Source organism: Spinacia oleracea, chromosome 4, assembly GCF_020520425.1.
Source record: "Spinacia oleracea cultivar Varoflay chromosome 4, BTI_SOV_V1, whole genome shotgun sequence".
Lineage (NCBI taxonomy): Eukaryota > Viridiplantae > Streptophyta > Magnoliopsida > Caryophyllales > Amaranthaceae > Spinacia > Spinacia oleracea.
The window spans coordinates 149954466-150026554 of NC_079490.1; the positions used below are offsets into that span (position 1 = coordinate 149954466).

A 72089-nucleotide genomic window follows, 5' to 3' on the forward strand; every position below is an offset into this window, starting at 1 on the left:
GCTTCAAGCAATCTCTCTTCCAATGCCCCTTCTTCTTGCAGTAGAAGCATTCGGATTCAGAAGTGGGTTGACTGACCTTCCTCTTTACAGATTTGGCGCCAGTTTGCTTAGTTGGGCTGGCCTTGTTGCCACCTTTCTTAGCATTCCTCTTCTTTCCAGATTTCTTGAACTTGCCCCCACGCACCATAAGCACATCCTGCTTATCACTTTTGAGCGTCTTTTCAGCGGTCTTCAGCATACCGTGAAGCTCAGTGAGCGTTTTGTCCAGACTATTCATACTGTAGTTCAGTTTGAACTGATCATACCCGCTATGAAGAGAATGGAGGATGGTGTCTATAGCCATTTCCTGAGAAAATTGCTGATCCAGCCGACTCATATTCTCAATGAGTCCAATCATTTGAACATGTGGACTTACGGGCTCGCCTTTCTTAAGCTTGGTCTCAAGAATTTGCCTATGAGTCTCGAATCTTTCGACTCGAGCCAGATCTTGGAACATGTTCTTCAACTCACTGATGATTGTGAAAGCATCTGAGTTGATGAACGTTTTCTGCAGATCTGCACTCATGGTGGCGAGCATTAGACATTTCACATCCTTGTTGGCATCAATCCAACGATTGAGGGCTGCCTGAGTGACCCCGTCGCCTGCGGCTTCGGGCATCGCCTCTTCTAGGACATACTCCTTTTCTTCCTGCATAAGAACTATTTGCAAGTTCCTTTGCCAGTCAAGGAAGTTTTTCCCGTTCAGCTTCTCCTTTTCGAGAATTGATCGAATGTTGAATGAATTGTTGTTTGCCATATTTAAAACTACAATTGAAAACAATAAACAAATAAAAAACCATTCACAGTTTCTCTTAATAAACTTAAATTCTAGCATACATGCATAATTCAATGTTCATTAAGCATTTTATTCAAGTTATGTGTTCCGGCAGGTGTGAATAAAATGATTCCAAGATCCTAAAATCATTGAAGAACTAAGCACAGTTTGTCGACTTAATCCTAAAACATCTTAGGTAAGCAAAAGCCTTTTGCTAATAGTCTAGAAACTATTCTTGGTTGATAGGTACGTCTAAGAACTTATTAGGTAAACCTATCGATTTTGCCACGACATAAAAGGACTCCTTACTTATATCGTTGAGTTTCACCAAAACTAACATGTACTCACAATTATTTGTGTACCTTGCCCCTTTAGGACCAATAAGTAACACCTCGCTGAGCGAAAAATATTACTAGATTGATGTAAAGGATATCCAAGCAAGTGTATATTTTGGCATGGCACCTTTTAACTCAATTTTTAAGTTTGGAACTTAAGGCTCTTACTATGTTGGTTAGATTTTAAGTGAACTAAAATCCTTAATCATGCAACATAATCAAGCTTTTGATCTCATGCATTTTAAGACATATTTAAAAGCAATAAATAACTTAAAACATGCATAAGATAAATGTGATCTAGTATGGCCCGACTTCATCTTGAAGCTTTAACTTCAAAGTCCGTCTTGAAAATCATCTTTGTCGGTTTGGAAACTTGCGTCCGTATAGCCTTTAACAATTAATTCATCATCTCCACCATAGACCAGGAAGTCATCTTTGTGCCTTTTCAGGTACTTCAGAATATTCTTGGCAGCAGTCCAATGCACCTCTCCTGGGTCTGACTAGTATCTGCTCGTAGCACTGAGTGCGTACGCAACATCCGGGCGTGTACATATCATAGCATACATTATTGAACCAATCAATGATGCATATGGAATCCCATTCATTCGTCTACGCTCATCAAGTGTTTTTGGGCACTGAGTCTTGCTTAGAGTTATTCCATGAGACATGGGTAGGTAGCCTCGTTTGGAGTCCGCCATCTTGAACCTATCAAGCACCTTATTGATATAAGTGCTTTGACTAAGTCCAATCATCTTTTTAGATCTATCTCTGTAAATCTTGATGCCCAATATGTACTGTGCTTCTCCTAGATCTTTCATCGAAAAACATTTCCCAAGCCAAATCTTGGCAGAGTTCAACATAGGAATGTCATTTCCGATAAGTAATATGTCGTAGACATATAATACTAGGAAAGCAATTTTTCTCCCACTGACCTTCTTGTATACACAAGATTCGTCTGCGTTCTTGATGAAACCAAAGTCACTGACTACTTCATCAAAACGTATATTCCAGCTCCTGGATGCCTGCTTCAATCCGTAGATTGACTTCTTTAGCTTGCATACCTTTTTAGCATTCTTTGGATCCTCAAAACCTTCAGGCTATGTCATAAACACAGTTTCTGTTAAAACGCCGTTTAAGAAAGCAGTTTTGACATCCATCTGCCATATTTCGTAATCGTAATATGCAGCGATTGCTAACATTATCCGAATAGACTTTAGCATTGCAACTGGTGAAAAGGTTTCATCGTAATCCACACCGTGGACTTGCCTGTAACCTTTTGCAACCAATCTAGCTTTGAAAACTTCAAGTTTCCCATCCTTGTCCTTTTTCAGTTTGAAAACCCATTTGCTTCCAATGGCTTGGTAGCCATCTGGCAAATCGACCAAATCCCATACTTGGTTTTCAGACATGGAGTCTAATTCAGATTGCATGGCTTCTTTCCATTGCTTGGAGCTAGGGCTCGTCATAGCTTGTTTGTAAGTCGCAGGTTCATCACTTTCAAGTAATAGAACGTCATAGTTCTCGTTCGTCAAAATACCTAAGTACCTTTCCGGTTGAGATCTATATCTTTGCGATCTACGCGGGGTAACATTTCTAGATTGACCATGATTCTCACCAGATTCTTCTAAAGATCTCTGAGTTTCATCCTGAATGTCATTTTGAGCATTCTCTAGAGTTTGTTGTTCGACTCGAATTTCTTCGAGGTCTACTTTTCTCCCACTTGTCATTTTGGAAATGTGATCTTTCTCCAAAAAGACACCATCTCGAGCAACAAACACCTTGTTCTCAGATGTATTGTAGAAGTAATACCCCTTTGTTTCCTTTGGATAGCCCACAAGGATACATTTGTCAGATTTTGGATGAAGTTTGTCTGAAATTAATCGTTTGACGTATACTTCACAGCCCCAAATTAATCGTTTGACGTATACTTCACAGTAGGTCAATCAAAAATTCAACATTTATCAACAAGAATCGCAAATATTTAATTTAACATCTTAAAATTTTAGAATGCCTTTTACATGCGGAATTGACACAAAAATCACTCGATTTGGATGAGTAACGAAGAAACTGCCGAAAAACTGCGTACGTATAATTAAATAAACGCAATTTGCAATTAATTAACAATTACGAAAATTAATCACCCCTTTTAATTCTTGCAAATTTGTAATATTTAACCATGTTCATGCGATTTAGATTATGAAAATAATAAGAGGCTCGTGATACCACTGTTAGGTTATGATACATATGACAATTCATAAATCATGCGGAAAAACCATAAAGCCAGGAAAGCATATTATTTACACATAATCATTTAGCATAGTTTAGATGCATACTCTTTGTTGCGTGCCTTCCCTAGCTGCGCCCGAACCGAACAAGAACAAGTCTTTAGGACTCCAAGTGTCGTCCTTCCGTAGATAGTCCACAGCACGTCCGGATCCGCCTTAAGCTTGACCAACCAGGATCGCCCTTAAGGTACTTAGAATTTTCGGCACATATAGGCAATTGTATGACTTTTTCTCTCAAAAATCACTTTGAATACTTGAATACTCGATATAAATTGTGAGAATTGATCACCTATTTATAGGGCATGGGTATCGGATATTAGAATCCTACTAGGAAACGATTTAGTGAATCTGAATTAATCTAAAATTCAATCACTTAATTTATCTAGTAGACTTAGGAAATCAATCTTATACGAATCCTAACCGATCAAGGTTTCGTACGCAAGCACAAACACACAAGCAGGCGCGGCAGCCCACGAGGGGCGCCATGCGCGCGCGCGCGCTGAGCCCAGGCCCAGCAAGTGCTCGCAGCCCACGAGGGGCGCGCGCCTGCTGGCCTTGCTCTCGCGTTTGGGCTTTGCTTGCTTTGGTCGCGCGAGGGCTTTGCTAGGCGTTGGGCCTAGCTTCGTGCTAGGCTTTGCGTCTAGCAAGCTCGTCCGATGTTTATTCGTACGATACGCTTCCGATTAAATTCCCGGTTCCGGAATTCATTTCCGATACGAACAATATTTAATATTTCCGATTCCGGAATCAATTTCCGTTTCGAACAAATATTTAATATTTCCGTTTCCGGAATTATTTTCCGATTCCGATAATATTTCCGATTCTGACAATATTTCCGTTTCCGGCAATATTTCCGATTCCGGCAATATTTCCATTTCCGATAATATTTTCCGATACGTACCATGTTTCCGTTTTCGGCAACATCTACGACTTGGATAATATTACAATATTGCGGCGTATATGTTGAGAATTAAAGTGTATATTAAATTTTTACCTATTCCACTTTTAATAAGTTGGAATATGGTAAGTACGTACAAATCTCTATTATATAAGCCAACTCCTGAGGGCTTTTTAGTAACTTAACTTTTCGTGTCCCCTAATAAATTTACAATAACACCCCTCATTGTTTAACAGTGTATGCCAGACCCATCCAATTTCTAACGCCCAAAACGAAATTAATTAAAAAAAAAAACCGCTCTCCTAATTTAATTAGTAGCCGAAACTTGCGAATTCCAAAAATAATAAACACTGGAAAACCAATCAGTGAGAAAATCTCATAAAACCTTTGAATCTCTCTCTCCAAAAATTCAAAAACCCTCATTCAATCACCCCTAAATCGCAGGATTTGGTAAACCCTCATTCAATCACCCCTAAATCGCTCATTCAATCACCCCTCATTCAATCGTTATTGAAAACCCTCATTCAATCACCCCTAAATCGCAGGATTTGGTAAACCCTCATTCAATCACCCCTAAATCGCTCATTCAATCACCCCTCATTCAATCGTTATTGAAATCCCTCATTCAATCACCCCTAAATCGCAGGATTTCGTAAACCCTAACCGAAAGTTTCTGCTACTTCAATTGTATTGCAATTTTTAAATTCCAACTTCAAGCTGGCATATCGATTTCAAGCATATTCAACAAATTGCGGACAAAGATAATTTTCGTATTCGACGGAGAAATTGGAGATGCGCAGCTGTTTCTTCACCAACGGGGTCCGCCGGAGACTCTGATTTTCCGACGACGAGGAAGCAGTGGCGAAATCAGTTAATATTGTAAGCTTTATTTTCTGTAATTTGAATGAAACTTTCGAATCTCTCTCCAAAGTCACCTGATTTGTTTTTCCCAAATTTGAAATCTAAATTTCAATTTGTTTAATATTAACCTATTTGTTTAATTACGAAATTGTGCACAAAATTTGACGAAAATAAAAGAGAAAACGGTTATTGCATTACCTACGCCTTGCAATCTTGCGCAGAATTATCAATCTCTGTTTCTTTAAAAAAATGGGTGTTGGATTAAATTTGCAGAATAACAAGCAGTTGGTATTTGGGGATGTTTATGGAGCTGGTTTGCTTCCTAAACAGGTGGAGCTTGAAAAAGCCCAGAATGTGGACCTTAAATTCCAAGTTCCGATGTTGGCAAAGCGTTTCAGGTATAATTCGTAAGTTCAAGTGGTTTGGTTTGGTTAGCTTTCAAATGTGTGTGATATATAAATATATTATATTGGACTTTCAGACTAAGATTTTAGCTTCTATGTGGTTTTCGATTAATTTGTGTGAATTTATTGTTTCTTTTGCGGTGAAATTGATGGCGGTTTTGTTTCGATTGATTAGCATTAGATAGCGAGTTCGTTTTCTAATTGGTTGAATTGATGTGTGTACTTGACTGAAAAGCTGAGTTTTTGAATCCAAAAGGAAGTGTCAAGGACAGAATTGCTATTAAAATCATTGAAGGGGTATTCTAATTAGCTGAATTTTCATGTTGTTATGCAGCTTATGTTTAATTGATTATGATTTACATTAGTTAGGGTCCTGCATTTAGGTAATTGAAGAACAATCGTGTTTTTCTTGCTTTATTCAATTGTATTGATTACAATTTATTTGATAATTTGTTGCAGAATTTTATTCATGATGAAGATATACGGCTTGATACGATCAAAGCTAGATGTAATTTCCTGTAATTTGAGCTCAATTTCGTTTGATTTTGCTTATAATTGATGAAATCATGAAATGTATGTATTTTGAAAGGGTTTTTGCATTGTTACAGTTAGAAATGTCATCAAACGACATGCTGAATGGACGGAGCGACTTTCAAGGTATGAATTATTCGAAATTGCTAATGTAATGTGGATAGACCGTCAAGAACTTAATTAGAGAGTTTGGTGCCCAGATGTAAGAGACTTTAATGTGCTTCTTGATCATATATGATGGTCTTTAATCTTTAACCAAACGATTCGCACCGTTGACTTTTTCTTTCGTTGCATCGTTTACATTACGTCTATTTGAATGTTTTCTGCGTCATCTATCCAGAATGGTTCCCGTAAATTTACACCATATCCATAGAAATTATAGAAATTTTCCTAATTTTTTTTTTCTGCAACAAATTGTTAACCAAAGAATGATTTATCTGAACAGGCATTCAAAGAAGCCGATGTAGATTTAGACGGAAAGATTTGTAGATCTGAATGGCATCAATTTGTATCCAAAAATCCCCAATTGTTGAAAATAATGACTCTCCAATATCTCAGGTATGTGTGATCTACTCTCAAACTCAAAAATGTATAGTATTAAAAAAAAATTGCAATCAGTATAGCTTGCCAAATATGAAATGCATAGCAGGCAAACAAAATTGAACTAGGTGGTTTGACTGCTGCTACGAGTTATACTTTTGATTTTGAGATTATGTTTAATTATAGCTGTAATCTTTCATCCATATTCTATAGTCTTTCATTTGCATTTGAGATTTCATTTTCTGAACTACATACTATATTCCTGTGGCTGCCAAAGTTGATGCCAGATTTTTCACATTTAGTTGCATTAGACCATACATGTTAGCCGCACTCTAATTCTTTCCATCTCTCTGTTTTTTTGATTAACTTTTCAAATGCTTTGAAATTTCGCCTGTCAATTGTTGTTATGGATCTGGATTTATCTTATTTTCATAGTAAATTTTAAAAAAATGTGTGCAAGTTTCGTGATTCTAGCTATTCAACTTGCTCATTTGAGGGTTTTTAATTTTGTTGTTGATCTAATTTTCAGTAATTTACATTGAACAATGCTGATGTGTTAATTGGTTGTTAATTGATGTAATTAGTTTGCATCCTTCTTTGTGGATCTGACATTGTCTCTGTTGTGAAGAGGACTAAAGCTATCAAGGCCCGACTTGAGCAAATGGACCGCGTTACTGCTGAAAATTGTTGCCTTTCTTCTGAATTGGGTACCCCAATTGATCGGTAAGGAACACTAATCTCGAAACCAATTGGGGTTTTAATTGTTTGTAATGTTTGTTCTGCAAAATAAATGTTGTGCTTGGTTGGTAATTGAGATGGAAGTTGATATATTTTGGCTGAAATTGGAAGTTTTGTAGGATTTAATGTTCTGGTCAGATAAAACCATGATCCAAATGTAGAAATTAATTGGCTTTTTCTGTATGTGTATTGGTGTATGTGAAAATTGGATTTAATGTTCTGATCTGCTATATGTTGAATCATGATCCTGGGTAATTCAATTTTGTTTTTGCTGTATTTATTGTTTGATTGTTTTATGTTGGTAATTAGATTATTTTGAATGTTTAGAGTTAGGTTGATTGATTTAGCAGCCTTCTGATAACTTCTCAACTCACACTGGGTTAATAATTCAAGAGAGCACTGGAAAAGAGCTGCACATTCAGTGAAAAAAACTGAATGATCTCTATGATTTTATTACTCAACCCACCAAATTATCACAACATGAAGAACAGCTAGTTGTTGAACACTGCAAACACAACAACCTGACTGGCTGCACTGACTGACTGGAAAAGCACAGCTGCTGCCTGCTGCCAACTGAAACCCACCAGAACTGCAAAGACCCTGCAGAACCTGCTCAGAAGCAAAAGCCACTAGACCAAGTTGTTGCCACCTGACTACATTATTTCGCGCGTGCATAAATCAGGAAATTATAATCTAACTTATATATTTAGAGATTATACTTAGAATTCAGGTATATATAATGTGTTCTCTAATCTAGGAAATGCGCTCCTCAAGTTTGTACTTGAGTTTTGATTTCCTCCATTGCACCTGAGTTTTGAATTCCTCCATTGTTTCATCTTCCTTTTGTAAGGTGAGGAACCATGCATTTTCCTGAGGTTCATTTAGTTGATTTAATTTTTCTGAATTTTTGGGGATTATAACACTCAATTTACGAGTTCATTGATTAATTCATAATTTAGGAATTTTTCTGATTTTTTCGAGTTTGATCAAAATTGGAGACGCATCAAGGAGAAGGATTAACAATCCGGGAAAAAAAATCTACGAGAGAAAGAAATTAAGTAATATGATGTAAATTTTGAATTGTTTTAGTTGTTTTTACTTTTTAGTACTGAATTTGAGTAAATTGTGTTTATTTCTTATTTTAAGGAAAATCCCCACGAATTATGTAATTTGGTTTGGTTTGTGACAATATATCCATCTATCATTTTAGTTTGTGTATAATCTCGCACGCATCGCGTGCATATAAGACTAGTATATCGTAGTGGTCAATATTCTAGGTGAATATTTCATTCCTTTTTTGGATGATATGAAATTAGTCGCTATTTTTTCAATGTTCAGGAGTATGTGCTGTAATTTAATTTTTCTAATTAAAATAAAATAAAAAGGGTGCAATAATTTAGGTAGCGACATGTGGACATAGGAGGAGAGGGGAACTTCTGTTTTAGTATAGAGATAGATTTCCTCCATTGCACCTGAGTTTTGAATTCCTCCATTGTTTCATCTTCCTTTTCTAAGGTGAGGAACCATGCATTTTCCTGAGGTTCATTTAGTTGATTTAATTTTTCTGAATTTTTGGGGATTATAACACTCAATTTACGAGTTCATTGATTAATTCATAATTTAGGAATTTTTCTGATTTTTTCGAGTTTGATCAAAATTGGAGACGCATCAAGGAGAAGGATTAACAATCCGGGAAAAAAAATCTACGAGAGAAAGAAATTAAGTAATATGATGTAAATTTTGAATTGTTTTAGTTGTTTTTACTTTTTAGTACTGAATTTGAGTAAATTGTGTTTATTTCTTATTGTAAGGAAAATCCCCACGAATTATGTAATTTGGTTTGGTTTGTGACAATATATCCATCTATCATTTTAGTTTGTGTATAATCTCGTGCGTATAAGACTAGTATATCGTAGTGGTCAATATTCTAGGTGAATATTTCATTCCTTTTTTGGATGATATGAAATTAGTCGCTATTTTTTCAATGTTCAGGAGTATGTGCTGTAATTTATTTTTTCTAATTAAAATAAAATAAAAAGGGTGCAATAATTTAGGTAGCGACATGTGGACATAGGAGGAGAGAGGAACTTCTGTTTTAGTATAGAGATAGATTTGAAATGAGTAAAGATAATTAACTAAACAAAAAAATGTCTTGATTCTACTAAGCTCAAAATGTTTATAGGCGCGTATAAGAATTTTCAAGCGGCTCACTTCTACTACTACAATAACTGAATAAAGTCAAATAATATACTTCCTCCATTCTTTTTAAAATGACACGATTGTACTTTTGACACTATTCATATAATATACTTTGAATATCAATTGTGATTTATTGTTAACATAAAATATAGTTATGTGGGGTCTTGTTATAATCGTCTCATCCTATATTTTTGTAATATCAAACTTTTATAATTTTAACCATTGATAATTAAAGGTATTAATGGTTAAAATATTGCATTGACAAACGTGACAAAAAAATTGTGTCATTTAATAAAGAAGGGAGGAAGTATAAGTAATTAACAGTGTCTTAAACTTTGATGTACCAACAAAAGGTGCGATCTTTAGTACATTGAACTTTCCCGTAATATTTTTTTGTTTTTGTTATACACAAATTCTTATTTTTAATTAAGTGGTGTATAATAAATATTATATATCGTATTAAAAGTAGACTCAAAATGCTTAAAAGTTACTCTCTCCGTCTCTTTTTGTTCTTTACGTTTAGTATTTTTCACGCGTTTTAACGATTAATTAATTTGCATAGAGATTCCTCAATTTTTTTATTTAAACAAGATAAATTACGTTTATTTATAATGTTTTAACTTTTATCAAAATTCTGATACTGGGAAATGAGAAAATTTTAATGTCCCAATGAAAAAGTGTGAGACATTAATTGACCCAATAAATTTAATTGGTTAAAATAATAATTGGACACAAATTTTGATAGAATATTAAGTCATTTATGTGATAATATAAAAAGGAAATGCAAAGAACATTTTGAAATACCAAAAATGAAAACGTAAAGAACAAAAAGAGACGGATGGAGTACATTTTTTTTATATATAGAAGTTATCTATCAACTTTTTATTTTTATAATATAAAAGTTATAAAAAAGTAGATTAAAGTTACAAAAAATCGCATAAAAATTATCTTGGTGTACAATAAATTTATTGTACACCTTGTGCGCACAAGACCTCTTTCTTGTTCTATGTTTCCTCAACTTTTTATTTGGTAAGATGTTACGGATCGAGTATAAGATTTGATTAATAAAAACCTTTGGCTTTTATCTCTTTCCAGATAAGAACAGTATGAAGCAAGTATTTAAATATTTAATTGTAACTAATAATGAGACGTGATTCATGACATTGGAATGACGCAAACTAATGAAGTAACTCCGCAAGAAAGAAATACACCTTCGTCGATTCAATATTCGCGAGTCGCGACATAGATGACCGGGTTTGGCTATAGCATTACCATTTACCAGCAAGCGTCCATTTGGCAATTGGGACACAAGCTGAATACCGAGATACCGACTATGATATGATTCTAGACTTCCTTAGAGATGATCACTAACACACGGCCCATCCTGGCCCACAAAGTTAATTGGATGATTAAACAGGTCATGCCCAAATCCGACCTGGCACGACCTAGGGGTTTGGGTCATGCATGGAATATGGTGGGTTAAAGTTTTTCAACACAACCCATATTGACCCGTACAACAAACGGTCAAACACGATATAGGTCTACAGTCTATTGCGTCCCACCCAACATACTAACCCACCCATCTTGGCCCACTTAATTTTCCGAGATTGATCCACATAGCACAAACACCTATCATTTCGCCATCGCCACAACCACCAATCTTCAGGGCCGGTCCTGACATTTCGGGAGCCCTAGGCAAAAAAAGAGATATGGGACCCAATGTATAATAAGCATTTTAATTTTCAAAATCTACTTTAAATAATATGCTTGTTTATATTTTTACGGTATATTTCTTTTACAAAGTATCCGTATATATAAATCATATGTAATAATATTTTATCTCATCTTGTTAATTTATATGATGTCGTTATAAGAAAGACGAGGAGTATTTACCCCAAAAAATTTACATAATATAAAACTAGGAAGGAAAAATTAAATAAATTTATCAAACATAAATTGAAAAAAAGAAAATAAAACAAAAAGAAGTACAATAGGGAATGGATATTTTTTAAAAAATACTCCCATAGACCATAGTTAAAAAGCAAGAAGAGAAGAAAAAGAATAAGAAAAAGGGAGGAGAACATCAGTAAATAAGGAATACAAATCTGGCACACGGAGGGAGGAAGAGGGAGTATCCCTGGTTAAGGGAATTTATCAACACGTCAGCTACTATTAAGCCACAAAATCATTTATGTTAGATTCATTGCGTTTATAATACATTTTCTATTTTAGTAGAAAGTTAGTTCTTTCATCTTGCTTCTCCGCAACGAATTTCATCTGCCGAAAGATGTGGGGGTTTCATAGTTTACCTATCTTAATAAAGTCAATGATTGGTTCGAAGAACATCTTGAGCTTCAGGCAATTATGGATGAGCAGACTTTAATGTACACCTTTTCGGTTGTTCTACGCCATACTTTATTCCCGTAAGATGATACTCACTAGCTAACCGCCCGCATGGTGCTACATCATAAGCACTCCGAGCAACCTTTTCGGTTTATGAGTTGAATTTGATTAAGTCGCCCGAATGAAGCTAATACGGACATAGTGTTATAAAATCACCTTACCCGACTCGCCTACAATTTTTCCAATTCGTTACATGCTAACACTTCTAATTAAAATAATTAATTAGGGGTACGTTCGGTGTCCTTTTTTATTCATTTTTTGCTTTCTTACACAACTAAAAACCAAATTGTCGTTTTTTTGCCATAAACCAACATGATTACTATAAAAGTATAAAAATAACTGTTTTTTAGTTTATAATTCAATTTAAATCATATGACTTTTAAAACAAAACAACCAAAAACTGAAATTTTGCACTTATACCATACGACCCCTAAACTATTATTCATGTTGAGTTACCAAATATAGAAAACTCAATTCACCCCAACAAACCCGATCACCTAACCCACCCAACTCATTTGAATACAAGTGAATTAAAAATTATCTAGACGAGCCAACACAATACACCTGATCCACCCAACCCATTTGAATATAATAATATTTTTTTTAAATCTGAACGTTATCAAAGCAGGTTGGTTGAAGTGGAAAGGTGGGGTTCCTATGTGATCCGGGCATGCCCCAAAGATTGAAGGGATAATTTTACCGCACGTCAATTCGACCGACTTTGTTATACGGCACGGAATGCTGGGCAGTGAAACATTGTCACGTGCACAAGATGAATGTGGCGGAGATGCGCATGTTACGTTGGATGTGGGAGCATAAAAGAAATGATCGTTTGAGGAATGAGATTATTAGGAAGAAAGTATGGGTTGCACCGATTGAGTTTAAGATGATGGGAAATTGTTTAAGATGTTTTGGACATGAAAGCAGAAGATCAAGTGATGCCCCGGTTAGGAGGATAGAAGGGTGACAAAGTGATAGAATTGCAAGGGGTAGGGGAAGACCTAAGAAAACTTGGAGGAAGGTGATTGAACACGATATAAGGTTTCTTGGGATTGAGGAAAATATGGCGTTGGATAGGACAGAGTGGAGAGAGTTCATTTGACTTATACAGCTTTCATGTTTCTGTTTCTTTCTATTTTTTATTTTATTTTTTATTCTTTTTTTTATTTTTTACTTTTTTTAAAAAAAATTCCTTTTATTTTTTATTTTTTTTCTTACATGCTATTTTGAAATGTACTTATTTTACTTATTCGTTTATTTTAAACTTTACTTATTTTTTGTTATCCCTTACAATATTTCTTCTATAATATATATACATTTTTCTCTTATCTTACTTTCATTAATTCCATTTTTTCTTCCTTGTTTTTTATCTTTTTAACTTCCTGCTCATTTCTGGTTTGATTGGTGACAATGACGATCTCCTACGACAATTCATGTTAGCCGACCCCAAATCATTACTAAGGCTTTGTTGTTGTTGTTGTTGTTGTTGTTGTATCTGAACGGGCAAACCCAACCTATCATAACACACCCGACCTAGCTAAGCTCGCGACCTACTTAATGTACGTAGACATCCTAACATAGTTGACCTTTCCCGAACCACCCTAATCCTTAGTTGTATTGGTTGAGGTCACCCAACTCTTGCGACCTACCTAACTTGGCACAGATACACCCGCCACAATGATTATCTCCAGTTTAAGAATCCTGGACAATCTATCACTAAAATACACATATCAATTAGAGTTATATTTCACAGAAAAGGATATCGGATCCGAGATTTGAAATGAATGCCATTGATTTCAATTTATCAGTCCTTTAACATTAAATCAAAACCTAGTTAGTTTTTCATACATACATTGATCAATTTTATGCAAAGCGACAAAAATAGATATTAGTAACACAACATTACATATTATATCTAGCACCATACTATAATGGTTGGCGGCTAGAGGCAGTCTGCCCCTTTTAGCCGCTAGTTTTGGGTGTGAATGGCCATCCAACGTAACCAAACATACAAAATGACCCTTAACCATGTCCAAGAGTCCCCTCTTAACTCTTCCCACCTTGTGCTTATTACTAGTTTCCACACTCCCTCACCGTTTGTCCTTCTCCTCTTTCTCTCTCCTCAATCACCCTACATAAAAATACAATTTCAATTCCACCACTAACTCATCATCATCATCATCATCATCATCTTCATCTTCATCTTCATCATACAATTTCAATTCCACCACTAACTCATCATCATCATCATCATCATCATCTTCATCTTCATCTTCATCATTCATAGTTGCAAGAAACAGAGCAACCAAAAAAAATGGCATCACTTCCAGTCAACAAGATCATACCATCATCAACGACATTACTGTCATCGTCGAACAACAACAGAAGAAGAAATAACTCATCAATTCGATGCCAGAAGGCGGTTTCACCCGCGGCAGAAACGGCTGCAGTGTCGCCGTCTGTGGACGCGGCGAGGCTGGAGCCGAGAGTGGAGGAGAGAGATGGGTTTTGGGTATTGAAGGAGGAATTTAGGAGTGGGATTAACCCAGCTGAGAAAGTTAAGATTGAGAAAGACCCAATGAAGTTGTTTATTGAGGATGGGATTAGTGATCTTGCTACTTTGTCAATGGAGGAAGTTGATAAATCTAAGCATAATAAGGATGATATTGATGTTAGACTCAAGTGGCTTGGACTTTTCCATCGCCGTAAACATCACTGTAAGCTTAACTAACTTCCTAATTGTTGTTGTATAATTCGATTTTTTTTTAAAAGATTAGATGATTAATTAGATCCATTTTTATGATTGGTTTTGATTCAATTTAAGAGGTTAATTGCTTGATTAGGAGATATTTTCTGTTGGTTAGTCAACGAATTTCATGTCGCAATCGCTTAAAAGGGATGTTGTTAGTATAATCGTACGTAATTAGCTTGTTAATTTAATCATTGAATATGGTTTTTATATCGTTTTGCTGAAAATTCGAAACCCAGAAATCGGATTGAATATTGATGATTGAGGAATATGGTTAGAAGAAGTTATAGATGAATTTGTAATTAGCTTAGTAATTGGATCATTTCATTAAATTTGAAATCCCGGAATCGGACTGAATATGGAGGAATTCCGTAGTAAAACTGTAGCTACTGGACTCAGTAGAAATGAATTGTCAGTATGATTGATGGATAATGTTAAATGTTTATGTAATGGAGTGAGTCTGATGGATGACTGTAAAAAATGGTGGATGTTATTAGATGGGAGATTCATGATGAGGTTGAAGCTGCCGAATGGGGTAACAACGAGTGAGCAGACACGGTACCTAGCAAGCGTGATCAAGAAGTACGGAAAAGATGGATGTGCGGATGTAACAACAAGGCAAAACTGGCAAATTAGAGGAGTTGTTCTGCCTGATGTGCCAGAGATCATCAAAGGGCTGGAATCCGTTGGTCTTACCAGCTTACAGAGTGGGATGGACAATGTAAGGAACCCTGTAGGTAACCCTCTTGCAGGGATTGACCCTCATGAAATTGTTGACACCCGACCTTTTACCAACCTAATTTCCCAATTTGTCACTGCCAATTCGCGTGGAAACCTTTCTATTACCAATCTGTAAGTCCCTTTCGGTATCTCTTTCAAGCATGTTATGGTAAAGCTGTATTAGTAACTTGTTAGGCGCTGTTGTTTGTTTTGAACATTGGTTCAGGCCAAGGAAGTGGAATCCATGTGTTATTGGGTCCCATGATCTTTATGAGCATCCACACATCAATGACCTTGCTTACATGCCTGCTACAAAGAATGGGAAATTCGGGTTTAATTTGTTGGTTGGAGGATTCTTTAGCATCAAAAGATGTGAAGAGGCAATCCCACTAGACGCTTGGGTCTCAGCAGAAGATGTGGTTCCTGTATGCAAAGCTATGCTTGAAGCTTTCAGGGACCTTGGCTTTAGAGGAAACAGGCAGAAGTGCAGAATGATGTGGCTTATTGATGAGCTTGTGAGTACTACTAACAAACAACTCTCCTCTTACTAGTTAATCTATTCTAAGTAATTATTCTAACTGTATTGCTCATTCTCCAAACAATGGCAGGGTATGGAAGCATTCAGGGGAGAGGTTGAGAAGAGAATGCCTGAGCAAGTTCTAGAAAGAGCATCCTCAGAAGAGCTGGTTCAGAAGGACTGGGAGAGAAGAGAATACTTAGGAGTTCACCCTCAGAAACAACAAGGACTTAGCTTTGTGGGTCTCCACATTCCTGTGGGCCGTCTGCAAGCTGATGAGATGGAAGAGTTAGCCCGTATAGCTGATGTGTATGGATCAGGGGAGCTCCGTCTGACAGTAGAGCAGAACATAATCATCCCAAATGTTGAAAACTCAAAGATAGATTCACTACTAAACGAGCCTCTGTTAAAAGAGCGTTACTCCCCTGAACCACCCATCTTGATGAAGGGGCTTGTGGCCTGTACGGGGAGCCAATTTTGTGGACAAGCCATTATCGAGACCAAGGCTAGGGCACTCAAGGTGACAGAAGAGGTACAACGACTAGTGTCTGTAACACGGCCTGTTAGGATGCATTGGACCGGGTGTCCTAATAGTTGTGGTCAAGTACAAGTGGCTGATATTGGGTTCATGGGTTGCATGACTAGGGATGAGAACGGTAAGCCTTGTGAAGGAGCTGATGTGTTTGTAGGAGGACGTATAGGAAGTGACTCGCATCTAGGAGACATTTACAAGAAGGCAGTCCCATGTAAAGATTTGGTGCCTGTTGTTGCTGAGATATTGATCAACCAATTCGGTGCTGTTCCTAGGGAGAGGGAAGAGGCAGAGTAGTAGCTAGACTGTTTTGGGTGCCTGTTCTTGTTAACTGTTATCGGTATTCGGTAATTACTTGTAATATTTGCATTTTTTTTCAAGCATATAATTAAATTGCATAAAGATCCCTTGTATGTCTGCATAACAAGATACTCAGTTATGTAATGTCAATAGCAGGTTTACTTTGTTTATTCAATAGGCACTGTGAAAGGGAAAGTTCATTATTCATTTCTCACAATGTTTCCAATTTGTGATCGAAAAAATATATATAATATTGTCTACATCATTTACGGTATGAGGCTTTCGCTACAGAAAAAAAGAAAGTTGACTTGATCATTTGTTATCATATCTAAATTTCAACATATCGCTATCTGTCTTCGAAAGTAAAGATGCGAAACCATCAGCAGAGAGGCAATTCAGGCAAACCAGCATTCAAGAAGCTTAAAGTCACACATAAAGGTTTTCTTTAGCAGTTAGAATAAACAATTAGCAATTGGCCACAGCCCACAGCCCACAGCCCACAGGAGGACAGGGACTATATGAGCAAATCAAAGCCCAACCTCAACTTTAACCACTATCATTTGGTACTTGGTAAGATTTAAGTGCATTGTTAAATATCTCCATAAAATACTCAAAACAGTAATATTGTTTTACTGGAGTATAATCATTAAGAAAGACCCAAAAAAGTGTAAATTCTAAAACTATACCAAGATTTTATATAGAATAGAAAATGTTCTATCTTCAAACTGAACTCAAAATTTCAATCACAGAAAAACTCAACTCCTTTTTTCAATTGGAGTTTTGGTTTTGAAAGTATCATCTATACATGACATTACATCTCTTTAAATCTTTACTATAACAAGGTCCAAAAACAGGCTTCTTATTGCCTTGAAAACACCTCAGTCTTCCGACAAACATGTACATAAGAATAAAAGTAAAGCTCAAGCAAAAAAGAGTAAGTATAAAGGTAAATACAGATCGAATGGATAACCAACCATGTACAACATAGAGACTGTTGATGCTGCTTCAGAAGAGGACTAGCAGCTGATGATGACAATGACAATGACAATGCCAATGACAAAGACAAACACAAATCACTAATCCATCCATCCAAGAGCGAGCTTATGATGATGCCTTTGGAGATGATTTTTTCTTGGAAAAGAACATAAATAACCTTGGAAACAAAAATCTCCGCTTTTTCTTCAATGTGTTACTCTGCCCAAATACTCCCTTTGGACTTTTAGTGTTATCCATGGGACTTCCTGAGTTCTGGGAAGTGCTACTATCAGTCTTAGAACTAGCTATCTGCTCCACATTCTTCAGACCAAGTCCTTGTCCATAATGGAAAGGAGGGGAAGAAGAATCAACTACCTTCTCTATTTTAATTCCCTTCAATTCTTGTCCTTCCTCAATACTCTTCCTAGGGCTATTATTTTGGGCTAATTCACCAGCTTTACGCCTTTGTTCATTCTCAGCTCTCCAGTTTCTCAACTCCTGTTCTACACCCAATTTCCCTTCCTTAGCCTTTTCAGCTCTCTCCAAAGCGATTCTCAGAGCTTCCTTTCTTTCTTCCACCTCTTTGTTTGCCTCTTCCAATTGGGACAAAGATTTCAACTCAGATTCTTTGGCTACCTCAATTTGAGACATTGCAGCAGTTACCTTCAAGTTGGCTTGTTCCTCTGCTTCATGAGCCCTTTTGCTCAATTCGTAGTACTCTTCTACAGAAAGTGTTACCCCATTAGGTGAGTCTTCCTCATTGCCATTAGTTTTGGTTGATTCACTCTCTTGGAGAGCCTTGATTGCTGCAAGGGCTAGCTCCTCTGAAGCTTTGGAAGCCTCCATCTCCTTTTGAGCAGCAAGCAATCTGCTCTCTATTGTATTAGCTCCAGCTTTAGCTTGCTCTGCATTCTCTGTTGCCTTCTTCAACTCTTCACGAGCTGAACTAACAGCTGATTTTGCCACATCTGCCTCTTCAGAGGCATGCTGCAATTGCTTAGGCAACTCTGCCATTTTCTCTCTAGCTTCTTTCTCCTTTATCTGAACCAAAGCTATTTCTGACTTGATTTTCTCCAACTCAGCCTCAAGAGATGAAACTGCAATCGAAGCCATACCTTCTCTCTGCTTTAGGTTGGCCAGTTCCAACTTTTCCTTCTCAAGCTCTGTCTTTAATGATGTGGCTGCCACCTTTAAGCAGTTTACTTCATCAGTTGCTTTTTCAATGTTGAGCTTTACATCCTGAAGTTCCTTAGCTGCTGCAGCAACTGCCACTTGCATATCTGCATGAGATTTGTTCACTTGAGCTGGTGTATTATCACCATTGCTAATTTCTTGACTTACTTTTGACTCCATGTATGCTGCTAATTCAGCTTTCAAATCAGAAAGTAGCTTGGATGCTGAGTTCAAATTTGATTTTAGCTCTTTGGCTGACTCAATTTGCTGGTTTAGTTTCTCCAGATCCTCTTCTGCCTGTTTCAATTCCTTATCCCAAGTGAGACTATCTTGGTCTTTGGCCATAGCTGCTCCAATTCTTTGTTCCTCTGCCTCCAGATGAGCAGCATGTGCAGACTCTAGAGTTTCTTTGGTAGTAATGAGTTCAATGGTAAATTCCTCCACTGTCTTCTCAATCTCCTTAGATGCAGCGACAGCTTCTTCAGCTTTCTTCACAGCATCTTCTTTCTCAGTCAATAAAAAAGCATGTTCCTTTTGCAACAGTTGCAGTTCTTCCTTGACAGATTTTAGGTCAAGAATTGCAGCATCGTGTCGGGCTTTAGCTACCTCAAGCTGTTGCTTGGCCGCCACACTGGCTTCATGGGCAATCCCTTGTTCCATCTCTTCAACTCTAAGTTGGGCAAGTTCAGAATCCTGTTTTGCCTGACGTTCCTCTGTCTGTGCTCTTTCCAGGTTCAGCTTTAGTTCTTCAATAAGTCTTTTAATGTTTTCCAAGTCCTTAAGTATCTGGATCTTTGATTTTTCAGCCATCTCAGTCTGTTCCTTGTACAGGGGAATCTCCTGCTGCACCTTTGTAAGTTCTTGTTCAATTATTTTGCGCCTCTGCACAACCATATACAGAACTAATCAGCTTGGAATTTACTATGTTAAAACCAAAGCTCATATGTCTACTTTCAGGACTTTACAGGCAAAACAAAGTCTTAAAAGAAGAAAATTCAGCTATATCAACCTCCACAGTCTGAACTTTATGAGCTTTCCAGTCAACGATGCCTCCAAACTTGGAAACTGCTTCTTTCACAGATTCAAATGGTGCTGCTGTATCTATAAGATTTTTGTTCAAATCGTACTCAGAAGTAAGGGCAGAGGGACTAACAGGAGTCCCATTTCCAACTGCAGCCCCAGCAGTCTTGACATTGGTGACAACATCTCCATCAGAGGAAGCGTGATTGTCTTTAGCAGGATCGCCCACAGAATCTGAAGTGACATAACCTGGATAAGTAAGAGTGAATCTAAAAAGAGAGGGGAAAACGAACCAGATAAGACCACACAGCAATCAGTTCTGAAATGTGGTTTCCATAAACAAAAAAAATGACATCATAATATTTATAAGATCGGAATTATACGATATTCACATCCTTGGCATTAAGAAATATCAGCTCAAATTAACCTCAACAGTTCCTTGTTTAATTTAATATATAGTCGAATTGAACCCACTGTTTCTATCGGAAAATACTCCGTATTAGGTATTTTTCATCAGCTTTCTTAATGCTTCTTTGTTCCCTTTTCTAAGTAATTATTTTGTAAATGTAAAATTTACAGGAAGACAGCAACACCTAGCTCAATTAAGTTCACTACTTGCAATACATAGTAAACCATTATGCATCGTGAAGCTTATGCAATATGGAAACAGTGATACAGAAAATCAGGAAAGATTATCAGTGAACTGATGCCGATGCCCTCCCTACTTTAACCCCCTTCTGATGTGTAGAAGATACTCTCCTTCTATAGAGAGAGAGAGACAGACATAAAACTAAAAGAAAAACAAATAAAGCAAGAAAAAGAAGAAACGTTCTAGTATCCGGGCATATTTTTTCTCTAGAGCCCTTAATTTAACTTTGGTCTCTTAGAATGCACAGATTGGGGAAAGCTGAAATCTGCCTTCCAACTACTAACGGTGAAAACATTCGACATACTTGAAAATTATATTGTGTTTTGTCAACATGTAAGTATTCTTAGATTACTTGACCAACATGTCATTCCTTAAAAATGAACAGAGTTGAAGTGATATGAATGACATTAATTCAAAATTTCTCACAAATATTGAAATATATATTCTAGAATCTAGAGAATAAGTTATGCAGTTTGGTCCAAATTTGTGCTGCAGACCGATCATGTAGAGACACAAGTAATTCTATGCTCTTGGTCAGGCACTAACAATCGCTAACACTTTCACTTTGGTTCAGTGCAAAAGATCCCTGTCAAAGAAGTATTTCGCAACAGGAATATATTAATCAAGTTCAAAGTATTAATAGAAAATCTGAACCGCGAGTATCTATTTGTCTATTCAACTGACCCCTCAAACAATTAATACCACATGAGGATTATACATGTCCCCAGTGACGGGTACAAATGAGCCGCTTAGCTTAAGGCGTAAGAATGCAAATACAATCATGTAGAAACATGAGTAGTCCTCTATTCTTGATGATAACAATCATTCACAACATCCTAATCTCATCAGTTTTACGCGTCATCCACGAAATAGATCATCATAGCCTCCCACATTACACTCACCACTATGCCTTTCCTCAAATTACTATAGTATTGGACCATCAATTTCTAGTTCATTCTAAAAACCCATGCCTTGTTACCTACAATCCCACAAAAAGGAACCACTTATATCCCCATCTCCCCTAACTAGTACTAGTACAACAATTAGTGCAACAGACAAATTAAATAACCAAATTCAAATTGCAGATTGTAATACCTGAAATCAAGTGATTATCTAGTTCTCCATTCAATGGACCCTCCGAAAAATTGCCCGAATCCCCTGCAACCGGTACCGAGGACCCGGTACCCACAACATCCAAATCTAGCAGAAATTGATCTTCCACAGATTTTGCGTTGTCTTGTATGCCATTAGACAATTCAATATTTTCACTGATTCATTAATTATCACCAAATTATCAAGCATATACTATATGAAACCCAAAATTAAAAAAAGGAAAGAAATACATAAAACGGGAGTTTAATTAATACAAGTTGGATCATATATTACCTTGAAGATTCTGTGTTCAGCTGTTCGTCCTGAGCCATTAAAACCTGTTGATTTTCTTCAATTTTCGTACCCATTTCCCTGTTAAAAACAAAAAACCTTTTTCACATAAAATTCCAATCAATCAAACTTCAATCAATCTAAACTCGCAATTGAACTGGGTACTCAAAAAACTTGTTAAAAGTATTAAAAAAAAGCTTCCGAGAAATTACCCAGATAAATTCCTACCCAAATTCGAGAATATTGATTGAACAAAGGCTAAAGCAGCCAATAAACTTCAATATTTGCAACACCCACAAAAAATTATTGGCAATTTGCAACTTTTGGGGATTATTTAGGAATCCAATGAACTGGGTTTTGATTAATCAATCAAATTAAGGATAAAGTTGATGATTAAAGGAGGAAATTTAGCAAAAAAAAGAGAAGAGAAAGTTTGAAAGGATATGGTAAAATAATGGTGTAAACTTTTCCTTCTGCTTTACCTACTTATTTTCTTTCGGATTTTATTATCATAAATTTGATGTTGATTGGAGCGAGAAATTTCTGGGGACGGCCATAAATTTTTTTCAAAAAAACCAGAGATTTTGATGGGAAATTTTTAGTTCTAACCAAATCTGCAAAAAAGGTCAACCTCTCTTTTTTTTTTTTTTTTTTTTCTTTTAATTCATTTTACTGCAATAAATTAGAGTAGGATGTAATAAAAATAAGTAAGAGAAACCTCAAAAAGCGATAACATTTTCTCTCTCCTCCATTGTCTTTGGTAGGCCCGCTTGCATGCACAAGGGAATTTCTGATTGGTCTTTGTGTTTATATTTCATGCTATTATTAGTTGGACAATTTGAACCTCACTCTAATGTTTTCGGTGGATTATGACATGTTAAATCAAAATGTGTGTTATTGAACCTATAATTATGATGAAGTATGCTAGATTTACTTTTTGAAATGGTTAATAATGTTTATTTCCTCCGGATTTTCTAGGAGTAATATATTTCATTTTCGACAGTATTTTGTTTAGGAGTTATATTTTTTTATATACTTCGTATTTAAATTTTACATTAAAATATCTATATTATTAAAGCAGAGTGGTGAGGAATGTGAGAGCTTCAAAACCCCAATTCTCACCTCTCATGCTTTGTTATTTATGGAAACTTAATGAATAAAATAAATTAATAAATCAGCAAAATTTCCCTCATATAATTAATGGGGAGGCTAAATTGGAAATAACCATAATAAAGGGTAACTAATGGACATGAAAGAACACGGAAATAATTTAGAACAATTATTCACTTTCAAATTTCATGACAAATTTATGGTACGAAATGAAAACGTTACATATTTTTGCTTCTATAAAAAAAAGAAAAAAAAACATATTTTATCCATGAAAGACCGAATTCCACATAATTACACAATACGGAAATAAAAATCACATGATCATAACTTTGGTAGAATTATACATTGAAAATCAAATTAAACAAAATTGCTTCTAAGCCTACATGCACAATTGTACATATTATCAATAGCTCTGCATTTCCCACTTGCCATTACATTTTATTTTTTCTATTATTGTAATATGCATGTCTATATTCTACCAAATCTCATCATTCTAATCAAATTAAATCGGTAAACTCCAATAAAAAGGGGGAAAAATAACACATAAGAATATGAAGAAAAAATATATCAACCGAGGATAAGATCAATTAAAAATAAATTTACAATTAAAGAAAAACAGAATAAGAGGAACTAGATCTAAGAAGTTATTAAATCTAGAGAAAGGAAGTTTTTTCGAGAGCAAATCGCATTTTCAACCATCTAACCAGAATTGAAACATACTCGTAGAGTTTTTTTTTAGGGGAATACTCTTAGTTTACCAAGTATAAAAATATATGCAATTACACAAGTCACCGAACCTATTAGTTTAGTTGGCGTAAGGACGATTAATTGTGTAAAGATTGTTGAAGATTGAAAGATAAATCTTAGAAAGAAGAGAAATAATGAAGCTTATGCTTAATAATTTGAGTTAGATGTCCTTTGACTAAGCTGGGTATACCACTATACCACATAGATTTTTTAACACATGAAAAGACGATTATATTAACAAAACATTAATGTAGGTTCGGTACAAAACCTGCTTCCCTTCTGGTGAAGTAAATAACGATAAGATCATACCTCCCTTCTACAAAATATCCCATAAACCTTGAGGCCACAAAGAATCATGGTTATCTATACAAGCCAAAAGATAAAACACTACTAAGACACTTGGGAGATTAATTGTTGGTGATTTCTCCACCTTCCATTTCAACAATGGTAATCGGACTATCCACTGTTGAACCGCTAACAACAAAAGGAGTAAAGTCCTTTGCCTTCGAAGAAGAGCCTTCTGCCACATTCGAGTCCTTTGAAACCTGGATGGCCTCCTAACTATCATACCAAAAAACTATCTGAGATGTGTTTGAAGTAGTTGCCACTTTGTTGATCACTGCAGCTCTTGCCTCTGCTTTCTTTTCAATTTTTAATTTTGTTAAATTGCTACATTATTCTCGAAGAAACATTTAAGCCTAACTAAAGCATGATCGTTAATATCATAGCCAACGACTCTGCCTTAGTTTTGGATGAAGGGATTATTGTAACGTGTGGTTGATATGATTAGAAAAAATAACATACTCCATCCATATATAATAAATGGTGCACTTGACCGGCACCAAGTTTAAAGAGGGTGAGTTAATGTTATTAAAATAAAAATACAAGTGGGTAAGTGAGGGTATTAAGGTATTCAAATAATATAAAAGGTAATGAGAAATAAAATGAAGGTATTCAAGTCGCTTTTGTCGAATATCCATTTTAGAGATAAATCTCGAACATTCAATTCTTTGTTGGCATTCACGTCTATGGCAGTAGAAATAATTGACAACACTGTTAATGACAGTAGAGGTCCCTATGTGTTCCACATAAGTGGTAGTAATCATCATAAATAGGGTCTTTGATCCCCGAGTCAAGGAATTTCCTAAAGTTTGCGTAATTATACATTTATGACATTGATAATGAAGTACAAAATCGCATGCATGTGATAGATGGTTCCGAATCTTCTATGATAAGCCCCATAATCCTACATAGAAGGACTACAAAAATGCTTGACAGTGTGGCCCTGTTCTTTTGGACTTTTTTGTAGTTCCATTAAGTTCAGTTCAGTTCAGTTCAGCTCCATTAAGTTTAGTTCAGTTCAGTTCAGTTCAGTTCAGTTCAGCTCCATTAAGTTCAGTTCAGTTCAGTTCAGCTCCATTAAGTTCAGTTCAGTTCAGTTCAGCTTCATTCAGTTCAATTCAAAAGAACTTTTTTGCAGTTCCATTAAATCCATATGATGCGATTAGAACTTTTGGACTTTTTTGCAGTTCCATTAAGTTCAGGTCAGTTCAGTTCAGTTCAGTTCAGCTCAGTTCAGTTTAGCTCCATTAAGTTCAGTTCATTTCAGTTCAGCTCCATTAAGTTCAGTTCAGTTCAGTTCAGTTCAGTTCAACTTCATTCAGTTCAATTCAGTTCAGCCTAAATCCATATGATGCGATGTTTCAGAATGCTCGAACCATGTTGCGTGACCAATGTGAATATCGAGATTTGCGGATTACGATTATTCGAGCTAGAGAAGGTAGACAATATGTTCACACTTTCTTAGACTCTCATGAATCTATAACTTAATTTTGGAACTTTTTTAGTTTCTTACTTCTGGTTTTATGTTTTGCACAAGGGACATACAATATTTAGAAACGTTTTGATACTGCCAAATAATAAACATTGTAATTAACATAGTCATTTAAAAGTTTTTTATACTCCGTACTTTTATAGGTACCCGTGCCATAGCACAGGTACATACTAGTTCTACATTAAAATATTATGCTCCCCTACTAGTTATTATTTCTCTCCCGTATTCTCACACATATTCACATCATCCTTTCTACCAATAAACTATTCACAATGATAAATTAACACATCCACCACTTACATTATTATTATAAGAAAATCAACTCACCTTCTTAATCTTTGTGTCGAGGGGTTTATAATTTTATTTACTTTTATGTGTGAAAATAAATCAATGTTAAGCCCTTGCGCGTTCGATAGTAAATAAGTTCACATGTAAACGATGCGTCGATGAATGTAGAAATCAAGCCCGGCCATGAGCCTAGGCGAAATGTGCAGCGACCTAGAGCCCAGAGTCTAAAAGGGGCCTAAATATTATTTGTCGGGTATTTTAGCAGTATTATATTTTGACGCGCTACTACACATATACTCATGGATAAGTGGTAAAGTAAAGTTCATGGAAGGTTTTCTCCACTACGTGGTCTGGTGTTTGATTCGTGTAAAACACATGCTTAGAACATATTCCCCCGTCCCATAATATAGTGTCTGTTTGACATTTTTCACAGGTCTTAAGAAATTTGAAAAATGATACTTCCTATGTTCTTTTTTAAATGACACAATTATTTATGCACGTTTGCCAATGCACAGTTTCAAACATTAATATCTTCAATTATGGATAAGAAGATATTATAAAAAGTTGATATTAAAAAGTATGTATTGAGACGGATCTAATAAGACCCCACACAACTATTTTTTTTTTAAAGTATAAATCACAAAAAGAAGTTAAAGGAGTTTGTATGAACAGAGTCAAAAACCCAGTTGTGTCATGTAAATAAGAATGGATGAAGTATATGATTAACAATTAATGTTGTACTTTACCAGAAAAATGCACAATGTATTTTACGTTTTAAACAAAAAGACAAAAAACAATAAATGTATGGAGCAGAGGGGGAGGATTGTTGAATTAAAAAATTAACAACACTATTTCTTATGGTACAAACATTAATAATGGACCCACATTTGTAGGCAAAATATGGGGGTATTTAAGTTGTTTGACAAGGGTATGTTAGGAAAATATCAATTGATTAAATACTTCCTCCGTTCCACAATAGATGCATTGTTTCTCTTTTGGACATTATTCATTAACTAACTTTGACAATTATTCTTTCACATTAGGTAAAAACAAACATAATCAAGTGAGATCTTGTTAAATTCGTATCAATGTAAATATTCCAAATATTAATTTTTTATAATTTTTACTTACACACAACTAGAGATGTTAATGTTCAAAGAAGCATATTGGGATACGTGAAAAAAGAAATGATGCATCTATTGCGAAACGGAGTTAGTAAGAAATTGTCAAAATAGATACAATATTTTAGAACACCCCAAAATGAAAAGCATAATTATACTCCCTCCGTCCCATAATTATAGTTTCGTTTGACTAAAAACACGGGTTTTAAGAAAAATGGAACATAGTACATGAAAAAATAGAATGAAGTACAAATGATGATTGAGTTGTATGGAAAAGTGGAATAAAGTACATGTGAAAGAAAATATATTACATAGGAAAATAGAATATAGTACATGGGTGGAGTTTTCAATACATTTTTAATTAATATAGTACATAAGAAAGTGAAGACCTTAGTAGCCAAAATTAGAAACATGACTATAATTTTGGAACAACCAATTTAGAAAACAGGACTATAATTTTAGGACGGAGGGAGTAGGATGGAGAGAGTATAAATAGTTTTTTGTTTTGTTTCTAAAATTGATTTCCTTTTCGCTTTTTCATAAACATCTTTCTATAAGGGTCCTGCTGAATCATAAAACTGTAAATAAATTAGAGTAGAGTTTTCATATGTAAGATCAGTAAGATATCGTGCGCTCCTTTAGGGAATACTTACTCAGGATTTATCACTACTCACTCCCCCCTTTTTACTTGACCGATTTGACCATTTTTTGTGAGAGTTTTATGGGTCACAAGAACAACTTCGAAAACAAAATCTTTTGTGTAACACCGTTTAACAGTTAGACTAGTAAAATTTATGAGTCGAATAGTTATTATTTTTTAACAAAGTTATTATTAACTAAAACTCATAAATCTTAACTAATTGATCTCATTGCTTAACTAATCAATTTCATTGTTTAACTAATTGGTTCATATCAGCGATCTACGTGGCACATTAGGTGACAACAAGGCGGTCTTTCTTTTAGACCGTCATTCCTAAAAGTTTGTACTTTGCAAAATATGAATAAAATTATGAGAAAGAATATTGAATAAAAAGATCGGCCACCATTGAAATGAAGATATCCATTTACATTTCATTGTGTTACTCCCTTCCTATCAGGAAAAAAAAAATATGCCTACCTCTACCAATCCCATGTAGTATATAAATTTAACCTAGAAATTACAACAAACATCGACCCATGGCATATACATAGTACACTTCCATTTTCCTGCCTGGATGATTTCTGCCCAAATTATACTAGGAACCACAATAGCTCAAAAATCTGTTACAGAATCGGCTGCAGCAGCCATCCAGAGAACAGCTGAGGAAGATCACCCCGTGATATCTCACTGCATCATCAACCACAATGTAACATAAAAGTATATCCGGCCAATCTCCAAAGATTGCTTAAGATGGAAAAAGACGGTGTTTTCCATGGAAATTAAATAGGCTTCTCAACGTTATCCAGAGGATTTGGATCGCTTCTTATCTCTCTTCCTCTCTTTCCTGGACCCATTTTCTTCGTAATTGTTCTTTCCAAAGCTTCCATTCTCTTTTACCTTTCCATACGATTTTGATTTAGAAGCCTTCCTCTTCTTACCCGAGGAAGAGGCACCGCTACTCTCGGCATTACCACCACGAGGCAGTGGTTCTTCCTCTTCCTCGTAATCATTATCAACTCGCCAATTACACAAAATATCCTGCTTCTCATCATAGAGTGAATCCAATGCTTCCCCAGCTCCTGGAAGCAAACTGTTGAATGTCAACTCACCTTTAGACCCTCCTTTCCGTTCCAACAAAACTGGGTCTGGTCTTATGATGGTTCCAAGAATACTCCGGTTAGGACCCAAATTCATGATGGTCTTGGTATTTGTAAGTGTTGCATAAGCCATCATGAAAGCTGATCGTATCTGAAGTGGGAAACACATCAGCTATAAAATTAGCAAGAGTAGCAAAGTTTAAGCAATCAGAGAATAAGAGGAGCAATCTATGAAGTAAATTAAGAAAATACAACAGAACTACCCCTGCTCTTATTCTCCTGCATTAATCATGAAGAGTGCAATGCCAGAGGAACCATATGATCATCAAAATTTATATTGTCGACTACAAGTACTAGCAATAGAGTCCCTAACCAATCAAAGATGTGGGAAGATTCACACAGCCCAAGATAGCAATAACCGCAGGTGTACAGAAATAGTACGAAGTAACAGTTTAGCTTCCTTGGTAACAATTTCATATTTTACCTGTCCGGAGTCACAATCTAGCTTCCTTATCCCATAAAGATGATTGAATTTTCAAAATTCATGAGTCTCACAGTTATCAATGTTGTAATGATGACACTTCTATGACCGACAAAACTGCATTTTAACCAACAATTGTCTAATGAACGATATTTCCTACCCCACCGCCGCAACCCCCCAATACAAATTATCAAATGTAGCCAACTGTTTTCAAGTTCACCTTCAAAGAAACTCTCATGACCGAGACACTAATAAGCAGGAAATTGTTATTGCAGGTCTCTCTCCACAGCAATAAACATGTGAGTATGTAAAGATTCTACCAAGGTCCAGGTCTATACAAGTTTATCCACCTGAAGGTAGTCTACAGGCAAATGCAACAATACATCAAAGTAACAGAACACTCTACAGGAAAAAGTTCTATAGACTATATAAACCAGACTTACAGTACAAGAACAGAATGCTTCACAATGATGAAAAGAAAAGAAAAGAAAAGAAAAGAAAATTTGCTTCCATTTGCACAGTCGTCATTCAACAAAGTTTGCCATATCTTTGGTTCTTCATCCTCACTCATGTCGAAATTTTGTAAAGGGACTAAATCAAATTGCGTGAATGAGGGACATATGGATCTCAAAAACTCCCAAGAAGTAACATCCTTCGTAGACACCAAGGAATTTCCTTTGGGCTAGTAAGCATAACATCAAAACAGAACAGGATATGTAAGGTGCATAATTCAATAACCAAGAACAACGAGCCAAAACCCAGAGTCTGATAGAAAGGCAACTGGAGTCCTACGCTTATTTCCTGACTCTTGCTTGTAAGGGGACAGTCTCCCTTTCTAGATGGATGGTATAGCCCTAATCTTCGGACGGGGTTTTCTGACGAGGATAACGAAAAGCGAAGCTATAGACGAGAAACTCAATTCCGCACTGCTGCTGAGTCGTCAGACTTATCCAAAAAGCGATCTTTTTTCATTTCAAAAATCCTATTTAGTCTATTTGAAAGTATGCTTAAGTCATCCCTACAACTGCAGGGCAAGGAAAAAAGTTGAAAGGCAGTGATGAATTGAAATTGCAAGCCTTTTCCAATTCTGACTGGGCTGAAACAGCGGACACCTTAAAATAGGTTTTTTCTCACAGGATAGCGGGAAACCAGTGAAGGAAAGCTCATAGATAACCATGGTGTCAGCAACAACCCTGGTTGAACCCCTTGTTCTAAGCAGCGGTCAAAGAAATGCTTTTAATAAGCAGGTTTCGAAGAAACTTCTAATTAATCCAATAGCTCAAAATTTGATATAGAAGAAGTTAAGATTTTGGGGTGATGCGAAGTTGCGGTCACGCACTAATGCGCTATAGTTTTCTAGCTGGAAGGCAAATCCTGCAATGTTTTGGCTCGCAATAAAGCTAGGGTCCTGATCAAGCAACTAGTAGTCCTATCCACTTGCTTCTGAGCCCGGCTAAACCCTTTTGAGCTACTGGTTTGAGTTGAGCTTTGAGCGATGTACCGTAATTACCGACTTCATTCCCAAAGCTTTAGCGACTACGTTCCTGAACTGCTAAGAATTTCCTCAAGACACAGAAGCTCCCGGCGGGGAAGAAGGTCCCCATGAGCACAAAAAGAGCTATTTGGCTAGATGGCACAGTCTTACCATCACATGGTAGTATGGTACAGTGACATATGAGATGTAAGAAATACAAAAAGATTCATCAAAATCAGCATTACTCAAATGCCTTCAGAAAGGCTACCATCCTGATTCCTGGCCACCTGATTAGAGGAGGGAGTTGACATGCAATGAAAGAGAGGCTATTATAAACTCATCCTTGCCCTAATCTTACAATAACTAGAAAGTCAGGTAGTTTAATGGGCCATTAACAAGATATCATAACAATCCAAAAGCCAAACAACGATGAATTTTCCATCCAAAATGAATAGGAAGAAAGAAAGAAAAAAAACAACCCATATAAAGGTCAAAATTCAGATTATTGTTCCTTCTCTCCAAAGCACTTTTTAACATACTGGTGTGACGCCTACAGCATCCTACTTTGGTATTTGAGCATATGTTTTTTTTTATCATTAACCAAACTCAGGGCAAAAGTGAAAGATATAAAAAGAAACGTTCATGTGAACAGTGAATACCATTATATTAGAGTATAAAAGATTCACCACATGATGTTCAATTATCACCAACTAACAGTAGATCAAACAAATCTAACCAATTCAAAAAATATGAAGGAAGAACAAGGAAATTTTCCAGGAAAAGAACCTACCTGGAAATAGTTAAAAGAGTTCTTCCCTATGTCATTGCCAGGTGTCTGCATACCAACAGAAGACAGCATACTACTGAGTAAATATGATAATTCAAACTAAAAGAGATAGCAAACCAATTTAAAGAGAGAGATTAATGGAAAAGTGCATATATTTCTTAGCTGACAATTTGAGTCACAAGCACAAAAGGTTAAAAAAAACAAAAACAAAACAACTATGAAGAGCAGCATATTTAAATTTCAGAGAAAAAGCGTAGTCCGACCTGCGGGTCTTCTATTGATATAAGAAACGGGCGTCCCTTACTTTGGAACCTGGGAAGAAAATAAACATCACAATGTAAAAAGTATGAAATATCATCACTCTAAAAAGCAAATCCACCATTCTGCCAGTGGCCAAACGCATGGAGAAACATGATTCCTAAAGGAAGACGGAGTTTCAAGTGAAGAAAGGGACATACCCCTTGCGACTCTTTAAATAAAAGGTTCCTCTTCCATTGCATGAGACACCGACATCCCAAGTGTTTAATCTATGAGCATAAAACTCAAAAAATTTGACCTGTACGAAGAAGAAATAGATTGCTTATAACACATGTAAAAAGGCATAGACATAAACATTAATTGTCTAGTTCAAACATACTTGAAGTCCTTCAAAAAGTTAGAAAAACAAAGTTAACAGCAAAAAACAAAATTGAAATTGTGATCTCAATTCTACTGCAACTTGATATCCAATCGCAAAACTATCTCACCGTAAAAGTATTGTAGATAACCACCTCTAATAGTATTCCATCTCCAATAAACCAACCATACAGGCTTTCCAGCAGTTCTAAGCTACAATGAGTCAGTGAGAATAACCAGATATCCAATCACCACTTTTGAGCAAGAAAGTTAACTCATACTACAAAACAATTCAAATAAATCTCCTTCTTGCCTCATCCATGCCTTAACCAGTAAACCCATATGCAACACGAAACGTCGAGCACTACCATCAACCAACCTTAACAGCTTCAGCGGTCTTCATCTCTCTTCTCTACCCCGGCCACTCTACTTTAGACTAACCCTTGAAGAGCATAAAGTTCATAATTATAACTCTATTAGAGTCCCTTCTCTTCCCTTCTTTAACTAACACATCCTATAAAATCAAAAGTAATTCAACATTTCCAAAACCTAAACTCCTGATTGCAAAATTTATGGATAATTTGTGAAACCTAGAACATCATCATTCATAAGACCTTCAATCGTATATACCATACCAACCACCTCCACGGTTTAAAATCCCTCAACAAGTTTACACAATCTGTCTCCTACATAACCCTCATCTCCCTATTTTATTTATTTCTTTGATAAGAAAGGAGATTATATTAACAGTGGGAGAAAATGAGAACAAACAAAGATGACAAGCTGTCCTCTGATCTGGAAAACAAAATTACAGATTGCCCCAATTTCTTTGTACCTCCCCAACCAAATAAGTCCCACCGACCTTAGCCCATAAAGATGCTAAATATGTGATCTTCTCCCACAAACCCACAATAACTAGGAAATTAACGAAACCCGTGAAAAGACGCTTGAGTTTCTCTCCAACCACACACACTACATGATTGCAATAGCATTGTGCCAAAACAACCTCTTCTCCTTACGCCTATCAAACCCCCTAAGAAAATTTGCAGCCAATCCATTATCTCTGAAAAGAAAACCCAAGATAAGCGCAAACCATCCAAAGGTAACTCGACACTTCACAATGTAAAAATACGTGAGTGACTCACTACTAGCATGTCAAAGCAAACAAATATTGATGCTTTTGGAGCAGGTCATTAGTGTCAATCCTCCCTAATGCCAATGTCCAACCCCGGCCTACTAGAGGTTGTTTTCTACTCCCTCCGTCCATTAATACTCCCACCGTTTTCCTTTTCGGGACGTCCCTTAATACTTGCACCGCTTCTATAAATGGAAACTTTAACTAATATTATATTATTTCTCACACTTACCTACTAACACACCTACACCCTACTCCCTACAAAAAATCAATTACAAACTCACACCTCTCACCCACCACTTCCTACCCCTTACACATTTTCCACTAACTATATTAAAAAAATACCCCACTATCAACTAACACCCATTAAATGAATAAGTCAATTCAAGTGTCTTAAACTCCGAACCGGTCAAACCGGTGCGATTATTATGGGACGGAGGGAGTACTTTTTTTTCAGGGGGTGGCATTGTGAACAGATACCCTAATTGTAGGTGGTACTTTGTTGTTTTTCTTTAAAAGAAAGGATACAAAGCTGATCATCATCAATTGTTCTGGTAGCACAGGTGGTACTTTGTTGTTTTTCTTTAAAAGATAAAGGATACAAAGCTGATCATCATCAATTGTTCTGGTAGCACAGGTGGTACTTTGTTGTTTTTCTTTTAAAGATAAAGGATAGAAGCCTAGAAGGTTGATCATCATCAATTTTTCTAGTTGCATAACCACCCTGGTTCAATCTTTAAAGGACTGACATTACTACAAAATGGGAGCACTTTGACAGATTTCAAAATGGTAAAAGACAGGACCTTGCAAAACGCAACCCCAAAAGAATCCCCAATGTTTGGAGAGAAAACAGATGTTCCTTTTCATGTCAGGGTTGTCGTAGTTGCATACAATTTTGATTTGTTAAGCAAGACAGTGTAAGTGAAATAAACTGCAACAAAATATATATATAGAAGCGGAAATCCTGTAGCTCCCTGTCCCGGCAGACAATGTAAAGGAGGAAAAAATTAAGATTATCATCAAAACATACCAGTAGTATTCCCAAGTTTTGTTCTGGAGATCTTTGGCAGTCGTTCACGCTCTGTAAATTCAATTAAAGAATGCAAAAAGGCAACAAAGTCACTACAAAACATTACAGAAGTTACAAGTTCAGTAACACAAGAAACACACAGTAACATATCATTGGCAATTAGGTATAAAAGACAAATGTGAAGTACCAGACATTATTGTAGTGAAACGAGAACAAAGAAGTTAGTTGCTTCACAAATCCATCTTTTGACCCCCCCCCCCCCCCCCCCAACTGCACAAAAATTTAGAGCTTCTTCATAGGTGCAATGACTAATGACGCCATCACAAAGCAGTAATTCTGCATTCTTCATATTCCTTCAATACCGTACCATTACAGCCGGCTGCATACTCCTATACCTCTAAAAGCCTCCTATCAAATTAGAATAACATTGGATGACAAGTCTCAAACTTATATACTACTCATTTGTCTGTGTTAATTATATGACAAATGTCTTTTTCAGGGATTTATATTTTGGCTCCGAAATTTTATATTTGTAAAATTTTGTTAAATATAAGTTCAATATTTTAGGCCTGTAATTCTGTTGGCCAATGTTGGTGCACCAGGTCGATTGGGATTTCCCTGCGCCTCAATAGAAGTGAGGTGCACTAAATAAAAAGTAAATAAACATTGTGAAAAAAGAGCTGTGTGTCTGACTGCGCTTCATCAAAATCACTTTGCCCAGACCTAAATAAGTAAGCATATCGCTTTGCACCAGTCGCGCTTCTCTAAACACTGGTGTTGGCATGTAACTGTTTTTTATTCATCAAGCTCAGATTATGATGTTTAAGTTCTCTAATTTGGGATGCCAAGTATTTGTTCATATTGGCACATGAGCAATTGAGCATTCAAATGACAGTCAAGGAGACACAAACCACCAACATCTTAGTAATTAGCAAGTCCAAGGTGTAAAAGGTTCTTGCATTATTCAAACCACCAACACCTTAAAGCCGAACCTTAACCACTTGCAACGCTTGAGATCCTAAAACACCAACAGCCAAGACTGTTTCTATAGCAGTATCGCACATCCCCCCAGTAACAAGAGGAATGTAAGTAGTTTTAACAGGTGTCTGTCTAAATTAGTGCAACTATGCAGGTAAGAAGAATATAATCCCTCTATGTTCTCTCAAAAAGTAAGACAAGACAATAAAATCTCCTATCCGCCAACACTAAAAAGTAAAGTTTCACTTACTCGCAACATAGCAATCAGCATGGCAAGAAGTGCATAAGAACCAACACCTCCAGAATATACCTATAATTGAGCAGATTATTAGTCAAACGGAACTTCAAAGTTCAAACCCCTTAGTAAATAATTAGTAAACATAACATTGAAGCATAGGATGAAGTGAAATTCTATACCTCATTCAACTCTCTCTGCTGCAGAAATACCTTAAGAATTAAACAGAGAGGTCTCAAGGGAGGCAACCTTGATATGGCATCCTGGAAAGTTAATTACATTACTATCATTGAACTTTTCATGTTAGACTATGAAATGATAATTATACCAAATTTGGTAAAGCAAGAAAGGAAATGACAAACTACGGCAGGAAAAGTTAAACCAACCATCATTTCAGGAGCAGAACAATACTCAAGAGCTATATCAGAGATTAACTTAGTAGAATGCGGACTGCAAAATTTTATGGTGTAAAATACTGGCCATTCTACATTAAATCTAAGTCAAAGACCCAAAAACCACAGAGATACATGGGTACTCCAAAGAAAATATTGGTTTTATCTATCCTTGAGTGATATCCAGGTTGGAAGCTCTCATTTTCAAACACCACATTGAGTTTTGGAACTAACTACCGAACATAGACTTCGTATTGAGTTTTGGAACTAACAACCAAATATCAAGATTTTGGTTATGGTAGCACTCATAAGTACCACTTAACGGAAGTGGGCCTCATTGATGGAATTCGCGTAGACGTTATCTGGTAGAGCTAGTCAAATAAAAACTTGCAAATAGAGTAATAGATGGTAGTTTTCAAAAACAAACTGGCAGTTTTTTTCAGAACACGGTAATAATATTAGGTAGTTAACCAAATTTCCTAAATATATCAGTTACAATAGCAATGACTTCTAGCGAAATGGCTAAAACCAAACTTTCTAGGAGACAGAAGGGTCAACTAACCTGGATATACTCGGCAGCTTTGGGACCATTGTCGACATCAAAACTACAAAAATAAAAATTGATTAGATTCCTCAGCAAATGAAGAAATAAACAAATAGCAGTAAATCTTCAAATTTCACCTTCATTAATTCTTTCACAACTTAAACTTTATGATCACATTGTACTTCATTAAAGTCTCGTTAACTTTGTTTATCTTTTCACTGTTGTGTACTATACTCTATGTTGATCAGTTACAGATAAGTTCGCACACACCCCGACCACCTTTTGTTGTGTAATGATACTATTTATCAATCAAGCTTTTCAAAATCTCTCTTTCGTTATGTAATCAAATGAAAAATAAATCGGAGATGCAGAGGAATGGCACCTCCAATTTCTACTTAAGGTATTCTTTTCCAAACCTCAATGGCTTCATTTTTCTCCCTGAACTATTAGAAGTCTAGCAGGGTCTAACACAAGGTTTTGATAATACCAGCACATTTTTTTTCAATAGTAGATAATAAAGATATATGATAAAGGCATAAAGCTACTAAGGAGGTGTCAACCTTTGTCAATAGGAGGGGGGCAAAAAACATCACGCTGTGTCATCGAGTCACTTAAAAGTACAACCGGAAAATGTGAAGGCAAAAACTTAAATGCACAATCTTGTATAAAGTAAGCATAATGATCAACAAGCTTTGTTACTCGGATTTTTCAAAAGTGCCAAGACTCCGATACAGTGTTGGATTTGACTTCAATATAGGTTTTCCGCTACTTTCTGAAGGACAATAGTCACCCATGACCAAAACAGATACGGCAAGGTTGATGAAAGATCCAAGTAACATAGCATCCACATATTCCACCAATTAACTAGTTGCCATATTTCTGCAATCCACTTGTCCGCGAGTCCATAAACCTCATCTTCCGCATTAGTTGAGCAATTTCCACTTTAGTGAGTAGGACCCGACAACTTACAAACAAAGATAAACTAGAGCACCACAAGGAAAGCACCAAGGACAAAAGAAATACAAAGTGACACTGGTTAAAGTTTGCAAAGATTGCATCTAACAATGCAAAATTCCTTGAGTATCTTCTCTCGGGATCATTAACTTTGTGACAGCCAAGCAAAGGAACATGTGTTAGGAGTACTCCCATCAACCTCTGAAGAAGTCAAAGTTTCAAGTTCCTTCTGCATAATTCCCCAGCTCAAAATACTCTTCTCCCACAAATGATACAGCCATACCATGACATCATCCCCACCAAGGACAATAATTATCTTAACCAAAAGATTCAGCAAGATACAAATTGTTTCCTAACGCATGCCTCCTCTATAAACATCAAAATCAACATTCCATAATGCTCCTAAAACTGCCGCCATGTATAGGGAATTGGATGTATCATGTATGTTTTCTTGTGATCCTTTGTCCGAAAAGCATTATCATAGAGCCTTATTAATATAATCCAAAGTCAATGGCTAGCCAGATTTTTAACTTCATTAGGCATGGGCAAAAGTCAGAAAGTTTTGGAATCATATATTTTTCCCTTCTCCCCGTGGAAATTCTGGTGAAAGTGCAAAGTAAGCAAGGAAGAAGAATTCTTGCTGAATAAAATACTTTGGGGGAGAAAACAAACTTTACATACAAAGAAAAAATTTCTTGAAGAATTCAGTAAAAAAAAAGGAAAACATTTGAAACTCATTGATAATATAAATATTTGTTTTACTACCAAAACAACTATGTACAAGAATCAAAACCGAGGAAACAAATAAAGAAAACCAATGGAGGAAGCTTTTCAACATTAATCAATAAAATTTTGTAACAGGAAACATTCCAGCCTTTTGCACAAAATGCCCCGCGATACAAAGAGAAAAACAACTGTCAGAAAAATATGAAGTGAAACCAGAAAAAAATCAACTGAAGAATTTTCTTTTAAAACATAGGCAAATGATACACCCAAAAGTCCAAAACCCAACTGAAGACCAAGGCACTCACTAAATAAAATATCATCTTATCCCTCAACATAAAAAGAATTTGAACAGAATATCAATTAATTCTGCAGAGCACAGCCACCACCAACCAACCAAAACACACGATCTTTAGGAGAAAACAGAAGGCACCCGCTACCCGAAAATTGTAGAAACACAAATTGATATTCTTCAAAATCATGCTACTGCATTGTACATACCATTGTATTAAATCCAGGCCGATCGCAAAGGTTTTTTAGCTTATCGTGACCTATATATTATGCCACAACAGCCTCAAACCCGCAGAAGTGGTTTCGCAACTGTTACTGCGATAGTGATCATATCCAAGGTTTAATACCATGACATATGCTGAAGATACCTATCAAGAAAGTCAATCAATCCAGAGATGAAAATGGTCTTCCCTAATTGCAGTAATAACTTGTTCTTACTTCTTTTCACCTCAAATAGCAATTAGCTATCATTACCCAAAGCTGTCCTTGATAGGATTAATAGCATATGTAGAAGTTTCATCTGGCATGGGTCCTATGACAAGTTGAGACTGGGTTCTGTCTCGTGGGACAATGTCTGCAAGCCTAAATCTTCTGGCGGCCTGGGTTTAAGAAGAATTGATAGTTGGAATGTGTCAGCTATTGGTAAGCTTACGTGGGCTATTGCTGCTAAAAAGGATAATCTTTGGGTTAAACAGGTCACTGCCGTGTATATCAAAAGGAGAGATTGGTGGGATTATGTAGCTCCACCTGATAGTTGTTGGTATTGGAAAAAAGTTTGTTGTGTTAAAGAGAAAATGGAGATTTTCTCTAAAAATGATTTCTTCCAGCTGCACAAATTCTCCATTATGGAAAATTGTAAAAAGCTTATTGGTGTGCAACAGAAGCTCTGGTGGTCTGGTGGTGTTTGGTGTAGACTAACAATCCCAAGACACCGTTTTTGTTGTTGGCTTGCTGTGTTACAAAGATTGAAGACCAGGGATAGATTAGCCAAAATGGGCATCTGTACTGAAATTTTATGCCCTGTTTGTGGTATACAGGATGAGTCGCATCAGCACCTTCTTTTTTTACTGTATTCATAGTCAAAATTGTCTCACTGCTGTTAAGGCTTGGTGCGGCTCAGAGGAAGTGCTGGTGATGTTCTGGGCATATTGAGATGGATTTTCAGAAGAAAGGTTAGTAAATTCAGGAAAAATGTTCTCTACTCTTATCATTGCAGCTACTGTTTATCATTTATGGAAGGGGCAAAATGATGCAGTGTGGCATCAAAGGGTCGTGTCTGAACAAGGCTTTTCTCCGCAATTAAGGCTGATGTCAAATTCAGAATTGTAAAATTTTTACCACAGAAGACAAAGCAAGTAGATATTGATTGGTTTAATACTCTTGTATATTTCTCCGGTTGTTGCTGGTACTTTTTTTTTTCTTTTGAGCTCTTCGTTTTGAGGAAGTCCTGCCTAGAAGGTTTGTCTCATACATGGAGGCTCTTAGGTTGTATCCAGTTCTTTTGTTATTGATATTTTACTTACCAAAACAAAAAAAAACTTTGGAAGTATGGCGTCCAGTGTCCATCAATTCACGAACTCCCAAGTCCAAATAGTAGAAGACAACCAAGCATAAGGATGACACAAAGAGCAGAAAACACTACTACAAAACTAACCACCACATTGTTTTTATCTGGCTACAAGCAAACAGTGTTCATGTAAAAGCAATGGATGAGAAAGAAACAAAAGACAACTCAGGAGAGCATAGCTAATTAACAGAGAAACAGCAGAATGCAAGGGAAAAAAGGAAAGAAATAGTTAAAGGTAAGCAGGAAGAGAACTATTAGCAAACGTTATAGTATCACTGCAAAACCCAGTAATACGGAGAACAACTTACATTCCTCCAATTGGAGGCAAGTGCAAATGCAAGCTTACGAATGTGCAACTAGCAATTGAAAATAAAGACAGGGAGATGTTACAAACAGATAGTGACCCCACCTAATGTCAAATTGAACATCAGTCACCTTCTCCACAAATTTAATAATCGGTACCCTAGCTTTGCCAATCACCTGTGAACCAATTAACAGCATGTTAAATGCTGTGTAAACATACGTACAATTTAACAAATTGAAGAGGCAGGAAAATTTAGTCAAGTAACTTGAGTCTTGACCCAAATACCATAAGAAGAACCAAGGTTCCAACAATTAGAGGTAATCTGGTTATGAAATGAACAAACTTATCTTCAGCAGATTTTCAGAAAGCAAAATTCCACAGAATGATGAATGATCAACCTTTTAATGTCGGTGTATAAAATTTTGATACTATGAACAGAATACATATACTCCTACATGCTCTTCCTTATTCCCTGCCTCACTAACCCCTCCTTCCTCTAACCCCTTTGGCATGCACCAACCATCACCTTTTATCCCTTTTGACCATCCACTTCTGCTTCCTGTCCCTTATTCTCTCCTCTATCTTCTTTTCTTCCCCATAACCTCTTGGGTCCATCAGGTGGCTAGCTATGCAGCACAGAGGCGGAGAATGTAACAGGAAAGAAGAGGCGGCCGGCTATTCTCAAAACTAGTATACAGGATCAAGTAGACAGAAAATCAAAATTGAATTTATAAAATTATTGCATACTGAATAAGTCATATAAGGCAATAGCACCTGCCTCTCTACAAAATGTGGATCATATAGTTCAGAAACAAAACAAGAGGGTGAAGTCAACCCGAGGAGAGAAGCAGAAAGTTTTGCTACGATGCAGAAAGTTTTGCTACGATGCAGAAAATAGACCAATGTCCAGCACTTCTCTAAACAAAGATAACCACCAAGAAGAGTGAGCTGGTGAGTAGACCTGTCACACAGTAGGATTCGTTGGATATTTTCATGTTCAGGCCAATTTGGGTCGGATAATGCTTGTTCAAACCTGATGCTTTCGGATTAGGTTGACCAACCAGGTTAAATTTAAGACACTCGTTTTATTTCCAATTTTTTGAATGTGGTAGATGTAACCATTTCAATATAATATACAAAATACATGTCCTGAATATCAATTCATGATAAACATATTCAGACTCAAACACAACCATAGGAATCATGCATAATTTCAAAAAAGCATGCTAGGTCCAAGACGTCCAACGAAATTAATAGCTCAAGGAATTTCTGTAGGAAAGTTCTCATAATCTAGTTTAATTACTTTAACTGCAATGTTTTTAGCTCATGTCCAAAATGGTCAGGGCGAGTTGGACACTTGGACCCACTTTTGTTCAAAGTAATAGTAAAGTCCAACCAACTATTCTCAAATCGTTCTTGGTTTGCTAGATGGATCCAAAAGGTGAGTAATAGTTTGGCGGCAAGTCAAGACTCGAGATTTTGGCAAGAAGTTTGGCACCGTTAGCCAATGTAATAGAGATAGGGAGAGTAAAGAATCTTGAACTTCAACGGAAGGGAGTCAAACCAACTTTTCTCAAATCGTTCTTGGTTTGCTAGATGGATCCAAAAGGTGAGTAATAGTTTGACGGCAAGTCAAGAACTCAAGACTCGAGATTTTAGCAAGAAGTTTGGCACCGTTAGCCAATGTGATAGAGATAGGGAGAACAAAGAATCTTGAACTTCAACGGAAGGGAGAGACTTAGGTCAGCTCAAACCTAGTGTTTTGAGAGGATTTTTCAAAAACTTTTCTAGAGATTAAAAAAATGATGTATTTAACACACATTTCTAAACTATGGGCCAGACTGATTTTTAGGAAGTGTTTTATTCCTGATTTTAGTTGTTTTCAAAAGTATCCTGATTCGAGAATATTGACCCATTGGTTGCTTTTTTTGCGTCATGGATGGCTAGCCCACATGGAGAAATGTTTAACTATCTATTCGCCACCAAAACCTATGGGGGCAAACACCCATCACTCTTTCATTCCCTTATTCTCTTGCCGAATGAATATCCCTCTTCGTCTTAAACCCACTAAAGACTCACTTAAAAGAATTAAGAATAGGCAAGCTTTAACAGTTGTGCCTCATCCTCAGTGTTCCACAAGCAACTCCAAGACCAAACAGAATTGAGATGGCTGGATAAAGGAAGGTTCTCCTAGAGAAAGGAAGAGAGAAATAAAATGTAGTATGGTCTGGACTCTGGAGAAGGTGAAGCAAAAGTAGGCATAAGAAAAAGTTCCAATATAAGTCTCCATTGAATGACTTCAGTCCAGTCACTGTGAATCCATCTCAAGATTTTATGGTACCACCTGTTTACCCTTACTCCTTAGATTAAAAAACAAGTTACCTCATTGAGAGTATTCCAATTTCCAGTACTAATAAAGTAATAATGACTGATAACAGTAAACCAATACCACTACAACTCGTAATAATGACATCATTTGTGCTTCATTCTTGAAATACCATATACCTGCATCTTCTTTGCAATTCCCTTTTGTGATAATGCCCTAGCCAGAGCCTGTAAGCCAATTTGTGGAGTTTTTATATTTGATTCGAGAATCACAACCTGTAGTTAACACCAAAGCTTTAGGTTAGAGAACTGTGATAAAATTTAACACACTACAATAATACAGACATGCTTTGACATATTCAGAAATGAACTGTTCTTATTCGGGCACATCATCTTTTTTGTGTTTATCCAGCTATTAGAAAATTACATAAAGTCATGGCCTCTTGTGGATTTTTAGCTCAAGGAAGTTTCCCTAGAGAAAAGTTTATATCATTGTGAGGTGTCTAAGATGCAAAGGCCAAATAATTCATGGGAAAAAAATCCCTTAAAATATTCCAAAATTGGAACTTCCACAGTGAATCCTCCTGACAAAGCATCTCTACGTTTGATGAGACAAAGATGTGAAGAGGATAAGAGAACAGTGAAAAGAACAAACACAATACAATTTGAAAGTAGCCTCTTTTCTAATCCTTGCTCATTGGGCACATGCATCAAACCACAAGAAAAGAGCAAAACTCCCAGAAACAAACCTCACCACCTAACAAATTTACAGAACAGATATGCCAATTAACGGAAAAAACAAAATTAAGCTTGCAATAATCAATACTCAAATAGATTTTTATGTATTGCAGCATGACATAAAACGCCAAAAAAAAAAAATATATATATATATATATAAGCTCAAAAGGCATGAAAAAAAACAAGACAGACCAAAGCAATGTTGCAATACCACCCATACTCACAGACCAACCTCCACCTTTACCCCCCAAACAAAAAAAAAAAGACAATCAAAGAAAACAAAACAAGAGGGGAAAATCAGAGGAAACAAAAAGGCGACAGAGAAATAAGAGAATGTAAGAGAAGCTTAAGTGATTGAGATAGTTGAGTACTAGCTACTGCTCTATGGGTCTGAAACAAACAACCGCCGAGTACAAAAGAACTTTAGTATTATGCATGTTGTTTTACAATACCCACAAACTCAAGGCCTCAAGCTTTGCTCGAACATGCATGTTAAATTGTTAACTCATTTACAGACTTGTTTAGATCAAGAATTTTTACAGTACATAGATCATGTAGCTACTCCTTCATTCCCCAAAATGAACATAATTTTAGGACACTTCACTTTGACTAAATGATGTTAACTGTCAAATCAAAACAGCAAAATAAAAGAAAAGAAATTTGGAAAATTAAGTAAAACCAAAAGCTTGAGTAGGTCCCAAGCCAGAAACAAGGAGGCAACATACATACATCAATATCACTTGATGGAAGATAGAGCCCTGTTCTGTATGACCCGAAAACCTCTACCTGCAAACCAATAGATGACATTGACCACACTTTAAAAAACATAAGCGTGAAAAAATAAAGTAAAAGAAGAGTCAAGTCCACAAAGGAGAGTCAAAAATACCCTGCAATAGGGCCATATATATCTGATAACGTCTGATACGCGTTCAATAGCTGAATTGCGTGATGCTGCTTCTTCAGGAGTTGGAGAGAGAAAATCACAGAAGTCCAGGATCTCTGAGATGCCAAGACAGAGTCATATGGTTAGCAGATTCTCCATTCCACATGTTATACAACCATAATGTAACTCTGCATTTACTGATAAATCACAGAACAGAGCACAGCACACCACATCAGAAAGTTAAACCTAATTTTTGGTGAAAAAAAGAACCCGGAGTGTGGTAGGGGAGGGGAGTTCATATGTTTTAGGAGCCTTCCAAATATTAAAGAGGATACAACTTTTTTTGGTCCTTCAATAACAGGGAGATTAGCAAGACAAACCAAACTAATTCTAGACCTCACTCACTATCTAAACTACAAAAAAGGTCCAACTGAGTGTTGATTTAGACAGGACCCTGGAATTCTTATTTACATGAAGTTCATGCCATAGTTCTTCCAAGCTCTTTCTCCAACAAATTACCTCAACTTGTCAAATACAGGTCCAGGTACAGGTTCAAGGGAGCAGCTGATACTAACTGCATGATCCATTAAAATTAACCAACCGCAAAAAATGCAGCGAGCAAGTCCAAAAATTGTGATTTCAGTAAATACAGTACACAAAATCCATAAGCGACCCAGAAGAAGATACTGTGTCATCAAAATTACATTAAGTTTTAGTTGATACTCTATAGAAAGTTCACTGAGCCTTCCCTGGTTACTTAACAGCGAGGAACAGAGAACGGTCAATATGCTGTAGGCTGTAACCTAGTTTTGTCTTCATCATCCATCCTCATTCACCATCTTATAATATTCACTACCATAGATACTTTCCATCATAACCTAATAGTTGGCAAGTTTTGGATGGTAGCAAGGGGTAAAGAGAAAAATTGTTGCAACAACGCAACATGGCCAACAAAGGGCAGGAACTAGCTTGCCAGAGGCCTCAAGGCCCTCAATACCATTCTCATTTCTGGCAAAGCCCTATTATAAGAAGGCAATAGGTTTCTTGGAATCAGACATAGAATAAGGTAAATTTTGTAGAAATAGAAATTTGCCTTTTTTGCATTCACTAGTGTTGGACCGCGCGCTCACCCAAGATATTGAAATCAATTAGTAAAATCAAATTATCAAAAAAGCAAAATGATTAGGGAAGATCAGACCAAAGAAAATACAGAGGAGGGAGGAATGGAAGAAAGAAGAGAGACACGGGAAAGAAAGAGAGGCAAAACAAATAAAAGAAATAAGAAAAGAGAAAAGCAAAACAAAGTAAAAGAAGTAGGAAAAAATGCAAGGAGACTTGAACCTTAGATGCTTGCAACACCAATATAAAGCCTCTAAAGGGAAGGTTTGCAAAATCCATTCCTTATAAATAGTGAATTTCATGGTTTTGTCACTCATATGAGTACGACTATTGGGAAGGAAATAAAGCAAAGTACTTCAATTGGATGTATTTTAAAGGTTTGGGATTGCCCTAATAATCTCTGTACTAAAAAACACTTATTTAACCTGCATTCTTTTGTCGGGGGAGGTCATGAGGGGAAAGGGAAGGGAAATTAAGAAAACGTTTAGCCAAGACTTAACATCAGAGCTTCTGAATTAGAAACTGTGGGAGTAAGAGCTTCTACAGTCCATGTGTTCTACAGATTTCTGACCACAACATCGGAAGTCAGCTAGGAGTCAGCAAAGCACAGAGCCACAGATGATCTGAGATCAAATAAAAACAAAACTCAAAAGTATGCAATAGTTTCTGCTTTTTGAACATTACTCGGAAAAGAATCAAAAGATATAAAACACATATGAGGGCATATTCTATAAATTTCCTTTACCTACTGACCACTTTATGCTGCCTCAATGCCTCCCGACAACAATAATTCCAAATAGTAAGCCAAGAACGACATAACATAGGCGAGGCGTAACATCATCATTATCATCATTATCATTACCCCATTGCCTCAAAGAGGCTCCCGCAAGAAGCGGGGTAAGGGGGGTCGAACGTACGCAACCTTACCCCTGCAATTGTTGAGAGTTTGTTTCCAATTGACCCAAAAGCGATAACGGGACAACAACGAACGGGAGGACCATCTTCTACTTCATGGAAAGGAAGCGAAGAGGTTTTAAGAGCCATTTTATTAGGCGAGGCGTAACATATAATTTAAAATTCTTTTAGGTAACAAAAACTCCAAAAGAAACCTCGATGTTAGAAAAACTGACCAACAGTTCTTGAAAGTTCACTACAAATATGGTGCCGTAAATTTATTACAGACTTCCAGATATATTCATAGAGCCCAACAACAATCAGCCCCTCACTCATCAACCAGATGCTTGAACACTATACCAGCTAAATGACCTCAACTGAGAGCTAATAAAAGTCCTCCACACAATGTCAGATCCATAACAGTTGTCCAAGGACAAGCAAAATGCGCATATCCATATTATATATGGAATTACGGAGTAATGTTATCACAGTAATACCACATCTATATCCCATGCTATTCGAGAAAGAGAACGTGAGCTGAAGTTCTCTTTTCCGCTGCTTTTTCTTTTCAAATCAGTGAAAGAGTAATATACTGAGTGATTAGTTATGAATGAAGTGTTTCACTTCAATGTCGAACAACTTGGTACTCCATATTTGTTATCTTATATCTGTTGATCTTAATAAAAGCCATCGTCTAAAAATCATCATACGTAGCTAATTAGCTATTTCCTCATCCCATATACCTTCTACATTATAGTACAAAACACGGTCAATTATGCTTCCACTCAAATTTTCCCTCCATGCTCCCACGTTCAATGCCTCTACCACCCTCCAGTAGCAGTAACACTTTCAAAATTACGAAAATACTTTCTTTCTATATGAATAACTCGGATTTCTGAGTATTTATTCCACTCCTCAAACTACAAACAATGCCCCAAACATAGAAGATTAAGTCCAACAATGTCAACAAATATTCATATCAAACTATTCCCATAATCCACACATCAAAACACAGTCTATAAAAAATATTGTACTCCTAAATTATCATCACCAATGATTACTAGGAATACCATAAAGCAACAATCTTTGAACAAAACAGAACAAAACAAAATATCACTTGTCCAAATTACCTTTATGGAGTTGAAGCATAGGACTCTTGAACCGACAATCGGCGCGAAACCAACCGCTCTCTAGTGTCCGCTCCGGTATCTGCTCAGCTTCCTTGTCTCTCTCCGCCGCAACCACCACCTCAGGGGACGGATTCGTTTGAATAACTTTATCGGAAAAATCGTTGACGTCAAGGGAGAAGTAATCAACTGCGGCGGCGTCCGTAGAGGTGGGTTCCAATGAGGAGAGAGAAATTTCGTTGCGGAACACTACGAAGTCGTCATATTCGTCGTTGCCTGCAATGGTGGCGGCGGTGTCTGCCGCGGAAGAGGGGAGGAGAGGGCTTAGGGTTTCGTAGGAGTATTTAGTGACTGCCATTGCACTTGATTAATTGCGAGCTTCTTCCCCCCTCCTGTTTCCTGTAGTTCTGCAGTCCTGTTCTTGAATGCAATGTCAAGGTTATTCTGAGGTAAAGAAATCTAGGGTTTATGATTTGAAAAAAAAAATAAAGGGCTTAAGGAACCGGATGGTCTTGCACGTATACGTATAAGGTGTACAATAAAGTGACAAATTTAGTATCAAAATAAATTTTTATTGGGTTTTTTTTTTTGTAACTTTTATGTAGTTTTTTTTTGGGCCTTTTTAATATATTTTGGTTAACTTTTATATTAATAAAAAATGATAGATAAAAATTTTAAAGTGTTAAATGATTAATTATATACGTAGTATATTATTAACTATTTTGAAAAAAAAAATTATTAAAATGAAAAATTTTATCACAAAAAAATAGATAACTTTTATTTATATAAGGGTAACTTTTAATTATTTTGAGTTAACTTTTACTTTGATGTATAATATTTATTGTACACCCCTTGTAAATAAAAATTTGTGTTATATATATATATAGAGAGAGAAAGGCTCCCGTAAGACCACTTCTTACGATAAGAATACTTCTTACGGTAAGAACACTTTTTAATAATGGCATTTTCATAATTTTTATAAACAAATAAACCAATTTAATTGTTTTTTAACGTTTTTTTTCATTATTTATGGCACCCTTCTCTCTCTTCAATTCCTTTCTCTTTCTTATTCGAACACCACCGACGATCTTCCTCGATGATTGCCGCCGTCGCTGCTCTCCTCTCGTCGTCAATTCTTCTCTCCTCTCGCCACTGCTTGCCTCTCTCCGCCGCCAATGTTCGCCTTTCGCCGCCGCCAGTCGCAACAATTAAATCGCCGAATTCTATCGCCGCCGGTCGTAGATCTCCGATCACCGCTCACAACTCGCCACTCGTCGCTTGCAACTCGCCGCGCCGCTCGCCGATCGCAGCAATCCGGCGACTTCACGGTTATCTGGTAAGAAATTGATTAATTGAAATAGATTGAATTGGAGAATCGTATTAATTAACTTACCGAATTGAAATCGATTGAAAAATCGAAATCGAATTGAGGGGATTATCCGGCAAATTCGACTTCTCAATCTACGAGCATCGAGTTTTGAATTGAAATCGATTTCTCAATTCACAAAATCGATTTCGAACAATCAGGCGTTTTGAATTAAAATCGATTTTTCTGCGTCTGAGTTGCTGCTTCGGGCGTTGTTCTAATGTAAGTTGTGTCTTGCTATTGCAGGTGTGACTGGTTCAGGTTGCTGGCCTGGTCAGGTTGCTGATGCAGTTTCTGGCCTGGTAGGTTCTGGCCAATTTCAAGTTGTTGTTTGGATATTTCTTGTTTTACTTCCTTTTGGTAATAAAACTTCTATTTTACCAAAAAAAAATTAAAATCGATTTTAATCGATTTCTCATTTCAAAACTCGAAAAAAATCGAACCAAAGTTTGAACGAAATCGTCGGTGTTCTTCCTATCATTTCCAATCCAGCATCGGTGGCGGCAGCGACGGAGTTGGAAGCGAGGGAGGCAACAAAATCGAACAAAAAATCCGGCGAAATCGAATTGATTGTGGTGGTGGTGGCTGAACTGGTATGTGGTGGTGGTGGTGGCATTCTCAATTGATTGTTCAAAATGTACTCGGATTTTGCAAAATGCAAAAATTAGAACATACTATAATAAATTTAGAACATGCTTGAATATATTTTAGAACATGCTTGAATAACATTTGAACATTGTTGAATAAAGTTAGTACATGCTTGAATAAATTTAGAACATGTTTGAATAAAGTTAACATGCTTGAATAAATTTTGAAACACAGATGAATAAAGTTAGAACATGCTTGGATAAATTTAGAAAAATTGAATAAATATAGAACATGTTAGAATAAATTTAGAACATGCTTGAACGGTTTTAGAACATGTTTAATAATTTTAGAACATGCTTGAGTTAATTTTGAAACACGGTTGAATAAAGTTAGAACATACTGAAAGCTTGAATAAATTTAGAACATGCTTGAATTATTTTTGAAACACGATTGAATGTTATAACTTGCTGAAAGCTTGAATAAATTTAGAAATGCTTGAATAAATTCAGAACATGCTTGAATGGATTAAGAACATGCTTGAATAAATTTAGAACATGGTTGAATAAATTTATAACATGTTTAATAATTTTAGAACATGCTTGAATTAATTTAGAACATGAGCTTGAAATTTTAGAACATGTATATATGTATATGTGTTGACTAGGTTCTCATGTTCTAAATTTAGAACATTGTTGAATAAATTTAGAACATTGTTGAATAAATTTAGAACATGCTTGAATAAATTTAGAACATGGTTGAAAAAATTTAGAACATCGTTGAATAAATTTATAAATGCTTAAATAAATTTAGAACATGAGCTTGAAAATTTAGAAAATAGTTGAATAATTTTGCAACATGCTTGAATTAATTTAGTACATGAGCTTAAAAATTTAGAACATGGTTGAATAAAATTAAAACATACTTGAATAAATTTAGAATATGCTTGAAAAAATTTAGAACATCGTTGAATAAATTTAGAACACGAGCTTGAAAATTTAGAACATGGTTGAATAAATTTAGAACATGGTTGAACAAATTTAGAATATGATTGGACAAATTTAGAACATGGTTGAACAAATTTAGAACATGGTTGAACAAATTTAGAACATGAGCTTGAAAATTTAGAACATGGTTGGACAAATTTTGAACATGGTTGGACAAATTTTGAACATGGTTGAACAAATTTTGAACATGGTTGAAATTTTTTTGAACATGGTTGAACAAATTTTGAACATGGTTGAACAAATATAGAACATGGAGAGTGTAAAAGTGTTTTTACCGTAAGAAGTGTTCTTACCTAAGGAGGTGTTCTTACCGGATCCCTCTATAGAGGAAGGCTCATGTGAGAACACCCCCTTTATGTGAGAACACAATCTTATGTGAGAATAAATTTGGGCCTTTGGATATTTTCTAATCTAACATCTCAAAATCAAGGGTTTAGTAATGGTATTTTTGTAAATTTATTGAACAATTACCCAGCCATTTTCCTCCTTCTTCACGCTCACTGCTTCTCTAAAATCTACAGACCTCTATTTTTTCTCTCTTCATTGTGCCGCCATTAGAGGCTTAGAGCTTCAATTAAGGTTTGAGTACACTTCACTTTTGGCCTAATAGGCGCGATTTCACCCCAGATTCTCAAATATATTCACCACATTTCCAGATTTCGTGAGTTTATAGGTATTATTTCATTTTTGTTTAATTTTTCAATTTTTATTTTCAGGATTATATGTGATTAATTTTGTGATTTTAGAACGAAATTGTTGAATTAGATTGTATTTTGGAACGATTATGTGTACTTTGATTCAATTTCGTTCTTAAATTTTTGTTTTTTTATTTGAATTCGATCATATTTTGCTAAATCGTATTGAATCCGAACACGGACTTGCGAATTCATATAATTGTGCGACAATTGAAATCATGTTGTTCTTTGATTCGATTATGTAAATTGTTTGATTATTGTTGTGTTTTTCATTCTTTTTAATTTCACATTAATCATTATTCTTTCTGTTTATGCTATGTAATTAGAAGTTTTCATAATCCATTATCGTTAATCGTTGGATCTGGTGCGTTTTCTGATTAATATGTCAATAGTTTAATGTTTTGGATAATTGTTCCTTTTGTTCTGAATAATTGTTTTAAATGTTCTGAATAACTGATGTTTTTTATTTTTGAACTAAAATGAAATTGACAGTGTTGATGTTTTGAATAATTGCTTATGATGTTCTGAATAATTGCTCTTCTTGTTTTGCACTTTTATTCATATGTTCTATGTTATCATTATATATATGTTATGAACTGTTTTCTCACATTCTTTTGTAGATTCAGTTATGCAAAGGACGCGAGGATCTTGGCCGGTTACCATGATATCCGAAATTTTCCGGAAAAAGTAAAGTTAACTTTATAACTTTTTATAACTTGATTTGAATATTTAGATTACCATTTTTATTTCTTCCATGATCTGAATAAATGTACATCATGTTCTGAAAAATATGCATGTTCTAAAAAATATACAACATGTTCTAAACTTTACACAACATGTTCTAGGAAACTTTGCATTGTGTTCTACACAATATGCTTAATGTTCTAAACAATATACATGATGTTCTAAAATATGTACAGAATATTCTAATTTGTAGTAATTTTATTATTTTTTGTTTAGTTGTCTTGAAACTAATCCTTTTTATTTTTGTTATTTCAGGACTTCATCGAATCTGTTTCTTCAAACAATACTCGATTTCAATATTTGTTGTGCAACTAGAGTTGATGATTTTATTTGTTACATCTTTTTTTTTGTTTACTTTTGAAGAATTATGTAATGATGTACTCTTTGTTATATCATTTTTTTATATCTTATTTTTAGTGTTACATCTTAGTTACTATTCTGGATTGACACAGTGTTATGATTCAAATTGTTATATAAATTTATATGTTGTATTCTAAAGGTATTTTGTTTTGCTGACCATGTTCTAAAATTAAACACCTTTTGTTCTATATATTGTTGATCATGTTCTAAATTTTTACATCTTTTGTTCTACATAGAAAATAGAATATAGTTTTACTAACTTTTGAACATAGTTTAGCTAGTAGATTTGCAAAGTATATGACTTCTTCTTTAATCGATTCATTAGCATGTCACATCAAAAGTAAATCGTGAAACTTTCAAACAGTTAAATCGTCAAGCAAATGAATGTATTACAAGTTGATCAAAACCATCCAAGATAGAAATTAATTCAACCATTGATGCTAAAGAATATGATCCCCTCAAATTTGATTCTCTGTTGCGCATTTACTTTGACTTTGAAATAAAATTATGTTCGAATTGTCATATAAATTTATATGTTTTATTCTAAGCGTATTTTGGTTTTGTTGATCATGTTCTAAAATTAAACACCTTTTCTACGTATTGTTGATCATGTTCTAAATTTTTCATCTTTTGTTCTACATAGAAGAATAGAATATACTTTTTTTTACAGATCTTTGAACATGGTTTAGCTAGTATAATTGTGAAGTACTTGACTTCTTTTTTAATGGATTCATGAGCATATACATTACATGTTTATTCGTCAAATTAAACTTCAAACAAGGTTAAAACTTTGAAAATGAATTGAATCTATTACAAGTTGATCAAAACCATCCAATATAAAAAATGTCGGTTTACTAATTTTACGAACTCAACATAAAGTATTTACAAGAAATTCAACATTTGATGTTACAAAGACATTATGATTCCGTTAAATTTGATTCTTTGTTGCCCATTTCCTTGACTTTGAAACCATAACACGACGCTCATCATTTTCCTTGTGCGTCAATATCTTACCACAATACTCAACCATCAATCTCTTCATTTTCTCAAACTGCAATGAATAAAATTTTGAATATTAGAAACAATAAAATAGCATATGTTCTACATTTACAAAGTAGATGTTCTGAATTCACAAAGTAGATGTTCTGAATTCACAAAGTAGATGTTCTGAATTCACAAAGTGGATGTTCTGAATTCACAAAGTGGATGTTCTGAATTCACAGAGTGCATATGTTCTACATTTACAAAGTAGATGTTCTGAATTCACAAAGTAGATGTTCTGAATTCACAAAGTAGATGTTATGAATTCACAAAGTGGATGTTCTGAATTCCTAACCTAAATGGTCTGAATTCTAAAACATATGTTATGAGTTCCCAAACTAAATGTTCTGCATCCCTAAGCTAAATGTTCTGAATTCTCAAACTAAATGTTTTGAATTGACGCAAATACACATGAAAGATCGAACACACACACATGCAACGTACACAATAAGCGTAACTACAACCAACATAGATTGAAAACATCACAATCTCGTATGGGTACGTGGATAAGTATCATGCTTTGAAACGATTTAGTACAATTTAGATTAGAAGAACCATATAAGGTTTATCATTAAATATAAAATAAACTTACGTCGTCCTTTTTCAATCATTAATTAATATTGACATTGCTTTTCCATTTCACCATTCATGTTGTTTGTTCTGTTGTGCTCTATATTCTAAAAGTTTTAAAAAAAAATCTCTAAGCATGTATTGTATTTATGTATATTTTAGGAACGCAACAAGCTATCAGAAAAAGAAATATTCCCAAATCTAAGGGTTATTGGTAAACAAACTATTAACAATAACCAAACAATGTTGTACATAAGCTAACTAGAATAATTGTAAGACACAAGAAGCCAACAGTACAAGAGTTGATTTGATGTCACAAAGTCACACACAAGTTTTTAAATATGGTAAGTGTAGCCAAATAAGATCTAAAGTCTTCTAATATCTTCCATTTCTCAACACTTGAACCATCACTATCCCTAATTTTTGAGGTTCAAAAAAGTAACTTTCATGTTCTAAATATTACACAATTTTGTTCTAAACAATGAAACTGTATGTTCTAGATTGTTAAACTTTCATGTTCTAAGGAATTGAGATTATAAAATATTACCCAATATTTTCAAGGATGTCCTTCAAAAGTGATTCTTCGGCAATTGGGCTACCAATGCCCTCTGGCTCCGATGTTTTAGCGTGTTTAATCTCATTTCCTTCCTTTGAATATTCCCTATCTACAAATTCAGAACATATAAGTATAAGTTTTAGAACATCATGATTTTTTTTTCATAAAATCAGGAAATATATTTTGAAAAATTCACAAATTAATTCAAAAATTAAAAAAAATCAGAAGTTAATCACCCAAAAATTAAAAAATTCTAAAACTAATCACAGATAAATTCAGAAAACATGAATAATTAATCACAAAAATTCAGAACAAACTGATTCTGATTTCAGAAAATAATCAGAAAAACTGAGAACAAACTGATTCCAAATTCAGATAAAATAAAACAACAAATACAACATCAAATAATACAATTCGAACATTCAACCAACTCAATTGCTTACGAATTTTTTTGTAGTTTTCAATTCAGAAGTAGTGTTTTTATCTTCATTCTCGCGCACTTCATCCTCACTTCGAATATGAACCTTTTTCCTTAAAATTAAAAATACAGAAAATTAACACAAATCAATGATTAAAAACTTGTAGTATAGTTCGTATTTTTTGTAGGAATTCTTACCTTTTTCTTATTCCATAGGTTCTTCACTTTGATTTGTAGCTAGCTTCTTTTTCTTTTGTCATCTTCAATTTTGAATTTCTAGGTTTTAATTCACGTAGTTTTTCAAGAATAAGAAGAATTATAGATGAAATCGGCAATAATTTGGTTTGAAGCAACAATATTCAGCTGTAATTGGCAAGAAAATGACGAGAAATCGGAGATGTTCAAGCTTCTATGGAGGTTTTGAGGAGAGAGGAATGGCAGTATTGAAGAGAGAGAGAGAGAGAGAGAGAGAGAGAGAGAGAGAGAGAGAGAGAAAAAGTGGTAGAAACTAATTTTGGAGAGAGAAAATAGCGTTTCATCATTAAATGGGAAGGTGGATGATTTATGTTGAATTACAATGTTTCCATTAGTTGTTTTAATCCTAGCCTTCCGACTGAATCTAATCCGTAGTATTAGATTCATTCTCATATATACTAGTATAGTAGTATACTCACATAGGAACCTATTTTCACCGGATCCCTCCCCTGTATATATATATATATATATATATATATATATATATATATATATATATATATATATATATATATATATATATATATATATATATATATATATATATATATATATATATATATATATATATATATGAACACTCTCTAGACCGTTGGATGAAATCAAATCTAACAACCGAGATTTATTATCATGGTAATGGAATTTTCGTAATTTTTATGAAAAATAATATTTCCGATTCAGAATTTATTTCCGATTCGGAATTTATTTCCAATTCCGGCAATATTTCCGATTCCGGTAATTTTCGTTTCCGGCAATATTTCCGATTCCGACAATATTTCTATTTCCGATAATATTTTCTGATACGTACCATGTTTCCGTTTCCGGCAACATCTACGACTTGGATAATATTTATATTTCTGTTATGATCCATATTTCCGTTTCCGGCAATATCATCATTTGCGGAGTATTCATATTTTGCTTTTGACGATTTCAGCTCCCACTGGAACCGAGATTCGTTGATTCCGAATATTCATAAATAAAGTATTTAATTCACATAAATACTTGATCCGTTCACGTACTATTTGTGTGACCCTACGGGTTCAGTCAAGAGTAAGCTGTGGATTAATATTATTAATTCCACTCGAACTGAAGCGGCCTCTATCTAGGCATTCAGCTCACTTGATCTCACTGAATTATTAACTTGTTTAATTAATTAATACTGAACCGCATTTATTAGACTTAACATTGAATGCATACTTGGACCAAGGGCATTATTTCCTTCAATCCCATGCCCCTATTTAATTTAAGCACTAATAATCATACTTTAGTTGGTAATGGTCATCGCATCCCAATTACAGGTTATGGTCATACTACTTTGCCTCACCCCAAACCACCCTTATTACTTCGTGATGTTCTCCTCGCCCCTCAAATAATTAAGAAATTAATTTCAGTACGCAAATTTACCACTTTTAACTTTGTGTCTATTGAATTTGATCTGAATGGTTTTTCTACGAAGGACCTACGTACGGGGAGTATTATAACGAGACGTAATAGTTTGGGGGACCTATATCCTATCACCACCAACACCACACCATCCGCCTGCTTAGCTACCGCCATCACAGCCACGTCATCCTCCACCTTGCATGATCGTCTAGGACATCCGGAAATTCCATCTTTAAGTTGTCTTAGATCTAAAAAATTCATAGTTTGTAATAAAGAACATGACTCTACTTTTTGCAATTCTTGCCAATTGGGGAAACATGTGCGTCTACCGTTTCATGATTCTAATAGCACTACTTCTACTGCTTTTGAGATAATTCATGCTGATTTATGGACTTCTCCTATTCGTAGCACTAAAGGCCATAAATATTATTTAGTCCTATTAGATAATTTTACTCACTTTGTCTGGACCATACCTTTTTAGTATAAATCACAGGCTTTTCAATCGTTTCTGAATTTTAGGCAATATGTCATAACTCAATTGAAAAGACCAGTCAAATCATTCCAAAGTGACCACGGGAGGGAATTTGACAATGATCAATTTAAATTATTTTGTGTGCAAAAAGGGTTAATTTTTAGATTTTCCTGTCCTCATACCTCATCTAGAATGGAAAAGTCGAACGCATGATTAGAACCATCAATAATGTCGCTTACTATCCTATTTCATTCATCAGCTTCACCTCATTATTGGGTAGATTCTCTTGAAACGGCCACATATTTATTAAACAACTTACCTACTAAGGCACTAAATAACTCCACCCCTTCCCAGATGTTATTTCTAAAAATCTCGTCATATGATCATATTAGGGTTTTTGGATGTTTTTGTTTTCCCAACTTATCGGAAATCGTACCACACAAATTAGCTCTCCGCTCCACCCCATGTGTCTTCTTGGGTTATCCATCCAATCATCGGGGCTATAAATGTCTTGAACTTTCAACTATGAAAATAATAATTTTCCGTCATGTCACATTTGACGAGCAAACCTTCCCGTTTCGAAACATAAATTCCTTTAAAAACTCAAACTATAATTTTTAGGAACATCGGAACCTTCTCCTTTGCTCAATCCATTATGGCAGCGCCCCTCTTTTCCTGTCCTAGCCCAAATTCGCCAACCCAATGCCATTGCAAATGGGCATAGTAGTCCACAACTAGGAGCTGGGTCCGGTCAGACCACCAGAACCTAGTTGTGGCCTACCCATTCTGCAATAAACCACCTAACTCCAGTGGCCCAACACAAAATCCCACCTCCTCACAATATATTCCCTCCTTATGTCTCCAGTGGACCACACACACCTACCAATATGCCATATCCCACAACCAACTCGACCCAATCAACTACACTAGCCCACCTGCTGGCGCATACCCACGTCCAACATTATGGGCTCGGCCCAGTCCCTTTCTCCCTGGATTAGACACCCCAACCCATATATACTCCCCCTCCAGTACGTGGTTCCCAACTAATCCAACCAACTCGGCCTCCCCCTCCCTCCCCACGAGTAACACGATCCCAACACGGTATTGTGAAGCCTAACCCCAAGTATGCTCTCACCATACAACCTAGTGGACCCACATTAACTCGATCTCCACTTCCTAAAAACCATAAACAAGCATTAAATGATCACCCTAACTGGAATGCGGCGATGTAAGATGAATATGGTGCTTTAATTAAAACGGGGATATGGGATTTGGTGCCTAGGCCTACGGGGGTGAATATTTTCAATTGTATGTGAATTTTTACTCATAAAGAAAATGACAAATGTGATCTCATAAGACACAAAGGTCGTTTAGTTTGTGATGGCAGGTCGCAACAGGTCGGAGTTGATTGTGATGAGACATTTAGCCCGGTTGTTAAACCGATTACTATTCGCATAATGTTAGGATTGGCTATGGCTCGTGGGTGGTCTATTCATCAACATGATGTTAAAAATGCTTTCCTTCATGGTGATTTAAAAGAGACAGTTTATATGCATCAACCCCAAGATTTGTTGATTGTAGGGCTCCCACTCATGTTTGCCTCCTTGGAAAGGCATTACATGGTCTCAAACAAACACCTCGTGCTTGGTACCAAATGTTTGCTAATTTTTTTTATTACAGATGGATTTTGTAATTTCCATGAGCGATACTTCCTTGTTCACTTTCAATCATGATGATGACACGACCTATCTCCTATTATATGTTGATGATATTATTTTGGTCACTTCTTCAGATACTTTGCGAGATCGCATGATCTCTCATTTGCAGACCGGGTTCCCTATGTCTGACTTGGGACCACTTAATTATTATTTGGGAATTTTTGTTACTCGTACTCCCTCTTTTATGCTTTTATCTCAACAAAAGTATGCACAACAAATTTTGGAGCGTGCATGTATGGGGACTTGTAAGCCTGCCGCCACTTCTGTGGACACTCAATCAAAATTGGGTGCGGATTAGGGCCTAAAGGTTTAGGATCCTACTGTAAACACAAATTTCAGAGCCTGCAAAATAATAAACTCAAAATAATGTGAACAAAATAATTTTATTGATTTTTTATGAATTTGGGTACAATCTCTAATATTTGCTCCTCTGATTCGATCTCCACGTTGAATTTGACTTGGCTCACAAACTAATTTGATTTGATTCTCGGACTAGTTTGATATGTACTTGAATGAGGGCCTTCGGGCTTAATCTCGTCCAAGGTCGATATTCTAGAATGGAACGGCACGCCTTTTTGAATGTTTGTTGTTCTTCTTCCACCAGGATGCATGTTTGATGTCGATTTGGTGTTGCTCACGAACGGGGTTGATCTTCTTGAATAAGGGCCTTCGGGCCTAATCTCGTCCAAGGTCGATCTTCTAGAATGGAACGGCACGCCTTTTTGAATGCTTGTTGTTCTTCTTCTAGGGAGAGAGAGTTTGATGAGACTTGACTGGCAGGAGAATATGTGAGATATTTAGGTTTGCCGTCTGTTTTCTCCTCCTCTGGGAAATGATATAAAGTACTCTATTTATAGAATGAGGAAACTTTTAGGGTTTTGTTGTACCTTGGGCCTTCTTGTCTGGACTTGGTAGTCATGACCCGTTTATAATGGTTAAACCTATTTTGTCAGGTTTAACCATTTAAAAATATTCTAGTTTGATTAAAATAACTGAAAATAGGCTAAATTAATATGAGAACCCAAATCAATTAATTTAATAGACCGTCAAAAAGTTTTCGAGTCAATACTTTAAATTTTGACTCAAATAATATCTAACGTGGCACGTTAATAAATTTTTCGTGCCTACAAATTGCCCCCTCGAGACTAAATTACGTATACGATTTTGAGTGTTTGCTCGTGATTGAGTCTCGATAACTTATTCACATTTTTTTTAATTTACCACGGGCTTGACCGATTTACAAATTTGCATCATAGGACTGGCTAATTAACCTTCAACCCCCTTTTCTCTAATTGTATTTGTATAGGCTCGTGGATTTTAGGAACGAAGAGTTCCACAATAACCATAAATGTTCATCTTTTCCCTTTTTGTTTTTTCAATTTTTTAAGAAAAGATAATGCTTATCTTTTTTTAAAACTCCAAAAGTAAATGTGTAATGGGCTTCTTTCATTGCCAAACTACACGAACTCATCTTCAAGATAGAATTTGTAACATACTTGATATATGAGTAGAGTAGAGTCCTTGCAAAACAATAATTCGTACTGGATATTTTGTGAGTATAAATACACAACCATGACTGCCATATTTTATCATTGGCTGTCAACCTCGAGCCTTGCAAACAAAGCTGATCATACACTCGACATCAATGGCGGAGACCTTCATTCTTGATCGACCGCGCGAGGGAGCTGACGTTGAGGCTATAATTACAACATGGAGTTGGAGAATACTTGAAGCCATGACGGTAATAGATATTGGAGCCATTGTCATGACGCTGGATTTCCAATATTAGGTGCCGTTCTTGCCGCTACCGTAGCAGTGCCATAGAAAAGAGAACTTGAAGCCATAGGAAAGCGACCATGGAGGGCAATCAAAATAAATACGAAGTATATTGTTTGGAGGCCGAAATCGCAAGCTACTGCCATTTTCATACCTTGAAGCCACGCACGTACATAACCTTTGCTTTTTCCGTCTTGATGTCATGAAGTAGGTGATTGAACCTGACCTTGACGTCATGCAAGGATGTTAGGTTATGATACATATGACATTACATAGATCATGCGGAAACAACCATTAACCAGGAAACATATTATTTACACATAATCATTTAGCATAGTTTAGATGCATACTCTTTGTTGCGTGCCTTCCCTAGCTGCGCCCGAACCGAACAAGAACAAGTCTTTAGGACTCCAAGTGTCGTCCCTCCGTAGATAGTCCACAGCACGTCCGGATCCGCCTTAAGATTGACCAACTAGAATCGCCCTTAAGGTTCTAATATTTTCGGTTAGGTAGGCAAGAATATTGGCTGATTTTTCTGCTCAAAAATCTTAGTTTTGAATACTTAAAACTTGTGTATAAATTATGACCCCTAGGCCTTTATTTATAGAGTTATGGAAAAGGAATCGTAATCCTAGTAGGATACGAATTAATTGAAATTAGAATCCTACATGAATTCTATTTAATTAATTTATCCAATTAGGAATAGAAATTTAATCATACACTGACTCTTGTAGATTTAGGAATCACGCATGAGCACAAACTCACACACACACGGCAGCCACAAGGGCTGCCCATGCGCGTGCGAGCAGCAGCCCACGCAGCGCGGCCCACGCAACGGTGGCCCTTGGCGCGCGCTGGGCCTGCCTTGCGGTAGGCCTGGGCGCTGCCTTGGCTGGGCTTGTGGCGCGCGCGTGCTTGCTGGGCGATGGCCCGGCTTCGTGCTGGGCCTTCGTCCGGCAGGCCTCGTCCGATGCTAATTCGTACGATACGCTTCCGATTAAATTTCCAGTTCCGGAATTTATTTCCGATACGAACAATATTTAATATTTCCGATTCCGGAATTAATTTCCGTTTCAAACAAATATTTAATATTTCCGTTTCCGGAATTATTTTCCGATTCCGGTAATATTTCCGATTCTGACAATATTTCCGTTTCCGGCAATATTTCCGATTCTGGTAATATTTCCATTTCCAATAATATTTTCCGATACGTACCATGTTTCCGTTTCCGGCAACATCTACGACTTGGATAATATTCATATTTCCGATACGATCCATATTTCCGTTTCCGGCAATATCATCGTTTCCGGAGTATTCATTTCTTGCCTGTGACGATCTTAGCTCCCACTGAAACCAAGATCCGTCGGTTCCGAATATTCATAGATGGAGTATTTAATGCCATTAAATACTTGATCCGTTTACGTACTATTTGTGTGACCCTACGGGTTCAGTCAAGAGTAAGCTGTGGATTAATATCATTAATTCCACTTGAACTGAAGCGGCCTCTAGCTAGGCATTCAGCTCACTTGATCTCACTGAATTATTAACTTGTTAATTAATACTGAACCGCATTTATTAGACTTAACATAGAATGCATACTTGGACCAAGGGCATTATTTCCTTCAGTCTCCCACTTGTCCTTAGGGACAAGTGTGCATTTCCTAATTCCTTTGTCGCTCGATGCTTGCTCTTGAACATAAGGTAAGAGTTGTCATCCTTATTATGTCCAGAGGTGTTCCTCGGTTTCAGAGTTCAACTGATCAAATAAACAGATAATCATAGCCTATGATTCATCCGAGCACGGCCATGCATTTCACAGTTTCTAGCTCTCCGAGTGGCCTTGTACAACTTTTAAGCATCTCATCCCGATTTATGGGAGGACAATCCCAATCTTGCGATCTTGAGATTAGACTTCGTTTGATAGGTGATTACCTGAGCGTTGCCTTTATAGCCTCCTTTTACGGTGCGACGGTTGGTCAACGTCAAAGCAACCAGTTCTCAAACAAGTAATCTCAAATCACTCAGGTATTGAGGATTTAGTGTCTAATAATTTAATGAAATTTACTTATGACAGACTTTCATCTCTTACAGTAAAGTTTCATAGGTCTTGTCCGATACTAGTCTTCCCAAAGTAAGTATCTATGCAAATGATTATGACATTGCCATGTCCACATAGTTCAAGAAACAGAACTACTAGTCATCTTGCATTCTAATCGTCTAACGTTTTCTATGCGTCCAATTTTATAGAAAACTCCGATTAGGGACCATTTTCAACCTTTGACATTCAAGTTCACTTGATAGACATTTCTTAGTCACAGGACTGGTCCTGACAGTCTATCTTGAATATATCATCAAGTTGAAGGGACTCATCATTTAATAAACCACAAATTAAATGGAAAAATGAATTCCTTTCATTTATTGTGAATGATTAACCAATAATGTTTTACAAAGATTTAAACTCTAAAACTTTAAAACATTAAACAGAGACATCAAAGCCATTCTCCAATATGCTTGATTCCCATAGCTGCAGTGTGCGAGTTGTGCTTCGCTTGCGGCAGAGGTTTAGTTAATGGATCTGATATGTTGTCATCAGTTCCAATTTTGCTTATCTCGACTTCTTTTCTTTCAACGAACTCTCGTAGAAGGTGAAATCTACGAAGTACATGCTTGACTCTCTGGTGGTGTCTAGGCTCTTTTGCCTGTGCAATAGCTCCGTTATTATCACAATACAGGGCTATTGGTCCTTTAATGGAGGGGACTACACCAAGTTCTCCTATGAACTTCTTAGCCATATAGCTTCCTTTGCTGCTTCATGTGCAGCAATGTACTCCGCTTCAGTTGTAGAATCCGCAATGGTGCTTTGCTTAGCACTTTTCCAGCTTACTGCTCCTCCGTTGAGGCAGAAGACAAACCCAGACTGTGATCTGAAATCATCTTTGTCGGTTTGGAAACTTGCGTCCGTATAGCCTTTAACAATTAATTCATCATCTCCACCATAGACCAGGAAGTCATCTTTGTGCCTTCTCAGGTACTTCAGAATATTCTTGGCAGCAGTCCAATGCGCCTCTCCTGGGTCTGACTGGTATCTGCTCGTAGCACTGAGTGCGTACGCAACATCCGGGCGTGTACATATCATAGCATACATTATTGAACCAATCAATGATGCATATGGAATCCCATTCATTCGTCTACGCTCATCAAGTGTTTTTGGGCACTGAGTCTTGCTTAGAGTCATTCCATGAGACATGGGTAGGTAGCCTCGCTTGGAGTCCGCCATCTTGAACCTATCAAGCACCTTATTGATATAAGTGCTTTGACTAAGTCCAATCATCTTTTTAGATCTATCTCTGTAAATCTTGATGCCCAATATGTACTGTGCTTCTCCTAGATCCTTCATCGAAAAACATTTCCCAAGCCAAATCTTGATAGAGTTCAACATAGGAATGTCATTTCCGATAAGCAATATGTCGTCGACATATAATACTAGGAAAGCAATTTTGCTCCCACTGACCTTCTTGTATACACAAGATTCGTCCGCGTTCTTGATGAAACCAAAGTCACTGACTGCTTCATCAAAACGTATATTCCAGCTCCTGGATGCCTGCTTCAATCCGTAGATTGACTTCTTTAGCTTGCATACCTTTTTAGCATTCTTTGGATCCTCAAAACCTTCAGGTTGTGTCATAAACACAGTTTCTGTTAAAACGCCGTTTAAGAAAGCAGTTTTGACATCCATCTGCCATATTTCGTAATCGTAATATGCAGCGATTGCTAACATTATTCGAATAGACTTTAGCATTGCAACTGGTGAAAAGGTTTCATCGTAATCCACACCGTGGACTTGCCTGTAACCTTTTGCAACCAATCTAGCTTTGAAAACTTCAAGTTTCCCATCCTTGTCCTTTTTCAGTTTGAAAACCCATTTGCTTCCAATGGCTTGGTAGCCATCTGGCAAATCGACCAAATCCCATACTTGGTTTTCAGACATGGAGTCTAATTCAGATTGCATGGCTTCTTGCCATTGCTTGGAGCTAGGGCTCGTCATAGCTTGCTTGTAAGTCGCAGGTTCATCACTTTCAAGTAATAGAACGTCATAGCTCTCGTTCGTCAAAATACCTAAGTACCTTTCCGGTTGAGATCTATATCTTTGCGATCTACGCGGGGTAACATTTCTAGATTGACCATGATTCTCACCAGATTCTTCTAAAGATCTCTGAGTTTCATCCTGAATATCATCTTGAGCATTCTCTAGAGTTTGTTGTTCGACTCGAATTTCTTCGAGGTCTACTTTTCTCCCACTTGTCATTTTGGAAATGTGATCCTTCTCCAAAAAGACACCATCTCGAGCAACAAACACTTTGTTCTCAGGTGTATTGTAGAAGTAATACCCCTTTGTTTCCTTTGGATAGCCCACAAGGATACATTTGTCAGATTTTGGATGAAGTTTGTCTGAAATTAATCGTTTGACGTATACTTCACATCCCCAAATCTTAAGAAAAGACACATTTGGAGGCTTTCCAAACCATAATTCGTATGGAGTCTTTTCGACAGCTTTAGACGGAGCTCTATTTATAGTGAGTGCAGCTGTATTTAGTGCATGTCCCCAAAATTCTAATGGAAGTTCGGCCTGACCCATCATTGACCTGACCATGTCTAGCAAGGTTCTGTTCCTCCGTTCTGACACACCGTTCCATTGTGGTGTTCCAGAAGGGGTCAATTCTGATAGAATTCCACATTCTTTCAGATGGTCATCAAATTCATAGCTCAGATATTCACCGCCTCTATCAGACCGCAGTGCCTTAATCTTCTTGCCTAATTGATTCTCTACTTCACTCTGAAATTCCTTGAATTTGTCAAAGGATTCAGACTTATGCTTCATTAGGTAGACATAACCATACATACTGAAGTCATCAGTGAAAGTGATAAAGTAGCTGAAACCACCTCTAGCATTTGTACTCATTGGTCCACATACATCTGTATGGATTAAACCCAATAGTTCATTTGCTCTTTCTCCAACTTTAGAGAAAGGTTGCTTTGTCATTTTGCCAAGTAAACATGATTCGTATTTACCATAATCCTCTAAGTCAAATGGTTCTAGAATTCCTTCCCTTTGAAGTCTTTCTAAGCGTTTCAAGTTTATATGGCCTAATCGACAATGCCACAGATAGGTGAGATCTGAATCATCCTTTTTGGCCTTTTTGGTATTTATGTTATATACTTGTTTGTCGTGATCTAATAAATAAAGTCCATTGACTAATCTAGCAGATCCATAAAACATCTCTTTAAAATAAAACGAACAACTATTGTCTTTTATTATAAAGGAAAATCCCTTAGCATCTAAGCAAGAAACTGAAATGATGTTTTTAGTAAGACTTGGAACATGGAAACATTCTTCCAGTTCCAAAACTAGCCCGGAGGGCAACGACAAATAGTAAGTTCCTACAGCTAATGCAGCAATCCGTGCTCCATTTCCCACTCGTAGGTCGACTTCACCCTTGCTTAACTTTCTACTTCTTCTTAGTCCCTGTGGATTGGAACATAAGTGTGAGCCACAACCTGTATCTAATACCCAAGAAGTTGAATTAGCAAGTATACAGTCTATAACGAAAATACCTGAAGATGGAACGACTGTTCCGTTCTTCTGATCTTCCTTTAGCTTTGGACATTCTCTTTTGTAATGGCCTATTCCATCACAATAAAGACAGCTTGATGTGGACTTGTCCTGTTTTGATTTAGCCTTGCCCTTGGACTTTCCACCTTTCTTGAATGGTCTCTTTCTAGCCTTGAGTAAATCTTTGGCTTCACAGTCCAGTACTATTTCAGCCTTTCTGACAAGGTGAATAAATTCTGCAACTGTTTCTTCTCTTGGTTCACTTAGGTATTGTTGCTTGAAGCGACCAAACCCACTGTGTAGTGAATTGAGCAAGACAGAGACTGCCATCCTTTCGCTTATTGGTGTTCCTAGTAGACTTAGGCGATCAAAATATGAACACATAAGATCCACATGGAACCTCAGTGGGACGCCTACCCTCTGTTTAGTGCGAAGGAGCTGAACATGTGTTTCTTGGACCTCCATCCTATAACACCTGTTGGGAGAACTAACCTTTAGCCCAGACATTGATTCAATCAACTCATGGACGTTCAGGTCCCTGTCCTCCGTACTTCCACGACAGATATCCCTCAGATTCTTGATGAGCGTAAAAGGTTCATAGGCTACAAACCTTCTAGCCCAATCATCAGGGATATTGTTCAGCATGAGACTCATAACCTTTTTGAGATCCGCATCCCAGGCGTAAAATCTCTCAGGGGTCATGTCTCTGGCATAGTAGCTTGGCATGGGATGTGATAGTACATACTCAAGTCCATTGAGTTTGACTATTTCAACTAGCTTAGCTTCCCATTCAAGAAAATTTGTCAGGTTCAGCTTGACCATAAGCTCAGAACCCATGATGATGTTTTGATTGTTGTTTGCCATATTAAAACTACAATTGAAAAGAATAAACAAATAAATAACCATTCACAGTTTCTCTTAATAAACTTAAATTCTAGCATACATGCATAATTCAATGTTTATTAAGCATTTTATTCAAGTTATGTGTTCCGGCAGGTGTGAATAAAATGATTCCAAGATCCTAAAATCATTGAAGAACTAAGCACGGTTTGTCGACTTAATCCTAGAACATCTTAGGTAAGCAAAAGCCTTTTGCTAATAGTCTAGAAACTATTCTTGGTTGATAGGTACGTCTAAGAACTTATTAAGTAAACCTATCGAATTTGCCACGACATAAAAGGACTCCTTACTTATATCGTTGAGTTTCACCAAAACTAACATGTACTCACAATTATTTGTGTACCTTGCCCCTTTAGGACCAATAAGTAACACCTCGCTGAGCGAAAACTATTACTAGATTGATGTAAAGGATATCCAAGCAAGTGTATATTTTGGCATGGCACCTTTTAACTCAATTTTTAAGTTCGGAACTTAAGGCTCTTACTATGTTGGTTAGATTTTAAGTGAACTAAAATCCTTAATCATGCAACATAATCAAGCTTTTGATCTCATGCATTTTAAGACATATTTAAAGCAATAAATAACTTAAAACATGCATAAGATATTTGTGATCTAGTATGGCCCGACTTCATCTTGAAGCTTTGACTTCAAAGTCCGTCTTGAAAATCTCCGTGGGAGGCACCATTTTCTTCAAATAGGATAAGCTATAACTAATTACAACTATTTGATGGTTCGCAGACCATATTTGAATTGAAAAATAACTTTGGTACTTTAGACCAATTACATTCAAATTAATGGTACGCAGACCATATTTTCTATCCTATTTGGGCCATACTAGTCACTTCATAACCTGCAAAACAGTACATATACAATATATACCATTCACCCATTCATTATCATGAATGGCCCACATAGCTGGTTAGTAAAACACATTATGCATCACGTAAACATTTGCAGCAATTAATCAAGGGCACCAATAATCTACCAATTATTCAGTCCTTATTAATTCTAATCAAGTTGTTTTAACCTTAAGGATTTGTAGACCTAATCAAGAGTTTATGACTAAAAAGCGCTCCCACTTAAACCAATAAATTCATATGCTTTACCAATTTTAAACATAAAAATGTATTTCTAGTCCAACCGGAAACATACAAATTTAATTAAAATTTAAAGCTCATATCAATTTATAATTGAATCCAAAAATTTAATTTAATTTCAGTCGTATTTAAATTAATTCATGATTTTAATTTTAGTAAAATAATTAGAATAAATAACATTTATTATAATTATAATATTCAAAATTAAAATCCAAGAAAATAATTCAAATTATTAATTTTAAAATTAATTAAAATTACGTGAACTGAAATTTTCAAATTAAACATTCAAAACGATCTAATCGTAACGCAAACACCCTACGCGTTGCACGCCCATGGACCGTACGCACACAGCCACTGCTGGCCATGTGCGCGCAGCCCATGCGCTCGTCGCATAGCTGCCGCTTCCCTATCGCAAGCCTCCGCACACATTGTGCTCGCTGCGCGCGCCAGCGCTCATCGCACGCGAGCTATCGCTCGCAGTGCGCGCGCGCGACATCGCTCGCTGGGCGCGCGAGCCATCGCTCGCTGGGCGCGCGAGTGATGCTGGGCGCAGCGCTCGTGGCACGCGAGCTTGCGCTCGCTGCGCGCGAGGCTGCGCGCTCTTGTGCGAGGCAGCGCGCGCTGTGGCGCAGCTCGCTTGCTGCCCACACGCGACTGCCTTGGCTCGCCCTTCGCCCATGCCCATTCGTTCATTGCTCGTGGCACACGACACAAGGCAGGGCTGCTGCCTTGTGCTCGTGCACTACGCCCTTGCTCATTGCATTCGTGCCGCACGGGCGACGAGCTCCCTTGCTCGTCGTCGCATGCCCGCATTATACAACACCCCTTAAGGGTAACACGAAGCGTCCATTGCTTCGTGCGTGCAAGTTATATGAACGAATCGCATAAAAATTTAAAATTTATATTTAAAATTAATGACAAATTAATAAATATTATTAATTTCATAATTTTAGGGCGAAAAATCGAAAATTTATTATCCAATTGATTTCCGATTGTTATGGATTCAAGTCTAGGTCATAAAAATTTAAAATTTATCGTAAATTTACAATTTTTATGGTGGTTTTTAATCATAGGTTTCTAATTAAATTACAATTAATTATGAAAATCAAATTAATTCTAATTTTCAACAAATTAATCATAATTACAAATTAGATTGCATAATTAACAAGACTAGGCATTCAAACTTGTTAAACATATGCAGTAGGTCAATCAAAAATTCAAGATTTATCAACAAGAATCGCAAATATTTAATTTAACATCTTAAATTTACGAAATTTTGCATTCGAAAAACTAAAACCTTCGAAAAGTCATAGTTAGGCTTCGAATTTGAGAATTCTGGGTTCGGCAGAAAAATAGTATTTTTGTCAAAATTTTAGAATGCCTTTTACATGCGGAATTGACACAAAAATCACTCAATTCGGATGAGTAACGAAGAAACTGCCGAAAAACTGCGTACGTATAATTAAATAAACGCAATTTGCAATTAATTAACAATTACGAAAATTAATCACCCCTTTTAATTCTTGCAAATTTGTAATATTTAACCATGTTCATGCAATTTAGATTATGAAAATAATAAGGGGCTCGTGATACCACTGTTAGGTTATGATACATATGACATTACATAGATCATGCGGAAACAACCATTAACCAGGAAACATATTATTTACACATAATCATTTAGCATAGTTTAGATGCATACTCTTTGTTGCGTGCCTTCCCTAGCTGCGCCCGAACCGAACAAGAACAAGTCTTTAGGACTCCAAGTGTCGTCCCTCCGTAGATAGTCCACAGCACGTCCGGATCCGCCTTAAGATTGACCAACTAGAATCGCCCTTAAGGTTCTAATATTTTCGGTTAGGTAGGCAAGAATATTGGCTGATTTTTCTGCTCAAAAATCTTAGTTTTGAATACTTAAAACTTGTGTATAAATTATGACCCCTAGGCCTTTATTTATAGAGTTATGGAAAAGGAATCGTAATCCTAGTAGGATACGAATTAATTGAAATTAGAATCCTACATGAATTCTATTTAATTAATTTATCCAATTAGGAATAGAAATTTAATCATACACTGACTCTTGTAGATTTAGGAATCACGCATGAGCACAAACTCACACACACACGGCAGCCACAAGGGCTGCCCATGCGCGTGCGAGCAGCAGCCCACGCAGCGCGGCCCACGCAACGGTGGCCCTTGGCGCGCGCTGGGCCTGCCTTGCGGTAGGCCTGGGCGCTGCCTTGGCTGGGCTTGTGGCGCGCGCGTGCTTGCTGGGCGATGGCCCGGCTTCGTGCTGGGCCTTCGTCCGGCAGGCCTCGTCCGATGCTAATTCGTACGATACGCTTCCGATTAAATTTCCAGTTCCGGAATTTATTTCCGATACGAACAATATTTAATATTTCCGATTCCGGAATTAATTTCCGTTTCGAACAAATATTTAATATTTCCGTTTCCGGAATTATTTTCCGATTCCGGTAATATTTCCGATTCTGACAATATTTCCGTTTCCGGCAATATTTCCGATTCTGGTAATATTTCCATTTCCAATAATATTTTCCGATACGTACCATGTTTCCGTTTCCGGCAACATCTACGACTTGGATAATATTCATATTTCCGATACGATCCATATTTTCGTTTCCGGCAATATCATCGTTTCCGGAGTATTCATTTCTTGCCTGTGACGATCTTAGCTCCCACTGAAACCAAGATCCGTCGGTTCCGAATATTCATAGATGGAGTATTTAATGCCATTAAATACTTGATCCGTTTACGTACTATTTGTGTGACCCTACGGGTTCAGTCAAGAGTAAGCTGTGGATTAATATCATTAATTCCACTTGAACTGAAGCGGCCTCTAGCTAGGCATTCAGCTCACTTGATCTCACTGAATTATTAACTTGTTAATTAATACTGAACCGCATTTATTAGACTTAACATAGAATGCATACTTGGACCAAGGGCATTATTTCCTTCAAAGGAAGTGTCATCCTTGTCGCCGGCCTATCGTTATCCGAGGTGTCCGTCAGTTACCTGTTACCGTGATGTCGGCCATCTTGAAGACGCAATAGGGGATGAAGGAGCTTTCAAGTTTCAAGCCACCTGCGAATCTGCGATGACGGATAATCTTCTTGCTGCGACGTACGACACCAAGAAGGAGGCTCATTTGTATTTGACATTGTTTTGTTTGTTTTTTTTTTTGCAGCTTTTGATGTTTAGTGGAAGAGCGATATCGGTACTATTTAGATGACCCATAGCCTGGATTTGATCACCTTATTTGTGATGTAGTCTTGAGGACTTTATGTCATTTTTATGTCAGCGATGGTGTACCACAACAATTTCCACCTGCTAGTGTGACCAAAAGCCGACCTCAAAAAAGAAGAGCCCAACCATTTTTTTGTTTTAATTTTTTGCAGGGCGTGTACTTAAAGGAGTTGTTGCCCATGCCATCTTGGCGCATTAACTTTGCTATAGCCCGAGTCCACCGATGTTTGAGTCCGAGCGTACCAGTACCAGACGGGAGACAGAGCTGCTTGATCGTACGAAGATTGTAGAAGTTGTCATATTGTCCTTTACCTTTGTCCTTGAACCGGTGCCCATCATTGCTATTCTAAAGCAGAGCCACACTACCTTGAGGAGCATCGCTACCGAAACGAGAAAGAGTCTGATTATACACATACGAGGAACCATTATCGGACCAGTCGGGCCATTAATCTTGACGACGGAGCAGCTAGTCCGCTACTCGTTATCCATGGGGTGCTGTTTGAAGATACGGAGATGTTGTTCTTGTTCTCATAATTTCATAGCCATGAAAGAGAGCTACAATTCTTGTAGTTCGGGTCTGTGTACTCCACACTTCAATGTGTAAACATGTTACGTTACTGGTGACAATTACCAAGAGGTGTACGAATCCAAGTTGTTGTTGTCTTGAGATAATGCTCTTGCAGTTTAGCGTGCCAAATTTGTAAACACAAATTTCAGAGCCTGCAAAATAATAAACTCAAAATAATGTGAACAAAATAATTTTATTGATTTTTTATGAATTTGGGTACAATCTCTAATATTTGCTCCTCTGA

The 72089-nt window shown here is 36.4% G+C and overlaps 3 protein-coding genes and 3 long non-coding RNA genes across 12 annotated transcripts; 3 read left to right on the plus strand and 3 right to left on the minus strand.

The window, feature by feature from the left end:
• The first annotated feature begins 6039 nt into the window (after positions 1-6039).
• Positions 6040-7391, plus strand: LOC110805486 (uncharacterized). Its single transcript, XR_008932064.1, has 4 exons — positions 6040-6105; positions 6187-6254; positions 6574-6686; positions 7297-7391. It is a non-coding gene; the product is annotated as an uncharacterized lncRNA (long non-coding RNA).
• A 6871-nt stretch (positions 7392-14262) lies between these two features.
• LOC110805491 (ferredoxin--nitrite reductase, chloroplastic-like) lies at positions 14263-17040 on the plus strand. Its single transcript, NM_001426508.1, has 4 exons — positions 14263-14725; positions 15255-15609; positions 15704-15992; positions 16086-17040. Exons 1-4 carry the CDS (start codon positions 14323-14325, stop codon positions 16821-16823), a joined length of 1785 nt encoding a protein of 594 aa, NP_001413437.1. The 5' UTR covers positions 14263-14322; the 3' UTR covers positions 16824-17040.
• A 477-nt stretch (positions 17041-17517) lies between these two features.
• Positions 17518-22717, minus strand: LOC110805485 (protein WEAK CHLOROPLAST MOVEMENT UNDER BLUE LIGHT 1). Of its 7 annotated transcripts, none has more exons than XM_022011097.2 (5): positions 22255-22717; positions 22030-22107; positions 21739-21911; positions 19984-20228; positions 17518-19856 (listed from the first exon to the last, which is right to left on the minus strand). In XM_022011097.2, exons 2-5 carry the CDS (start codon positions 22101-22103, stop codon positions 17928-17930), a joined length of 2421 nt encoding a protein of 806 aa, XP_021866789.2. In that variant the 5' UTR covers positions 22104-22107; positions 22255-22717; the 3' UTR covers positions 17518-17927. The 7 variants fall into 7 exon arrangements, with proteins under 7 accessions (XP_021866789.2, XP_021866788.2, XP_021866790.2 ...); XM_022011096.2 differs by having other exon boundaries at positions 22239-22715; XM_022011098.2 differs by having other exon boundaries at positions 22509-22697.
• A 5431-nt stretch (positions 22718-28148) lies between these two features.
• LOC110805492 (uncharacterized) lies at positions 28149-47918 on the minus strand. The gene is made up of 13 exons (XM_022011104.2): positions 47463-47918; positions 44323-44435; positions 44166-44222; positions 42879-42974; positions 40479-40549; positions 36553-36595; positions 35781-35861; positions 35614-35673; positions 34386-34436; positions 32064-32161; positions 31869-31917; positions 31609-31653; positions 28149-29014 (listed from the first exon to the last, which is right to left on the minus strand). The coding sequence occupies exons 1-13, from the start codon at positions 47815-47817 to the stop codon at positions 28565-28567; spliced, it is 1569 nt and encodes a 522-aa protein (XP_021866796.1). The 5' UTR covers positions 47818-47918; the 3' UTR covers positions 28149-28564.
• Positions 47919-48567: 649 nt separating this feature from the next.
• Positions 48568-52335, plus strand: LOC110805493 (uncharacterized). Its single transcript, XR_002538028.2, has 4 exons — positions 48568-48795; positions 49072-51090; positions 51733-51799; positions 52112-52335. It is a non-coding gene; the product is annotated as an uncharacterized lncRNA (long non-coding RNA).
• Positions 52336-53005: 670 nt separating this feature from the next.
• On the minus strand, positions 53006-55460 carry LOC130459863 (uncharacterized). The gene is made up of 4 exons (XR_008919571.1): positions 55000-55460; positions 54827-54914; positions 54375-54492; positions 53006-53267 (listed from the first exon to the last, which is right to left on the minus strand). It is a non-coding gene; the product is annotated as an uncharacterized lncRNA (long non-coding RNA).
• Positions 55461-72089: the final 16629 nt, after the last annotated feature.

What these genes read in the sequence shown, in the direction of transcription:
- LOC110805491 (NM_001426508.1), top strand. Translation starts at nt 14,323, where the DNA reads ATGGCATCACTTCCAGTCAACAAGATCATACCATCATCAACGACATTA. An exon ending in CCATCGCCGTAAACATCACT is followed by an intron (nt 14,726 to 15,254) that starts GTAAGCTTAACT and finishes GGATGTTATTAG; the next exon opens with ATGGGAGATTCATGATGAGG. An exon ending in TGTGGCTTATTGATGAGCTT is followed by an intron (nt 15,993 to 16,085) that starts GTGAGTACTACT and finishes AAACAATGGCAG; the next exon opens with GGTATGGAAGCATTCAGGGG.
- LOC110805485 (XM_056827574.1), bottom strand. Translation starts at nt 22,103, where the DNA reads ATGGGTACGAAAATTGAAGAAAATCAACAGGTTTTAATGGCTCAGGAC. An exon ending in AGATAATCACTTGATTTCAG is followed by an intron (nt 20,244 to 21,738) that starts GTATTACAATCT and finishes TTACTTATCCAG; the next exon opens with GTTATGTCACTTCAGATTCT. An exon ending in ATAAAGTTCAGACTGTGGAG is followed by an intron (nt 19,857 to 19,983) that starts GTTGATATAGCT and finishes ATGGTTGTGCAG; the next exon opens with AGGCGCAAAATAATTGAACA.
- LOC110805492 (XM_022011104.2), bottom strand. Translation starts at nt 47,817, where the DNA reads ATGGCAGTCACTAAATACTCCTACGAAACCCTAAGCCCTCTCCTCCCC. An exon ending in TATGCTTCAACTCCATAAAG is followed by an intron (nt 44,436 to 47,462) that starts GTAATTTGGACA and finishes TTGGCATCTCAG; the next exon opens with AGATCCTGGACTTCTGTGAT. An exon ending in AGCAGAGAGAGTTGAATGAG is followed by an intron (nt 35,674 to 35,780) that starts GTATAGAATTTC and finishes GCTCAATTATAG; the next exon opens with GTATATTCTGGAGGTGTTGG.